Source organism: Callorhinus ursinus, unplaced genomic scaffold, assembly GCF_003265705.2.
Source record: "Callorhinus ursinus isolate GAN/ISIS: 27379988/994484 unplaced genomic scaffold, GSC_fseal_2.0 scaffold1, whole genome shotgun sequence".
In the NCBI taxonomy this organism is placed as follows: Eukaryota; Metazoa; Chordata; class Mammalia; order Carnivora; family Otariidae; genus Callorhinus; species Callorhinus ursinus.
The window spans coordinates 38,201,830-38,273,918 of record NW_027397063.1 but is presented as its reverse complement, the minus strand read 5'-3'; positions in this window follow the sequence as shown (position 1 = coordinate 38,273,918).

Here is a 72,089-nt window from a genome sequence, read left to right as displayed (position 1 = left end):
CTTGGGAAACAGGAAAGCAATATGCGAAAGATTGAAACTGGACAACTTTCTTATACCATATACAAAAATAAACTCAAAATGGGTAATGACTTGAATGTAAGACCTGAGACCATAGAACTCCTAGAAGAAAACATAGGCAATAAGTTTCTTTGTATCAATCTTAGAGATTTTTTTTATCTGACTCTAAAGGCAAGGGAAACAAAAGCAAAAATAAACAAGACTACATCAAACTAAAAAGTTTCTGCACAGTGAAAGAAGCCATCAACAAAACAAAAAGAAAACCTACTGAATGGGAGAAGATATTTGCAAATCATGTATTCAATAGGGATTAATATCTAAAATATATAAAGAACTCATACAACTCAAAACCAAAACTAAAGTTGATCAAATTAAAATATGGGCATAGGATCTGAACAGACACTTTTCCAGAGAAGACTAATGAGTGCCTGTCTGAAGAAAGGAAGACACTGTGAAAAAGATACATGGACCCCTATGTTCATTACAACATTGTTTACAATAGCTCAGATATGGAAACAACATAAACATCCATCAGTAGATGAATGGATAAAGAAGATGTGTGTGTGTGTATATACACACACACATACACCTCCACACACACACACATATACACACAATGGAATATTACTCAGCCATCAAAATTAATGAAATCTTGCCATTTCCAACATAATGGATAAAGCTGGAAGATATTATTCTAAGTGAAAGAAGTCAGAGAAATACAAATACTATGTGATTTCACTTATATGTGGAATATAAAAAACAAAACAAAACTTAGATTCATAGGTTCAGAGAGCAGATTGTGGTTGCCAGAAATAAGGGGGTTAGGTGTAGCAAACTGGGTGAAGGGGATTAAGAAGTATAAGCTTCCAGTTATAAGTGAGTCATGGGGATATAAGGTACAGCATGGAGAATATAGTTAATAATATATTAATTTTCTATATTGACAAATGGTACTTACTGTAGGTGATCATTTCACAATGTATACATTATATACAATGTATCAAAATGTCAAATCACTATGTTGTATACCTGAAACTAATATAATATTGTATGTCAATCACACCTCAATAAATTTAAATTAATTTAAATCAGGCATAAAACAAGAGCAGAAAGGCAAAACTCAGTGAGACACAAGTCAATATCTCCTTCCTAGCATTACTAGCTCCCAGTGTGGAGAAGGGGGCAGAGCTGCTTAAAACTATTAGACTGTGATGCATTTTTGGTTACCTTTGCCTTTACAGACTTTTAGGGAGGTAACTCTCAGCTTTCAAAATCCACAGGATACACTATGAATTTCCCTCCTCTCTGTCTTTCCTTTTGAATGGAGACTAGAATCCAGAGTCAAGACCTGAGAAAACTGGGCATCACAGAATGGGCAGGTACATCGTCTGGCAAACTGAGGCTATGTATAACTAGAACTTGATTTTAGGGTTTCAGAAGATAAGGGCATATTGTCATCAATATCCACTTCCAGATACACAGAGATACATGCAATCCCATGCCTTTAAAGTTGGGCATTTTATTCCCAGTAACTAGAGGTGGCCAATGAAGAGTGAGGGGAGTGGCATGTATCCCTTGCAGTCTCAGTGAACTGGTGCGGGACTCTCCTGTTCTCTGTCTCACTGCCATGCTGACCAAGGGGGCCGTGTGTTTTAGATCACGTGGCCAGAGAGCAGAGACTCTGAGCCTGGATTGCAGGAGGGACAGTTGCCCTGCAGAGTATCCTAGACTGCAGATGATTTTTGTGTGAACGAGAACCAACCTTTGTAGTATTGGGTGGGGTAGCATAGCAGCATAACAGCCTATTGCTGAACAGTACAGGGCATATGGAAAGAAGACTTCTGCTCTTCTCTTGGTGGCTTCCTTACACTCGGCCCACTTCTAAGCAGCCAAACCACTGCAGAGTGTCCCACTTCGCTTTTGTTTTTCCTCTATCCCAAACCCAGAGTAGCAGCTGTGTGGAGGGTCGCAGCTGTTGGAATTGAAGGAAGGAAATGGCTGCTCCTCTTCCCTTTGGAATTAGTTTCGTCACATAAGTGGTTTACACACTGGTGGTCTCCACAGATGGCAGGCATGTATTCTCAGGTGCTTCCCCTACTTCACATGCACCCCACCCTACCCCCATTCCAATGCATAGACAGGAGCCACGGACCCCCCACAGAGCCAGGAGGCATTGTAGCACTGTAGGAGGCCCAGGTTCCTCTTTGGAAACTAGCAGACCTGATGTGCGCCACCCACACAGCCAGCTGCTGCACAACTGATGTAGCCACAAGCAAAGAGAATCTGCAGAGCTATTTCCTGGCAGGGATGATGAATGTGGTTTGGTCTTTTTTTCTCCCCCGGAGTATAAAAATTGTATATCTCGAGTGACTTAGAAAGGGATAATGTGCCTGAAAGATAGTTGAAGTTATTCCTATGTCTTTCTTCTGAGTTTTCCTCACATATGCTCCAGCCCTGCGGCTTTTAGCATTTGTATCACAATCTTGATATGGACATCATTTTGGTTTATTTAGCTGGATGTAATCATAGTTTGATGTAATTTTTCATAGCATTCATTTAAAAACCTACTGTCACTTAAAAATGTTTAAAATATAATAATTAAAATATTCAAGCTGTTTAAAAGATGGTAACATTTAAAAAAAGTCCAAGTCTAAAAATGGAGCTTTTAAAATATATTACTGAAACATACTTTTTCATGAAAGTTATGATCCTTTATTATTATTTATTTATTTATTTATTTATTTATTGTCTTTACCAATACAGCAGGTCTATGATTAGGAGAAACATATAGTATGCCAACATATCAAAGCCATTGCCTGTTAGAAATATTGATGTTCATTCAATTAGTTAAAATGTAGACAGAGCCTACTGAAATCATCTTCGGTTTTATATTCGCTTTAATCCAAGAGATGGGAAAGTTTTGTCAGGTTTATTTTATTTGAACTTACTCCGATAATAAGATTTAAAGATTTTTGTTCCTTCCTACTAACTAAATTGCATTTAAAAAATTTTCTACTACAAAATCCTAGCTTCACATTTCTATTGGGGGGGGCAGAATCTAACTGGCAATCAGAGGACAGGAACCATTCTGAACTTGAGTATAATTAATTACATTTTCTATTAGGTGTGATAACCCAATATTAATTGTGGTGATGAGCACAACCACTGTGGTAGGGCTTGGATGAATTATCATTTATGTTGAATTGAGAGACATAAATGTACCTCTCTGTGTCCAGTCCTTGTTTACTCAAGTTTTGTCTTTGGAAATTCAGTCCTGACTCTATAGGGTAAATTCCAGATGAAAATTATAATACAAGTATTAAGTTAAAACATAGATTTTTGGCCAAGTCTACTCTTAGCTCTGCTCAAACAGCCTTTGTGGCTCTGATAGGAAACCTTGGAGCACATGTGTGGACAAGATTTGGCCTGAAGTGGCTAGATCTGAGTGGTTGTCATGTACAGAGATGGAAATTGCTTAGTCCATTAATGAATTCTCAGATCATTCTCTGCAGGGATCCTTCTGCTTGGGGCTGCCAGTTGAGACTAAGAAAACCCAAAGGGACTCTGAAATCTGTAAAATGAAGCACCCAACCCTTGAGGCTGGATGAGAATCAAGGTGCAAGAATAGAGTATGTCTTAACCTCTGTTTATTCTTAAAGAGTTTGCCAAAGATTAATACTTCTCTGAAGTCTCTAAAGGAAGGATTGTCCAGCTTGTCTCAACAGGAAGAATTGGTCTTAAAACTGTGATCTTTGGAGGCATTTAAGACTGGGGAGGAGAGGATAATTAGAAGGTTCTCATAACTGCAGCCATTCCTATCCCTCCTCTTAAATCTCCTTACACAGATAACTATCCATGAAAGTTTCTTCTACTGGTTTATTTTTCTGTGTCATAGACTGAAATATTTGTTGAAAAGCTTATTAACAATAAGCTGCCAATGATCCTTTGAATGTTTAAATAATAGTCTTAAGGAAAATTCTTAATTAAGAGCAGTCCATACTAAAATTTCATAGATTCAGAAAGACTCCGGTGACTTATTCCATTGAGTATTAGTCCTGGATTGGATTACATGTTTAAAGTAAGTCTACCAGTTGAGATAGGCTGAGTTATGTTTGGTAACAAAGAACTGTAAAATTTTAGAAGTTGAAACATTTGCTCACTTTATATGCCCACTGTAGGTTGGTTTCGGGGTAGTGGTGGTGGTAGGGAATCTGTTCGTTGTCTTCCATTGGAAAACAGGATAATGGAGACTCTGTGTCCACACTGCCAGTTTGTCAAATTAAAAAGGAAAAAGCGGGGAGGGGGGGAAGCAAAAAAGAACAGAGCAGAACATGCAGATTCTTAAAGCTTCTTCTTAGTATTGACACATAACACTTCTGCTCACATTTCATTGGCCAAGATATTTAATGGCCACACCTAACTTCAAGAGCAAGAGTATAGCCCTACGAAATTCCCAGAAGGAGAACTAAAAATATTTGGTAAACAACATAAATGACAACCACACTGAACTTTAATTCATGCGAACCCATCTAAACCCAGTAAATGATGAAGCATGTTTTAATTAGGAACTCATCCATCAGGTACTTGAGTCTCATAGATAATCTAGACTTTAACCTGTACTTCTGGAAAGTTGGTCCTTCATAGGCATGAAAATGACCTTAGATGTAGTAGTGGAGTTTAAAGGAGCATATGATTAGCCATTACAAGAGGTGGGGTTGTGGACACATGCTGAGAAGGGGCCAGGAAATAAGTATGTACAAGAGAATAAGTCTAGTACAGTAAAAAAGGAGACAGTATTTGAAGTCAGAAGACCAGTTTTAAGCCCTAACTTTGGAACATACTGGCTAAGTAATTATGTGTCCATTGTTTATCCTTTAGGAGCCTTAGTTTCTCTGCCTAAAAGATAAATAATCAAATGATCTTACATGTTAAGTACTTTGTGACTCATAAGCACTATGTAACTATCATAGGAAGGAAGAATACTGTTATTTTGAGCCCTGGGCATGTCTGAGCTGAGTCCAGGTTTTAATGAGTCCCCAATTTTGTCTCAGAAAATAGAACTGGTATTTGCATGGCACTAACTCATATCATTTTTATATGTCAGCAACTCCAATTTTAAATCTATAAAATGTAATAGTAATAAAGATAATACTTTACAGAATTATTTCACACAACAACACTCAAAGTTCATATCAGGTGCCATCATTGAACAGAGAAAAAGACTTTAAGAAACCAAGTAACAGAACAGAAAACAAAACCTGAACAAGAAATTAACATGAAATGAACTTCACTGGAGGAAGGCAAAGTAAAAAATAGACCAAAATGTAAGTTGTTCTATCTTTGTATCAGATATTATAATATTATAAGCTTATACATTATGTGCAAACTCCTTTTCTTATTATATCACTACATTTTGAATATTTAGAGGCTCTTTGCTCATTCAAAATAGTATTGTGGGATTACTAATTGCAAATTTAGGTTCTGCAAAGTTTTGGGGGGATTATATTTAAAGTTTAAAGTCTTCCTTTCCTTTTTTTCCCTTTAACTCTCCTTCTCTTTTTCCTTCTACATTTATTAACTATAGTTTATATAGTTTCATATAACATACTGGCTAGGAAGGTCACTGTGCTTATAATATTTTCCCTACCCTAGAAGGATGCAAAAACTAGACAGAGTAGTGGGGTGGAGGCTGTAATGTATGAATAGTATGTTACAAGAGCAAGGAAAAGAAAGTATCTAACTTTGTTTAGGGAGGTCAGAAAAGGATTCATGGGGCACCTGGGTGGCTCAGTTGGTTAAGCGACTGCCTTTGGCTCAGGTCGTGATCCTGGAGTCCCAGGATCGAGTCCTGCATCGGGCTCCCTGCTCAGCAGGGAGTCTGCTTCTCCCTCTGACCCTATCCCCTCTCATGTGCTCTCTCTCTCTCATTCTCTCTCTCAAATAAATAAAATCTTAAAAAAAAAAAAAGAAAAGAAAAGGATTCATATAGAAGGTGACTTTTTTAAAAGATTTTATTTATTTATTTGACACAGAGAGAAATACAGCGAGAGAGGGAACACAAACAGGGGGAGTGTGGGGGGGAGCAGGCCTCCTGCAGAACAGGGAGCCAGATGCGGGGCTCAATCCCAGGACCCTGAGATCATGACCTGAGCTGAAGGCAGATGCTTAATGACTGAGCCACCCAGTTGCCTCTAGAAGGTGACATTTGAATTGGGTTCACCGTGTAAGAAAGAAAGGTGGGGAAAGAAATTGTAGGTAGAAGAAAGAGCTTGTACTAAAGCACAGTGATGAAGAATAGCTTTATGCATCAAACACCAAGTGATTTAAATTTCTTGAAAAGCATGATGTTTGTGGAGGTGAGATTATAAAGATAGGCAGGAGCCTGACCATAGTGGTTTTTGTAGGCCAAGGCCAAGGAGTTTGTGGTGTATCCTAAGTGGATTTTAAGTAAACTGATAAAAAAAGGCTAACATTTTTATTTATGGAACATCAATATTACCCACAAATAGAAAAAAAATAACATTTAATCTCAAGTTTATGAATTTGTGAATTGCTGTATCACTCTATGTATTGGTATCTAAAATTAACCCACCACTTTGGTTCATTTATGCGATCAGGATGATCTTCATAAAGTAGCAAATCCCCTGTCCTGAACTTCAAGTCATTTAACCGACTGAGCCACCCAGGCGCCCCTAAACTTCAAGTCATTTAATAAAAGTACCAGTCTCTGTTAGGGAACCTAGTCCACATACCCAGCATTTTAACTCTAAAGCATTTGAGCACAATTCATTTCTTGGAGTTGTGTTTGACTTTCATGTAATTGTTACAAACACACAGACCTAGGGAATGTCCTTGAGATTTTTCCATTGTGTAACCCAGTGCCGAAAGCTTTCAAAATGAATGGAGCTGGCATGTAGTTTCTTTCCCTTTCTTAATGTCTTCTCAGTATTTGCAACAACCCTAAGTGCTGAATAAGCTAATTTTTGATACCAAAGAACCAAAAGTACTATCATCTTAATTTTTCAGAGTGAGTTCAATTTGTTGAATGTTATGATAATAAATGTCTTTGGGAGGTGCCTGGGTGGCTCAGTCATTAAGCATCTGCCTTTGACTCAGGTCATGATTGCAGGGTCCTGGGATCGAGTCCTGCATCAGGCTCCCTGCTCAACAGGGAGTCTGCTTCTCCCTCTCCCTCTTCCTATTGCTCCCCTACTCCCCTGCTCGTGCTCTCCCTGTCAAATAAATAAATAAAATCTTTAAAAAAACCCAAATGTCTTTGGAAAAAAGCGAGCATAAACTAATGAACATGATCCAGAATGCATTAGTAAGCTGGAAACATTTTGGTCATTGTAGCTGGATGCTTTAAAAGAGAGTTCAGTAATATATGCTCTCTTTTCTGTAACATTTAAGGCAGGCTCTTTATAGGCTAGAATATACTTATGGTATATTTTAAATTTATATAAGCTGTAAGAATTGGGTATTTTGGGGGTATGCAATCTGGATTAACTATATGACTATAATTCATACTCTTTTTCATTAAAAATGGGTAAGACTAATAAGATCGGTAGTGCCTCCTGAGTAAAATATCTCCTGACTGTCCTTGTATTCTGATGTCTCTGGGACATTTTATCAGATTCTGTAGAAGGGTAAATAAAAAAGCAAAACTTGAAAAATGGTTGTTAGATTTAGTGAGTAGAGAGGGAATACTTGAGAGTGAAGTTTTAGTTGAGTATAGGCAGGAGCCATATAGTGCTGTAGAATGATGAGGAAAAGATTAATCTAATTTCTTTGTAAGCTCTTGGTTTACTTCACTCTTACCCATTTTGTTAAACTTTGGTTTCTACCAGCCACAGCTTAAACAGAAAATGATTAATTCTTAGCATTTGAAATTATAAGGACTTGGATTCTGGTTTACATAATAGATTTGAAGAAATACTTGGCTAGTCAGTTCACTCACTCCCCAACTCATCTCCCCTTACTTCTCCATAGGGAGAGAAGATAAAGACTCTAAAATGATGGAAGAACTTCTGAGGTGAGCTGATTTTTCTCTCTTGTGAACATTTGCTGGATCCTGGGAATTTTTCCCTTTGAGGGATTTAACTGACTCAGGGCATGACCTGCAGATTGGACTTGATTTAGGCATTAAGATACTTACAGGGAAGAAGAAAAACCATCAAAGTGTTGTTGTGTGTTAGCAGTGTCAGGAGGCTGGAGACCCAAATTGGAAACCTTAGAGGCTTCTTGGTTATGTATGGCTAGTTCACTCCATGTGACATTGGCTCAATTTGAGATCTGTAACAGCCCTGGGGATGGGAAAGAAAATCCAAAAGCTTCAAAAAGGCAGAGTGAAATCTAAGGCGGAGGGGACTTGCCTTAAGCACTCCATTTGTCTTACAATCAAGATGTTTGCTAGATGATTAAGATGCCCAGAGTGGGGAGCTGAAGAGCTGGACTGGAAACTTATGAATGACTGAACTGGAAGTCCTACAATATTTCAGGATTGAGGAGAAAGAGACCAATTTGTTTCTCTCTCAGTAAGCTTGAGATGGTCATTCCTAAGCAAGTGGGCTGAAATAGTTGTACACTGAGACTTACTCTGAAATCCAGCTCTGACCCAGGTCAATTTCTGATTGGATAGAATGATCAGCCTGTTATCTGAGCTGTATAACAGAGAAAAAGTGTGTGTGAGAGAGGAACCTTTCTGGTGGAAGATAAAATCATTGAGAGCCTCTTCATTTCTTTTATACTCATTGTCTGACACACAATAAAATATTACTTTGCATCTAGAAATACATAAATACAATTGATGATCAAGAGGAAAAAGATAGAAACTAGTAGGAGACCAATAAATGATTCAGATATCAGAGTTACCAATCTGTTCTTTGAAATAATTATGATTAATATATTACATATATTAGAGAAGATGGAAAATGGATAAAAATATGGAGAATTTCTTCAGGGAACTATACTCTGTAAAAAAAAAAAAAGAAACATGGCCAATATAGAATAGAGAAAAATATATTCTTTAAAGATTTTATTTACTTATTTATTTGAGAGAGAAAGGGCGAGCACAAAGGGAGAGTGAGTGGGAGAAGCAGACTCCCCATTGAGCAGAGAGACTGACATGGGGATCAATCCCAGGACCCTGAGATCATGACCTGAGCCAAAGGCAGACGCTTAACCAACAGAGCCACCCGGGTGCCCTGAAATATACAATATCTTGAATTAAGAACTCAATGAGTGAATTTAAGAGTAGATTTTAGAGAGAAGTATACAGGAAAAGTGAACTGAAAGACAAGTCAATAAAAATATACAATATGAAGCATATAGGAAAAATTAAAAAAAAAATGGAGATATGTAGGATCATCCAAAGGTCTAACATACATATAATAGGAGTCACAGAAGGAAAATGAGAGAAAATGGGGGGAAATCATTATTTAAATTTTCCAAAGTTGATGAAAGCTATCAACTGAGAGATTCAGGCAAATCTAGGAATCCCAAGTTGAAGATAAACAAAGAAAACCAGAGCGCCTGGGTGGCTCAGTCGGTTAAGCATCTGACTTCAGCTCAGGTCATGATCCTGGGGTCCTGGGATCGAGTCCCACATCGGGCTCCCTACTCAGCAGGGAGTCTGCTTCTCCCTCTGCCTCTGCCCCCCTCTTTCTCTGTCTCTCATGAATAAAAAGTAAAAAATCTTAAAAAAAACCCAAAAAACAAAGAAAAGCATATCCAAGTATATCATAAAATCTTCTGAAAACCAAATTCAAAGAGAAAAAACTTAAAATCAATATCTGTAAAAACAATTCGCCAAGACTTAAATCTAAGTTTTCAACAGAAATGATGAAAGCTAGAAGACAATGAAATAACATCTTTAAAATGTTGAAAGAAAATAAATGCCAACTTATAATTTTATACAAAAAAATTTCTTAAAAAATGAAGATGAAGACAGTTTTAGCCAAAGGAAAAAATGAGGGAATTTGTCACTAGCAGTCCCCTTTTATAAAACTGAATGGACTTTCTTCAGGTAGAAAAATGATTCCAAATGGAACATGGAAATACAAGAGGAAATTGTGAACTCCAGAGGAGTAAAATGTGGGGCAAAAAAAGGGGGGGTGGCTACTGACTATATGTACAAAACAGTTAGTTGTAATGTTATATATATATATATCTCAAATGAGTTATAATGGAAGTACAACATGTCAAAAATTATATTGCTTTAGCTAAACAGTTCTTAAAAAGAATTGCAGCAATATAATTTTTTATATCCTTCCATTTTAATTTAGTTCAAAATGGTCCCTAATTTCTAGTTTAATTACACTATAGTCAGAGAATATTTCTGTATATTGGAAAAGAAGAAAGACTGAAAATCACTTTACTTACAACTTAAGAAGGTTCAAAACAAAGAGCAAATCAAAAGTAAGGAAAATGTAAGGAAAGAAGTCATGAAGAGCAGAAATAAAAAATAAGAATATAAAAGAAAAATCAACAAAGTTAAGGGTTGGTACTTTGATAAAGTTCATAAAATTAATAAACTTCTCACAACAGTGATCAAGAAAAAAATCCCGCAAATTTTCAAAAATAAAAATGTATAGATCATAATACATCAAAAGAGGTATTATGAACACTTTCTCCATAAATTTAATGATTTGGATGAGATGGATTAGTAACTCAAAAACCTAACAACTTAAAAAATTTGCCATAAGAAGAGGGGGAACTTGGCTGGCTCAGTTCATGGAGCATGTGACTCTTGATCTGAAGGTTGTGGGTTCGAGCCCCAGATTGGGTGTGGAGATAACTTAAAAAAAGATAAAAACTTAAAAAGAATACTTTTGCAAATCTTTGGCAGTACTTGGGTGGCTCAGTCAGCTAAGAGTCAGTAGACTCTTTTTTTTATTGCTATTTTTTAAGGTTTTGTTTATTTATTTGAGAGAGAGGATGAGCAGACTGAGGGGCAGAGGGAAAGGGAGAAGCAGTCTCCCCACTGAGCAGGGAGCCTGACTCAGGGCTCAATACCAGGATCCTGGGATCATGATCTGAGCCAAAGGCAGATGCTTAACCAACTGAGCCACCCATGCATCCCATGGCTGACTTTTGATTTCCAGCCAGGTCATGATCTCCAGATTGTGAGATCAAGCTTGGTGTCTGGGTTGGTGCTGGGTGTGGAGCCTGCTTAAGATTCCCCCTCCTTCCCTCCCCTCCCACTCATGCTCTCTCTCTCTCTCTAAAAAAAATAAATAAATAAATAAATAAAATTCACCTTTAAATTTGCCATAAGAAGAAACAAAAAATGTAAGCAATTAGGTAGATATTTTAAAAATGGATTCTTAATTAAAATGTTCTCATAATCAAATTCTTAGGCCAAGATAGTGCTACTGGTGAATTCTTCCAAACATTTAAGAAAGACATAATAGCAGGATTACACAAATTCTTCCAGGGAACAGAAGGAAAGGGAACAATTTCTAACTCTTTTTAAGAGGCACCATAACATGGATTATAAAATTGTGAAAGATGTTGTAAAGGAAACCAAATGTTTAACATTGATGCAAAAGAAATATTAACAGTCAACCTAGAAATAAAAGAAATGCTGTATCTAACCTAGAAGAGTTTATTTAAGATATGCAAGGATTGTTTAACATTAGGAAATCACTCAATGTAACTCATCACATCAACAAACTACAGAAAAACAACAAGAATTTATAAGAGATTTAGCAATGTCCCTGAATATGAGTTTAATATGCGTAATTTATAAATATTTCTATATACCAGAAGCAAATAGAAAATGATATTTAAACATTATTATTTATAATAACATTTAAAAAATCATAGCTCTAAGCAACTGATGTAATAAAACATGTGCAAACATTTCTGTAGTCAAACTATAAAACATTGAGAGAAATTAAGGAGGATCTAAACAAATGGAGAGATAGCCCATGTTTACAGATGGAAGACTCAATATTGTTAGAATATTCTGCCCAAATGAATCTACAAATTTAGTGTGATCCCAGTAAAAAATATGAACATTCTTTTTGTTAAATGAAATAAATGAAAATTAGAAATGCAAAGGGCCAAGAATATCCAAAGTATTTTTGGAGAAGAAGATAGCTGAAGGATTTACTTTGCCAGATATCAAAATTTATTATGAAATTATAGTAACTAAAACAGGATGGCTTTGGTAATAGGATAGACAAACTGACCATTAGGATGGAGTCTAGATTTAGACTCACATATATAGTCACTTGACTTAAGATAAAAGTATAAAAAAGCACAGTGAAGAAAGAATAGTCTTTTCAATAAATAATGCTGAGTTAATTGGATATCCTCATGAAAAATATGTGTTGTGGCCCTTACTTCATACTTTATAGAAAATAATCAAATTTGGATGGATTATATATCTAAATGGAAAAGACAAACAATACAGCTTTTAGAGGAAAAGTAAGGTGATCAACTTTGTGATCCTGAAGCAGGCAACTTTGTGATCTTTTAAAGAGAGCACAAGAAGAACTTTTTTTTTTAATTCAAATGTTCTTTATTTTAGAAAATGACTGTGATGCATAAACATGATAATTTGCATACAGCTTCCAGATTTTTTTTTTTGATGTAGTGTTCCATGAACTTTTTTGTTGTTGTTGTTCTTTTCTATTATAGCATTTTTTCCCATGGAATGAATATTTTACTTCCATGAATGAAATATTTCTCATATTTGTACATTTTCTTGTCTACCATAAGCTCTAGTAATTAGATCTTTTTCAAGAATGAATTTTACTGTATCATTGTCACTTTCTTTAAAAAAAGGTTTTTATAATTTTTTAATTGAAGTATAGTTGACATACATTGTTATACTAGTTTCAGGTGTACAGCACAATGACTTGACAATTATATCCACTACAAAATGCTCACCGTGACAAATGAAACCACTATCCATCACCATACAAAGTTATTATAATGTTATTGACTGTATTCCCCATGTTGTATTTTTCATCCTGTGGTCTATTCATCTTATAACTGGAACTCAGTACCTCTTAATCCCCCTTACCCATTTTGCCCAAGCCCCTAGCCCAGTCCCTTTCAGCAACCACTAGTTTGTTCTCTGTATTTATGAGTCTGTTTCTGCTTTTTTGTTTGTTTACTTGTTTTGTTTTTCTGGATTTCACATAGAAGTGAAATCATATAGTATTTTCTTTGTCTGATTCATTTCACCTAACATAATACCCTTCAGATTCATTCATCCATTCATGTTGTTATGAATGGCAGTTATGGCTGAGTAATATTCCTGTGTGTGTGTGTGTGTGTGTGTGTGTGTGTGTGTGTGTGTGTGTGTTCCATCTGTTTATGTACATTTAGGTTACTTCCATATCTTGGCTATTGAAAATAATGCTGCAATAAACATAAGAATGTATGTATCTGAATTAGTGTTTTCATTTTCTTTCTTTTTTAAGGTTTTATTCACAGAGAGAGCACAAGCAGGGGGAGGGGGAGGGAGAGAGGGAAAGGGACAAGCAGACTCCCTGCTGAGAGGAGAACATGATGTTTTGCTTGATGCCAAGACCCTGAGATCATGATCTGAGCCAAAGTCAGATGCTTAACCAACTGAGCCACCCAGGCGCCCTATTTTCTTTAACTACCAGGAAGTGGAATTACTGGATCATATAATGTTATTTCTCTTTTCAATTTTTTGAAGAGCCTCCATATTGTATTTGGCTGCACCATTTACATTCTCACCAACAGTGCATGAGGGTTCCCTTTTCTCCATATCATTGCTGACACTTGTCATTTCTTGCCTTTTTGATATACTAACCATTCTTACTGGTGTGAGATGATATTGGATTGTGGTTTTGATTTGCATTTCCGTGATTATTAGTGATGTTGAGCATCTTTTCATGTGTTTGTTGGCCATCTGTATGTCCTCTTTGGAAAAATGTCTATTTAGGTCTTTGGCCAATTTTAATCAGATTAAGTTGCATGAGTTGTAGGAGTTCTTTATATATTTTGGATATTAAGTCCTTGTCATATATATCACTTGCAAATATCTTCTCCCATTTGGTAGGTTGTCTTTTTGTTTTGTTGATGGTTTCATTTGCTGAGCAAAAGCTTTTTAGTTTGATGTAGTCCCAATTGTTTATTTTTAGTTTTTTAAAATATTTTTAAAATATTTTTTATTTTTGCTTTTGTTTTCCTTACAAAAACAAAAAATTTTAAAACAAAAATGATAATTCAGTTCATATTCAAATGAGGAGCCTCTGTAAGAACCTCAAAATAATCATATCAAGAATATAAAAAGAACTTTTAGAAATCAATAAGAAAAAGGCAGATAAACCAATAGAAACATGAACAAGGCTTGAGCAGATCATTTACAATAAAAGATGCTCAAATAGCCAATAAACTTACAAAATGTATCAACCTCATTCGTCATCAGGACGAATGTAAACCAGAAACCACCATATGACAATGCTGTGCTAGGTATACTAAGGTACATGACCAACAGAAATGTATGCATAGCTTTATCAAAAACCATGAACTAGGTTATCTTAGTAACACTACTTATAATAGTAAAAAATGGAAAACTCCTCAAGAGCCTACCAAGAGTAGAATGGATCAGTGAATTGTGGTAGCATCACAGAACAGAATGCCCTACTGCTGACAAGTGTTCACTTCAGGACTTCATTCAGAAATGCGTATTTGCTTCTAGAGTGTGTCTAATACAGTTGAAACACACGTTTCAGAAAGAAACCAGAGGCCCAGTCTGGATAACTCCAGGGAGGACACCATGCACCTCTCTGGTGAGGTGTTTAGCCTGTGAAAGGTAATATTCTTATACATTGCCAATTCTGCCTTCATTATTGCCGTGTGACTCATCAGTATTTGAGTAGAGTTTGGACTAATGTCAGCTAAGACTTGGGTAATATGTCCCTAATTTAGTCACAGAGGGACCAGAAGTGATCAGTCTCTCTAACCATTTTTTTTTTATTCAATGGGATAGATTTAAAGTATTTTTTTTAAGATTTTATTTATTTATTTGACAGAGAGAGACACAGTGAGAGAGGGAACACAAGTAGGGAGAGTGGGAGAGGGAGAAGCAGGCTTCCCGCTGAGCAGGGAGCCTGATGCGGGGCTCAATCCCAGGACCCTGGGATCATGACCTGAGTCTAAGGCAGATACTTAATGGCTGAGCCACCCGGGTACCCTGATTTAAAGTATTTTTAATTTGAAACTCCTTTTTTTTTTTGGATGGGGATATTAGGGCTGGAAAACATACCGTCAGATGTTTGAAGAAAGCAATCTAGTGTGATAAAAATCTGTCCCTGAGGCTGAAATTGCTATTTTGGTATGCTTTAATGTGGCATCTAACATGCAACAAGAAAAAAAAAATATGAGGGAGGATTGGTTTTCTTCTGTGACAATGAATTAGACACAAAACCTTGATCATTAACTTCAGTCTGCAGTCAAACCAAGTTTTGTAGTGTCTTTTTAAGGGTCAGGAAATTCTATCACCAAATAAAATATTTTTCTTTTATCCATATTACCATACTACTGACAAGTCTTTACCTCAGAACTCATCATTCAGAAATGTGTAGTTGTTTCCAGAGTGTGTCTAATACTGCTGGAACATGCATTTCAGAATGAAATGGGAGGCCCAGTCTGGGTAACTCCATGGAGGGTGCGGTGCACCTCGCTAGTGAGGGTTTGGCCTGTAAGAAGCGATGTTTCTGTCATTTGCCAGTACAGCCTTTGTTATTCCCACATGGCTCACCAGTATCTGAGCAAAGTTTGGCCTTGTGTTAGCTGGGGACTCGGGTGGTGTGTCCCTTTAGTCACAGAGTAACCAGAAGTGATCAGTCTCTCCAGCCACTTTAATGATGTTTTGATATAAAAAAAATAGTTTTTAAGAACATTAATCATAGTAACTCATTTTTTAAGCATATTTTTCACAGTCCCTGGCCTCGAATGGATATGTCACTACTGGGCATCAGCAATCACAGATTTGGCTATTTTAGCAAAGCTGGGAGAAAGTAGTCCTGGTGGCCAAATGAGCTCCCTGAGTTATTTAGAGTTGGAGTGAGTCCTATTATAGTCAGGGTTAGGTTCCTCCTACTTACCACTGTTCCTGGCAGCGCCATTCTTTGTGGCTGACAGGGGGCCTCTAGGACTCAGGAATCTGAGACTGTAATGGGAGAGGGGAGGTCCAGGTCCTCCCAGAAAGGAGCTGTCTCAGAGTAACCTCATGTGGCCTACATGTGCCTGGCCCCTGTGCCAGTCTGCACTCAGATGAAGTACCACTTAATCCTTCCCATGTCTGCATGAAGTTGCTTGGCCTCCAAAACAGGGAAGGTGCATTCAGGACACTGGAACTATTTATATTGGTTTCAGAGCAGGTTCAGCTGTCTTCACTTCCAACTTATGTAACTCCCACAAAACAGGCAGATAGTCTCTCCAAATAGAATAAGGGATGGGGGAGACAATGGAGGAGAAACAGAATTATTCCCAGGTACACTATTATTGGGCTGGGAATTAACCACAGGAGGTCAAAAAGTTTTAGAGATGGAAAGATCTTAGATATAAAATCATCTAAATCTTTTAGTCTGTATGTATAAAAACAAGAGCTCAAATAACTGAAGCGACTTATCCAAGGTCAAAGATAGTTAGCATTGTCAGGATTAAGATTTTTTTTTCCCAAAGGTTAAGATTTCACTCTTTCTCTCACTCTCTACCTATTTATATGTACCATACACACCTACCTTTGGGTTTCAGTTAAGTTTGGCTCTCTTCTCAGTGGGGAGCCTGCTTCTCCCTCTCCCTCTGACCCTCCCTCTGCTTGTGCTCTCTCTCTCTCTCTCTCTCTCTGTGTCAAATAAATAAATCTTTAAATCTTTAAAAAATCTTTAAAAAAAAAGGAAAGAAAAGAAAGTTATATTATTCTCAAAATCCCCATTATGTACTCATACTACTGAAATTATGTAATATTGAGTAAACTTTTTCCGCCCCCCATGCTTATTTGTTAGGTCCAAGGATTGTTTCCTCTTGGTTACAGCAAATCCATCATTCTTGAGTTTCTCCACCTTAAAAATTAAGGAATTTTTTTTTTCATCCCTGTATTTGCCTGGCAGAATCCTCAATCGAAAACAAACAAGCTGTTAATCGGTGAATAAAGGAGAGAGAAAAATCTTCAGAAATTATGTTTAGCCCCATCTGGCCTTAGAAAAACATGGGAATTGATGATCAAGTACATTCAGCAGGATGGCTGCCTTTCAAGGGAAACAATATCTGGATATTTCTATGTCTAGACCACAGAGGAAAAATGCTTCCTTGGTAATTAACCCATTGAAAGCAGAACAGGCCCACGTAGCTCTGAGAAACACAGGGAAGAGCTGGAGGGATGTATTCACTGAAAATTCAGCCCACATATGTGAAAGTTTGTTCCCCAATCTGTATTTCAGCATTTTAGATCCAGAGTTTATATAGAGTGAAGAATGAATAGGGAAGTTATTTTTTTTCTTAACCAGCCAATGGTACTTTTCACTTTACTATTTCCATTTTGCTGCCTATTTGCCTACCATTGCTAAAGGTCTTGTGACAAACCTCCATTTTCCTGGTGCATAAAGCAGGGACTCTACAGCTCAGGCCTTAAGGACATTTCATTAAGAATTAAAAGATAAGAAGGTTACTTAGATAAGTGGTTTGTCTGGGTCTTGGAGGGGAATTTATGTGAACCCTGGTAGGATTATAAATCTTGATTCGATTTAATAATCTCGGTCTTTGAGTTCTGTTTTATCATTTGCAAAAGCTGGATGTGAATTGATATACGTCATTACCCAACTATATAATTTATTTTTAAAGAATACTTTACAGCATACGCCACGGAATAACCCAGATCGCAATGAGATATTTTGAACTTCTTGTGGGCATATTACACTAGTTAACAACCATAGAAAGTGAAACAGTTCCTTTTACATTCAAGTTTCCTCAGTATAATCTTTCATATTCTTTCCATAAGCATTTATTAAATGCTGCTGCATGCTTACAGAGGTGTTTAAAATCATAAGGATCTGAAGAGATAAACAGTGCCTACTTTTAAAATGTAGTCTATATGGAGAAACAAAATAAATACAAAAAAAAGTATACTTTATAACTAATATCATATAAATGATATAGCAGTGCTGAAAAATATACACTAGAAGCATTGGCTAGCATGTGTTGAAGATAGTTGAAAAAGGATTTTTACAAACTTCAGTTAACTGACAAAATAATGATATACAGAATGTTCCAATAGGTATAGAAGTTTTAAAAAATGAAATAAAATCATTCAAACTAATCTCCTCATTACATTTTTTTTTTACATTCTCTTCTTAGCCTTTTCCATATTCAGGCATAATTTTAGGACTCTCCAGTGGAGCATGAGTTCATTCATGAGTAATTTTTGCCTTTTCAGTCTCTTCCTCACCTTGTGTCTTCTCTCCTGCCTACCTCCTTGTGAAAAGCACCCCTCTCTCTACCATATAATTCTTCACTCTGGGGCCTTTCACCTTTACCTGGAGCCTTCTTAGTCTACACCATCCCCCAACTCCTCTCCTTTCACCTGTCAAGCTCCTGCTCACACGCTTTTAAGCTTTGGCATTGCATCTTCCAAGTTCTTCCTGAAACTTCCATGACTCCTTCCCTTTCCTGTTTCTCTTTTTCTTAGTCTCACCTCCTGTCTTCTCCCACAGATTATATTAGATGCTCTTCCTTGGTAAACTTACAAGAACCCTTGATAATTTTTATCCATGTATTGACTATATTAGATATTAATGATCTATTTCTATGTCTGTATCTCCAAATAAGATGTAAGCACTTTGAGAAGAGGAATCGTCTTATGGATGTTATATTCTTTAGTGCCTTTGTCAATGTCTGCCAAAGAGAAAGGGTTCGATAAAGTTTGTTGAATGAACCAACAATGAGACTTCATATTTTTCTGAATGAAAAATACAGACTCGGCCCTCAAGGAGTTTATAATCTAGTAGAGAAATGGAAAATACACACACAATTAGAAATTGTGCTAATGCAATAATGGAAACAAAAAAATTTAAGATAGAGGGTAATAGAACAGATGTGCCCTAGATGGGAGATTATAAATGTTAGGCTTTAGTTACAAACAGTGGAATCCACTGTGGTTAGTTCTAGGAGAAAAGGAATTTTTCAACATATGAAAGATGGCTCACAGACTCTTTGGGAAAATTATGGAGCCAGGAACAATATCCAACCACACTGAAGGAGGCTGCTCTAGCAAAAGAAGCTAGCCACCATCATTTAGCTCCCAAACTATAGTTTTAACAAACCCTCCACCCCTACAGTGATGCTCAGGATGGGCTGTCAGAATGCTCACAATTACTATTCTGCAGAGCTTGTCACCTCTGTCACCTGCTTTCTGATAGGTGAATTGTAGTGAGACTAATTCCTCATTTTGTTTTTTTCTTCTCAGTGGAAGGCTAACTCTGGTGCAAGTGACTAGTAGTTTCTGGATCATAGATCTGCATTCCAGCTGCCATAACAGTTGGGAAGTTGAATTCTGATATCTGCCTTGGAGAGGCAGGGTTCATAATGTGGGAATCACCTGCATTATGAGAATTTCTACTGATATAAAAGAATATTAAAGAGATGCTAAACAGCCACAAATGTATAATCACTGACTATGAAGGAAGAGCTCTCTGAGAAGGTAATGTTAAAATTGATAACCTGAAGTATGACAACCCGCCAGGCAAAAAAACACAAAGATTAGAAGAAAATGGAGAATGTTTTATTTATGGCAGGGAACTACCCAGCAGTATCCAAAAACTGAAGGAATTCTAAATAGCCCAGGAGTGGTGACTAACAGAGAGAGAGTGCCATAATGAGATTAGAGAAAGTACCAATCACTCAAAGCCTGGTGGTAGATGTGAAGGAGTTTCTATTCAATTCTAAATTCAGTAGGAAGCCCTTAAAGGTTTGAAGCTAGAGGGTTGAGATGATCCAATTTATACTTTACAAAGTTCATACTGACTTTTATGTGGAGAATAGATTGGAAAAGGCAACAGAGGGAACAGGAAGACTAGGAAGGAGGTTATAGGAATTGTCCAGGTGAGAGATGATTGTGGCTTAGACTGGTGTGGTGGCAGTGGCTATAGAGACAATATACTAGGGAGAATGTAAGATATAATTTGGAGGTAAAAATGTCTGTACTTAATGCTAATATATATTGTGGGTAGCTGGTGATAAAGAAGATATTAGGAGGGACTACTAGATTTCTACTTTTAGAACTTTTGGATAAATTCCTAAAATGGGGAGGAGTGAAGAGGGATTATATTTGGGGGAGGAGGATATTGGTTGAATTTTAAGAATTTGGTTTGGGACATTGTAGTGGATACTGGGATTTACCACCCAGATCCCCCTTCAATGAAGAACTTATTGCCCCACCTGTGAGAGCACTATCAGAGGACAGTCTCTAGCTGTCAGCCCCTTTAGGAATTGTTTCAGAAAGCCACCTCACACAATGCCATGCTGCTTCTGGGGATGTGGGGGTGTGTACATCCAATGACTGATAACAGCCTGGCCATCTTGCTCCAACAGGGGACAATCTTTATGATTCATCTAGTTCCACAGCTCTTCATGGACTTGGCCAATGCTGTTGCTAGTCATACTCCTTCCATTTTTCATACTTGCTTTCTACAATTATTGATTCCAAGGGCACTATGGTAAACATCCTATATGCTAAACACTGTCTTATAATCCACTTCCCAGAAAACAACCACCTGTGAAGTGGGTACCCAAAGTGATTAAAGATTGAGTGATCCCATCACTGGTGGGAGGTAGAACACAAAGAGTCCTGATACAGCTATCTAGTTGTTGAAAGTATACTGGGGGTGCAATGGGATCATACAGCAGTGTAAGGGAATCCATTAGTTAGTCTCATATATCAGGCATTTGAGAAACATGTGGGAAGTGAATATTAAAATGACATGAATTGGGGGGCTTATTGTTAAGCTCAACTGATGCTCTGAATACAGACAACAAAAAACTTAGAGCATTTTAGAGGGCTTCCTTGGAGTTATACAAGGAGTTTCTAACCTCTTATGGGGAGAGGGGGGAGAAAACAGAACCTAGCTGAGGGCTTAATTGACCCCAAAGAAGGGAATGTTAAACCCCTAATGAAGGTGGGTATGCTCTGCGAGTCAGTGCACTGGTGAGGAAAGAATAAGATCTTTTTTTTAAGATTTTTTATTTATTCATTTGAGACAGAGAGATACAGAGAGAGCATGAGGAGGGAGAGAGGCAGAGGGAGTGGGAGAAGCAGGCTCCCCACCAAGCCAGGAGCCAGACGTGGGGCTTGATCCCAAGACCCTGGGATCATGACCTGAGCCGAAGGCAGATGCTTAACCATCTGAGCCATCCAGGCGCCCCAGAAAGAATAAGATCTTAATACATTGGATGGGGACATCTGGATTTACAATATGGAGATAAAAATTTATGACTCGTTAGCATATAGGTAACATTGGAAATCACCCTAATAAGTAAGGGTAGATATAGAAGTGTGCTCAGGACTGATGTCTAGAGAAAGTCAAGCTGTAAAGTTTGAATAGAGAAAGTATCTTGCAAAGGAGACTTAAAAGAAAGTACAAAAGAGCTAATAAAAGGAAAACTGGGGGATGTGTATCATGGAAACTGAGACAGGATAGAGTTTTACAAAAATATAAAAAGAAAGGAAGTATATGTAATGATGCTGAAAGGTGGATGAATCTCAAATACACTTAGCTAAGTGAAAGAAATCATGCTCAAAAGGCTATATGCTGTTTGATTACATTATATGACATTCTAGCCAAGATAAAACTACAGGGACAGAGAACAGATAAACAATTGCCAGGGTTGAGCATGAAAGTGAGTTTACTACACTACAAATGGTATGGGGGATTTAGGGAGATGATAGAATTATTCTATATTTTAACAGTATTGGCATATGTGTTTCTCAAGACTTGCAGAACTCTGCTACGGCCATACATATTGTATCAGTAGTATGATAATTTTTAGTGCTGTGTTGTATTCCATTGTATGGATAGATCACAATTTGTTTATCCATTCCCCATTTGAGGGATATTTGAGTTGTTTTAAATTGTTCATGATCATTAATAAAATGATTTGTGTATGGATTTTAGGTAAACATAATGGTACTGGGTCATATGATAATTGTATATTTCACTTTATGATAAACTCCCAAACTGTTTTTTGTTCTGAAATATTTTGTATTTCTACCAACAAGGTATGAGATTTCCAGGTGCCTTAAATTCTTGTCAGCACTTGACATTGTCAGATTTTAAAAAATTAGCCATTATAAAAAATGTGCATGGATATCTCATTGTGGTTTAAATTACCCAAATGACTATGAACATAGTTTCAAGTACTTATTTGCCATAAATCTACCTTTCCTGCGTTGTGTCTGTTTTGCCCATTTTTTATTGGATTATATTCTTAATATTTATTTTTTGAGAGTTCTTTTTATAATTTAGATATAAATCTTTTATTAAATATATGATTTACAAATATTTTCTCTCAGTCTATAGCTAGCTGTTTCATTCTCTTACCTGATCCTTTAAGGAGAAGTTTGTAATTTTGATGATATTTACTCTGCATATAAAATTCTCTTAGACAGTTTTTCTCTTTTGCATTTTAAAGATGTCACTCCGTTGTTTCTGGCTTTCCTAGTTTTTAAGTGAGAAGTCTGCTGTAATTTTGCTGCAATCCTATATGTAATATGTCTTCTCTGACTTCCTCCAGGATTTCCTGCCAAGATTATGCCATGTCATTTCTTTTAAAAAATTCTCTGTGGTGTTTTTAAGCTTCTTTAATATGTACTTTGGTGGCTGTCCGTAATTTTGGAAAATTTTCAGCAAAATCTCTTTAAGTATTTCTTTTTCTTTTCTGTCTTCAGTTTCTGACATTCAATTATATTTATTTAGACTTTTTGTTTGTACCATAGCTCTGGGATGTTCTGTCCTTTCCTTTTTTCTTTTTAAATTCTCTCTTTTTAATATTTATTCTTTAGTTTGGATAATTTTTATTGATTTATCTTCACGATCATTGATTCTTACTGAGTTGTGTAGGCTAGACTGATAAGCCTTTTGAAGGCATTCCTGTAGTCATGATTTAGATTTTTCACTAGCTGGTATATGGAATGTAGTAATGTTTTCTCTATTAATATTTATTAAAAATGAGATGTTCTAATACTTTCTTTTCTTGTACTGTCCTGTTTGAAGTTTGTTATTAGGTTTTTCCTAGCCTCACAAAATAAAATGGCAATTTTCTTTCATTCGAAGAGCCAGTTTGTATTATATAGGTATTACTTGTTCCATGGAGTTTTTCTAAATCTTTCTTGTAAATTTATCTTGTTCTGGTGTTACTTTGGGAAGACTTTCTTGAAGTGAAATTCACATAAGTTAATCATTTAAAAGTACTATTTAGTTGTATTTAGGGTACAATTCAGTAGTATTTAGTATATTCACAAATTTATACAACTACCAACTCTTTTTAGTTTCAAAACTTTTTCATCACCTCATAAATACATCTCCTATCCATACTAAGTAATCACCCTCCATTCCTCTTTCCCCAAATCCCCTGATAACCTCTTTAGTGTACCTTCTGTCTTGATTAATTTGCCTATTCTGGATATATCATATAAAAGGAATCATGTACTATATGATCTTTGTGTCTGACTTCTTCTATTTAGCATAATGTTTTTGATTTTGATCCAACTTGTAGCATGTACTTCATTCCTTTTTATGGCTGAAAAATATTCCGTTGTATATACCACATTTTGTTTAGCCATTTATCTATTGATAGACATTTGGGTTATTTCTACCTTTTGACCCTTATGAATAATGCTACTATAAAATTTTGTGTACAAGTTTCTGTGTGGACATGTTTTTATTTCTCTTGAAATGAAATATACCTAGAAGGGAATTATTGGGTCATATGGTAATTCTATGCTTAAATTTTTGAGGAACAGCCAAACTGTTTTCTACAGCAGCTGAACCATTACATTCCCACCAGCACTATATGAGGGTTCCAATTTTTCCATGTCCTTGCCAATACTTGTTATTTTCCATTTTCTTGATTAAATCCATCCTAGTGGGTGTGAAGTGGTATCTCATTGTGGTTTTGATTTGCATTTCCTTAATGACAAATGATGCTGAATGCCTTTTCATGCACTTTTTGGCCATTTATAGATCTTTAGAGAAATACCTATTCAAGTCCTTTGTTTATTTAAAGTTGTGTTGCTTGTCTTTTTTGCTGTTGAGTTGTAAGAATTCTTTATGGAATCTGTATATTAAGCCATTATCAGATATATGATTTATAATTTTTTCTCTCATTCTGTAAGTAATAGGAAAGATTTTTGATTAATGATTAACAGCTAATTTTCTTTAGTGGTGGAAGAATTTTCACGTTTTCTGTATGTTCTTGAGTTAACTTTATTTTTTCTACAAGAATGTATTTTTTAGCAACTTCATTCAATTTTAAAAATACAGTTCATAAAGTTTGAATTATTCTCTGATGACAGTGTTAATGTCTGCTCTCAGTGACCTTTTATTGTTCCTAATATTTTTTATTTGTGTATTTTTGTGAGTAACACCTTCTTGGTTTTATAAGTTTTCTCTTTTTTGTCTTTGTTTTCCACTTCATTATTCTCTATTCTTATATTATTTTTTTCCTTCTACTGTCTTTAAGTACTCTGTTTTTCTTACAATCTCTTAATTTGATTAAATCATTATTTTCAAACACTCTTGTTTTGTAATAAATATGTTTCAAGGCTTAAGATTTATATGTACTGCTTTAGCAACATCCTGAAATTTTATATGTGGCGTTTTATTGTTGCAGCCGAAATATTTTGTCACTTCCAATGTGATTTGCCCTTAAGCCAATGAAGTAGTTGAGACTACCATTCTTATTACACAAACACAGAGGTTTAGAAACTACTGTTTTGTTCTGGATTGTTTGTTTTTTGCTGCTGATTACTAATTTATTTTAATTGGGTTTAGAGAATGTGGTCTAGATAACACTGGATCTTTGATAGTTGTTAAAACATGGAACACTACATCAAAAACTAATGATGTAATGTATGGTGATTAACAAAATAAAATAAAATAAAAAGAAAGAAAACAAAAACAAAAAAACCCATCTTTTGTGACTTAGTGAATTGACTTAGTCAATTTTGGAAAACAATCAATGTTGAAAAGACTACATAATATTCTCTATTGATTGGATGCAGAATTTTTAGGTGATAAGTTAGATCAAATATATTTTGTCATTCAAAAATTCTATAACTTTACTACTTTTGTATGTGCTTGATATATCAATTTTTGACAGTTGTTTAAAAATAACTCATTATGATTTTAGATTTGCAAAATTCACTTAATTTTGACACTGCTTAATAAAATTTTAGGCTATATATTTAGGTTAATATTTATGATTATTATATCTTCTTGTTAGGTTGATTTTTTAGTTATATAGTATTTTTCTTAATTTCCAGTGATGTTTGTACCTTTAATTTTATTTTATTTGACATTAAGTTATTATACCAGCTTTACCTTGGTCAATAAATATCTGGAATATCATTTTTCATATGTTTATTTTCTGTGTGGCTTTATTATGTGCCACTTTTAGTAGCATATAGCTATATACATATTTATGTATATATATATATTTATGGTCATCTGTGTTTTATTAGTTGAGATTATTACATTTACATTTATTATTACTGATATTTTGGATTAATTTCTTCCATCTTGTTTTCAGTTATGTTTAAAATTTGTTACTTTTGTTTCTGTTTACCTTTTTCTTCTTCTTTGCTATCTTTTCATGATATTTAATGGATTGGTAACATTTGAGAAAATTTTCTTTTCCTGCTCTTTTTATTTTCAAGTAATATATTTTTAATCTTTAATGGGTAGCTTTACATTTTAAACTTTCATATTTAGCTAGAAAGTTTTCTAATAAATCTATAGTTAGTCAGCATTTATATCTTCTACCTTAATATGACAAGACTTATTTGTCCTTTAGCTGCCTACTATACTGTGCCCCCTCTAGATCTTACTATTTTACTTTATGTTGTAGGTTTTATCTTATTTTAAACCAAAAATGTATTAATTTATAATTAGTAGTTTATTAAATTTATCAATATATTTTGTCATTATCTGTGTTCCCCTATGTGTAGTTTAACTCTTGCTTTCCTTATGTGTTTATTTTTCTTAATGCTTATTTTTTTCTTTTTGCTTAATCATATCCAAATGTAATATACGAATTCAGTAATGGTTAGAAGAGGGGTAGGAATAAAGACTCTTAATTTTTGTATTTCTGAAGTTGTCTTTGTTTTGCCTCACAAAGTTATAACTGAAACCTGTTTTCAATCTACATGTGTTCAAGCTTCTAAAATTATTCTTCATATTTTAACAACTTTTCACTTTTTTTAAGTAGGCTCCACACCCAGTATGGAGCCCAACACAGGGTCTGAACTCATAACCCTGAGTTCAAGACCTGAGATGAGATGAAGAATTGGATGCTTAACTAACTGAGCCACCCAGGGGCCCCACAACTTTTAATATTTTTAAAGTCTCCTTATCTTTCTGTTGTGCATTCTGGATAAATTCTTCAGTACAATCTACAATTTTACTAATTCTCTCTTTGATTGTGTTCAGTATAGAATTCACTCCATTTGAGATTAAAACATGAATTTTTTTCTTTTTTTAAAAGGTGCCTAATTCATCCTTTTCTTTTTTTTTAAGATTTTATTTATTTATTTGAGAGAGAGAATGAGATAGAGAGAGAGAGAGAGAGCATGAGAGGGGGGAGGGTCAGAGGGAGAAGCAGACTCCCCACTGAGGAGGGAGCCCAATGCAGGACTCGATCTCAGGACTCCAGGATCATGACCTGAGCCAACGGCAGTTGCTTAACCAACTGAGCCACCCAGGTGCCCCTAATTCATCCTTTTCCAAAGTCATGTGTTTTAGTCAGACTGTTTGTAATATTGTTTTATCCAGAATGAATTCACATTGTTTTTTTGGTTATCTTTCTTTTCATTAATAATTTTCACATGTTTTTCAATTTTGTTTTCCAGGACTTTTTAAATAAGAGTCTTTTCTAATGGTTTGCAGTTTTTTCCACCTGACTTCCCGAGCCCTCTTTCAGAACTAGGTCTTATAAAGGCATTTTGGCATTATTTTTATGTGGTTAAGATTGCAATATAATTTGCAGTTTTGTTGTTATGTTTGTTTACAGCAATCCATAGATTCAATTCTACTTAAGATATAGCCTTAGGCTGCTATTGAACAACATTATTTTCAGCCTGCTCTTACAAACAGGGCAGCCCCTCCCTAGTCCTTGGCATTAAGTAATAAACCTGACTCAGTTTCCCTATAATTTTGTGTGGAACACATTTGTTCCTGTTTCCTGTAGGGCCAAATGCCTCATTCTGAATGTCTGCTTCCAATTACATTGTATCCAACAGGGCTTTGGCTCAAACCCTTCCCAGTGCTTTGCAGGTAGATAGGTTCTGGTTTTGATCAGTAAAAATGTTTATATTTATTTTCTGTGTATATATACATATACATACATAATTTTTAAAACATGCATACATATAACATATGTATGTACATGTGTGTAAATAGACACATATATACATGTGAATATATATTTTTTCAGATACATAATTTAAATAAATACATTTTGGAAATCTCTAATATATTTGAAGTAAAAGAATTTTACATATCATTAGTTTACATCTAAAGTTGAGTTTAATATATTATCAATAATTTGGTTAAAGTTTAAACATATAGAGAAAGTAAAAAAAAAAATTAACTTATTACCTGAATCCTATGTGTTATCATATTTCTCTTCCAATTTCTCAAAGTAGGTATTATAGATAAAGCCCATGTTTGCTTAACCTATGACCCCTGGTTGATTTCTCTTTCCCAACTCTAAAGGCAGCCACTCTATCATAGGTTTGGTGTGTGTCCATCCAGTTCATATATATATATATACATTCATAATAAAATATGGTATTATTTTCTGTTTTTAAATGTATACCCTGCTGATTTACTTCTTGCCTTTTCACACTTAATTTTATGTTTCTGATAGTCATCCTTACTGATTCTTATCAGCATAAATACTTTTAAATTTACTATTCTATTCCAAGATGTGAATACAATTTCTTTCTCTTTAACTTATTGTTTGTTTTAAATACTTTTTATTACTACAGCACTGCTACAATTAATATTCTTGCACTTGTTTCCTTATGTGGCTATTTTTGCTTCTCTAGGAAATATAATATACCTTGAAGTAGAATATCTGGATTTTAGAGTATAAGTCCTTGTAATTTTATGAAGAGCTATCCTCTCCAAAATGATAATAAAAAATTACCATCAGTAGTGACATATGAAAAAGTCATATACCCAATATTTCCCTCGAAACAGTATTGTTAGACTTTTAAATGTTGCCAATGCTATTGTGAAAAAACTTGGTTTTTGTTTGCATTTCTCCAATTGTAATTGAAATTAACATTATTTTCAAATACTGATTTTCCATTTGGATTTCCTCTTCTGTGAATTTCCCATTGATATTTTGACTAATTTCTGTTGGATTATTTGCTTTGCCTTATTCATGTGTTTGTATGTCTGTGTGTATGTGTATAAAAATATATATATGCATATACAGTTGACCCTTGAACAACATGGGTTTGAACTGTGTGGGTCTACTTATATACAGGTTTTTTACAGTACTATAAATGTATTTTTCTTCCTTATGATTTCTTAATAAAATATTCTTTTCTCTAGCTTACTTTATTGTAAAAATACAATAAATTATATAAATAACACAAAATATATGTTAATAAACTGTTTATGTTATTTGTAAGTCTTCTGTCTAATCAAGAGTAGGCTATTAGTAGTTACATTTGGAGGGAGCCAAAAGTTATAAACCGATTTTCAACTGCACAAGGGGTTGGCACCCCTAATCTCCATGTTGTAACTTAAGGATTAACTGTACATATGTATATATAATTATATATAATAACATATAATATATAGCATTATATTATATGCATATATATAATATATAGCATAATATTTTTCCCCAACTATTCCTAAAGTAATTCTTTCTTAAATATCTTACAAATATTTTATCCATATATATTGCTTGCTCAAATCTTTGTGTACTTACCATAATGTGGAATACAAAACTGATACTCATTATATTGCTTTTTAGTTATGAAGTGATATGATGGATATTCTTAATGAGATATGTATCCAGACTAGATAAAAAAAGAAACTAGGCACAGAGGAACCAGTAAGGTGATTGCTCACTAATTCAGGCCTGGACTGATGAAGTTATAGATATGGATGGTGGTAATGAGCATAAGGAAGAAATTAAAAAACATTGTAGAGGAAGAATGGAAACCATGGAAAACAAAGACATTAAGTACATTTCAAAATTTGTGTTTTAGGAATCTTACACAGGTAGTTGTATTTAAATATTTTAAGTAAATATTGTTTAATAAGTACGGTAAGTATTGACATTTTATATTTCTCAAGTTCCAAAATACTTACATGAATATATCCTGCCTAAAGCTAGAATGCAAAGCATAAAGAGAATAATCATTATAAATTTAGATTAGAATACATATACCTTAACAGTTTTGGTGGATGATATGGAACAGGACTGGGAATTGAAGTCTGCGGGTGAAGTTGTGGTGCTAGTAAAAAAGAAAAGGAGGAATTTGTGGCCTCAGAAAATAAGATAGAGATAGAACATCTAAATCTCAGAAGTAAGAGAGAAATAGGAAAATGTGGGTGCAAATGTACTGTAACAGCACCCTGTGCTCATATCCACGTGGGCTTAGTTTTTACTAGACCCTCTCACTGTACTCACCCCTTGTTATACTCTAGCTAAGAGAAACTATGATTGTCTCCCCCTTAACAAAGAAACAAAAACAAAAATACAACCCTCTTTGCCCTGTATACTGCAGTGCCTAGAACATATTTAACAAATGTAGATGAAATAAGAATGAGGAAAAGAAAGAAAGGAAGGAAGAAGGGGTTTAATAATGCCAAATGCATTTATTTAATTTGTGTTTATTCATTACCTTGTTACAGAAAGAATTTAGAGTAGCAAAGAGTCAACTATTTTTTTAGTAAAATGTTTTATTTTTTTAAAGATTTTATTTATTTGAAGAGAGAGAACACATGTGTGCATGAATGGGGGGAGGGTGGGGGGAGGGACAAACAGACTCCATGCTTAGTGCAGAGTCCAAGGTGGGGCTCGATCCCACGACCTTAAGATCATGACCTGAGCCAAAATCAGATGCCCCACAAAGAGTTAACTATTAGATTGGCTGAAGAAGGTAGAGAAAAGCGAGTAATAAATTGAGACCACAATTTTTCATAGACCAAGTAGCAGGTAAAATTTATGATCTTAAAGGACAAGGAATCTATTAAATAAAAACCCTTGGAAAGAATGCATTCACAAAAATTAGTGCATTTTACCCAAAGAATACAAAAAATACTAATTTGAAGGGATATATGCACCCCAATGTTAATAGTAATACTATCTACAATAGCCAAATTATGGAAAGAGCCCAAATGTCCATTGACTTTTGAATGGATAAAGAAGATGTATGGTATATATACAATGGAATATTACTCAGCCTTAAAAAAAGAATGAAATCTTGCCATTTGCAATGATGTGGACAGAGCTAGAGAGTATTATGCTAATCAAAATAATTCAGAGAAAGACAAATACTGTATGATTTCACTCATAGGTGGAATTTAAGAAAGAAAACAAATGATCATAGAGGAAAAAGAGAGGGAAACCAAGAAACAGACTCTTAACTATAGAGAAAAAACTGATGGTTACCAGAAGGGAGGTGGGTGAGGGAGTGGGTTAAATAGGTGCTAAGGATTAAGGAGTACACTTGTTGTGATGAGCACCAGGTATTGTATGAAAATTTTGAATCACTAAATTGTATAACTGAAACTAATATTACACTGTATGTTAACTAACTGGAATTTAAATAAAAACTAAAAAAACCCCACAAAATTAGTGCATTTAAAAAAAACAATAAAATAGGAATAAATTTAACAAAAGAAGTAAAAGATCTGTGCAAAAAATATAAGACTTTACTGAAAAAAAATTAAAACACACACACACAAAAATGGAAAGACATTCCTGACCATGGAGGAATTAATATGTTATAGTGTCTATACTACCCAAAGGCATCCAAGGAGTTAACACAATATCCACCAGAATACCAAAGGCATCTTCACAGAAGTAGAAAATGCAATCCTAAAATTTTTGTGGTATTGCAAAAGATGCCGAGTAGTCAAAGCAATCCTGAGAAAAAAAGAACAAAGCTGGAGGTGTTATGTTTCCTGATTTCAAACTATACTATAAAACTTTAGAAATAAAAACATTATGACATTGGCACAAAAATAGATGCATAGACCATGAAACTAGAATGGAGAATTCAGAATTAAATTCCAGCATAAATAGTCAACTAATATTTGACAAGAGAGCCAAGAACACCCAATGAGGAAATGATAATCTCTTCAACAAATGGTGCTGGGAAAACTGAAGAAACACATGCAGAACAATAAAATTAGACCTCTGTCCCATGCCATTCATAAAAATTAACTTGAAATGGATCACAAACTTAAACATAAGACCTGATACCATAAAACTCCTATAAGAACACATAGGGAAGAAGCCCCTCAACATTAGACTTGGCAATGACTTTTTTGGACATGGTACCAAAAGCATAAACAGAAGCAAAAATTAACATATAAGACTACATCCAACTCAAACACTTCTGCACAGCAAAATAAACAAAATGAAAAGACAGCCTACATAATGGGAAAAATTTTGTAAACCATATATCAGATAAGGGGTTAATATCCAAAATATATAAAGAACTCATACAACTTAAACCAGGCAGAAGAACTAAGTAGGCATTTTTCCAAGAAGGATATCAAAACAGCCAACAGGCCCATGAAAAGATACTCTACATCACTAATTGTCAGGGAATTGCAAATCAAAACAAAATGAGATATTACCTTACACTCAGTAGAATGGCTATCTTTAAGAAGACAAAACAAGAGGCGTTGGGAAAGATGTGTAAAAGAGAGCCCTATACACTATTGGTGCAAATATAAATTTGTCCAACCACTGTCTAAGACAATATAGAGATTCCTCAAAAAATTAAAAATAGATCTGCCATACAATTCAGTAATTCCACTGTTGGGTATATACCCAAAAGAAAAGAAAACAGTATTTTAAACAGATATCTGCATTCCCATATTTATTGCAGAATTATTCCTGATAGTCAAGATATGGAAACAACTTAAATGTCCATCAATGGATGAATGAATAAAAATGATGTTGTGTATATACACAATAGAATATTATTCAGCCATGTGAAGGAGGATATCCTGCCATTTACAGCAACATGGACCTTGAGCACATTATGCTAAGTGAGATAAGTCAGAGGAAAAAAGTACTGTATGAAATCAGTTATATGTGGCACCTAATAAAAGTCAAACTCATAGTAAAATGGTATTTACCAGGGGATCGGGGGTAGGGAGATAAAATCATGGCATTTAAGGATATCAGCTTGAATGAGTAGTCAATAAGCCATAGAGAACTAATGTACATATAGTGAATATAGACAGTATTGTACTATAATTACATAATGGGATAAATATCACTATACTGGCAATCATATTACAATATACAAACATGTCAAAGTAACATACTATGCACCTTAAATTTACTTAATGTTATATGTCAAATATATTCATTAAAAATCATTGCATTTTAATTTAAATAAAACAATACCACCATGAACAGTAAATACTATACTAAATGCCAAAGATTTAAATTTTCGTTTTGAGTTTGTCATAAACTCCACTCTGGAAAAAGTGATTTTGCCTTTCTGGTCTTAAATTCCCCATTTATGAACTAAGGAGTATTGAATAAAGATTCTTGAAGATTCCTTTTACTACAAAATTGTATGGCCTCTAAATGCATGTATGGGTAGTTTTAGAGTTCCATCATAGTGAGTGATCTTTGAAATTTTTTAGTAATATATCTAAATAACAGAATCAGTGTAATCCAGAGGCAAGAGCTTTTCCATCTTGTGGGGGGGGGGGTGGGCACTGATGCCGTGCCCTTATTTGCTAGGTTGTTTTCCTCTATGCCGCTCCCTAGATCCTTTACTTTTTAGCTCCCCTTTGCAGCAAAACTTCATGAAAGATTCCTTTATTTTTAGTATCTCCAATTCTTTACTTCTCATTCTCTCTTAAACTCATTCCTGTCAAGCTGTCACTGTCCGCAATCCTCTGAAATTGCTCTTACCAATGTCACCAATAGTCTCCACACTGCTGAAAGTATAGTCAATTTGCATTTCTCATTTTATGTGACCTATTACAGTGATCATTCTATTTTTTTAATACATTTCCTTCACTTGACTTCCAGTTTCCAGAATATTTTTTTTTCATCTTATTGGTTTTTCTTTCAGATCCCTCACCAGTCCCTCCTTATCTTCTGATCTCTTAAGGCTGGAGTACTGCATGTCTGCCATTGGTCCTGTTCTCTTCTTCATGTGTGTTGACTTCCGATGCAGTCTCACCCAATCCGATGTCTTTAAATACCACCTACAGGCTGAGGACTTCAAATTTATATTTCTAGACAAAACTTTAGAATCCCAAACTCATATATGCAACTACCTATCTGTCATCTCTACTTGGATGGCTACTGGACATTTCATACTCAACATGTCTGAAACCAAACTCGTTTTTTACCTCATATCTATTCTATTTGCAACCTTCCCCATTTTGGTTGATAGCATCTTTCAAGTCGCTTAGACTAGAACTTAAGAGTCCTTGAGCCCCCTCTTCTCATACTCAGTAGACATCAGGAAATACCTGTTGGGATAAGCCTCAAGATATATGTAACGTAACTACTTTTTACCACTTCCTTTTTTATTGCTAGGGTCTGAACTATTATCATCTCTCACCTGACTAGTTACAGTGGCTTCCAAATCAGTTTTCTTACTTCTATCTTTGTCTCTCTGTAATGCATTACCAACACTGAATTCAAGAATACCCTTTGAAAGCATAAGTCAGGGCATGGCACTTTTTGCTCAAAATCCAATCATGGATCCCCACTTCCCTCAGACAAAGCCAAAATCTTTGAAATTCCTACAAAGTATCTGCATGATCTGACACCCACCCACCACCCCCCACCCTGCCGCCATTACTTCTCTGACCTCATTTTCTACTATCTTTGCCACTGGTCATTTTGCTCTAACCATACCGATCCTCTTGATTTCCTTCCAATGTACCATCGTGCTTCTATCTTTGGAAATTTGTCTTAACTGTTTCTTCTCTGAGGATACTTTTTCACTAAAATTCACCTCTTTATTTATTTATTTATTTATTTATTTATTTATTTATTTATTAGAATTTATTTGGGAGAGAGAGCATGAGTGGGAGGGGCAGAGGGAGAGGGAGAATTTCAAGCAGACTCCACGCTGAGCATGGAGCCAAATGGGGTTCAATTTAATGACCCTGAGATCATGACCTGACCTGAAATCAAGAGTCAGACGCTTAAGTGACTGTGCCACCCTGGTCCCCAATATTCACCTCTTTTAATGTCACTTTCACAATGAGACCCACCATAACCATCATATTTAAAATTGTAGCCCATCTTTTCATTTTGGTGCTCTTGACACCTTTTAACCTGGTTTACTTTTTCTTTTCTACATAGTACTTATTACCTTCCACACACTATATCATTTATTTATTTATTATATTTATGGTCTGTTTTCTGACTCTAGAATATAAGAACCTGGTATAAACAATGAATAAATATTTGTTGAATAAATAAATGAAGTTTAAAATGGATATTATATCTAATGTCTAAACTAATGTTTTAAGAGACAAAATGGAAATTTCTTAAAGAACTTTAGAATTTCTTATCAAAAATTATTTGAAATTTATTAGTTATAAGACCACACATCTTTTTATTTATAATAATAATTTGTCATAAAATGCAGTATGTACTCTAACCTCTCAGTATCTGAATTGTCCACAATATCATTGAATTATTATTAATGTTATTTAGTAGATTGCTTTTAATTTATCTTTTTTTTCCCCCTCTGACTCATTGGCTCATAGAAAGCAGTATCCTGTTGAAATCCTTTTTTTTTTTTCTCTTTTTACACTTTTGGGGCCATCAAATAATCAACTCAGTGTTCAGTCAGACTTCATATCCAACATCCTTCAAAAACGTCCTTTCCTCAGTTTACAATTACCTGAGAAAAGCCTTTCTGGGGGAAGGACTGGGGGAATTGCTGTTATTTACCTGGTATTCTATTGCAGTGTCCTTCCTTAAGGGACCTGACTTCTTTGTGGCTTATTTGTTTTTTGCTTTTTGTTTTTTAAGCAAATTAGCATGTATCTTCTCTTGTCCAATACTGTAATATTCAGCCTTATTCATTCTCCTTCAATGTTCTATAGTGCTTAGCTCACTGTTAAGAGTTTTTTATTCATCTTTAAAATAGAAAAAATGAAAGCATTAACATTTAAAATTTGTCTTAAAGACCTTGTCTGTAAGGAATGTTACTCTTTGAAGGAGAAGTTAATGCATAAATACAAATGACATAATTTTCACTTTATGATGTTGAATTTTACAAGTTGTTACATTTTTTAGGTCTTTTTAATGACAGTCAAGAAAATGTAATTTGCATTTGCTGTTCTTCTGCTTTCTGTGATTCCATTCATGTTTTCTTTTCTTCCTCATTTTTTATTTTATAAATACATGTACACCAAATATGCACTGACTATGGGCTAAGCATCATGCTAGGCTTGAGGAACACTGGTAGGTCCTGAAATGTTGATACACATCTGGACAAAAACATTCCTTTCCATAAATTTAGCAGGTTGGCAATAAATTTCTGCAGCAGATGCTTATGCAAACAGAATCCCTGAAAGGAGTGGGGACCACATGTCTGGGAGACTAATGATGCTTTAGACGAGATACATAAGGTTTAGCTATTTTATATAACTGCCTAGTGCACGACAATTTAACAACCAAATATACACACTAAACTGAAAGAATATTTTATAAACAACCCTCATGCCTCTGTATATATGCTTGAGTGTAGGCAAACACACCCAGAGGAGAATTCAATAATTACCAATGCACTGTGTTCAAATATGGATCCAGGAATGAACCAATTAGAATTGCAGAAGAAAAACAAAGAGAGCACAAATATAGGAAATATTTTGCTTAAATTTTCTCCTCTGTTTTGGCCAGAGAAGCAAATTAATAAATCCAACATGTATACTTTTTGTTCATATAAAATTAGGGTTTTTTGACCTGTAAATTAATGGACAAGAAATATTTTAAAACTGTAATTTTGAATTGGCACTGTGAGAGGCAGAATGTTGGTCCTCAAAAATGCCTGTGTCCTAATCCCAAGTACCTTTAAATATGTGTTATTACATGGTAAATGGGACTTTGTAGATAATGATGAAGATTACAGACCATTAAATAACAAGATTATCCTGGATTATCTAGGTGGCCTTGATTTAATCAGAGCAGTTCTTAAAACAGAGCTTTCTCTGGTTGGAAGCAGAAGAGATATGCAACACAAGAGACACTGAAGAGAGGTGACAGAAGAAGGAATCAGAAGAGAATTAAATGTGAGAAGGAGTAAGCATGCTTTTGCTGGTTTTAAAATGCAGGGCCATATGCAAGATCTACAGAGAAGCTTATAAAAGCTAAGGGCAGCCCTTGGCTGACAGCCAGCAAAGGAGCAAGGACCTCAGTCTTAATCTGCAAGAAACTGAATTCTGCCTACAACCTAAATGAGCTTGGAAAGAGTTTATTTCCAGAGTCTTCTGATAACAGCCCTGCTGGCTAACACCTTGATTTTGACCTTGTGAAACATGGAGCAGCATAACTAGAGTGATAATAGATTTGTGTTGTTTCAAGCTGCTACTATAGATACCAATTCATTAGTATTTCCAAGGCACCTAGCTTGGTAGAGTTCCAAATATTCAATTTTATGTCAATTTTGGGGGGCATTATAATCTATTTATCAGAGAGATAAAGCCTTACTAAACATCTATGTCCCTAGACAAGCTCATAAAGCCTTGATTTAACCTATATCATGCCTTAAGTGTAGCACTTGTATTTCAGTCAGGTCTGTCCGTTCTGTATACCATTATTTCTGTCAATAAATTCATACCAAGTCTCAATACATCTTTTTATCCTAAGGGCAACACTTTTTCTGAAAAAGGCGTTGGAAAGCATGATTTGTGTTAGGAATCTGCTGGGGTAGTAACTCATGAATTCCAAAAGAATTTCACTAGAGGGTATACTCTCAGTGTTCTGAACTGAACAACTTTTAAAGGGGGTAATTACTTTTACATGAGAAATTTATTCCCTTGATAGCTTATTAATCAAGTATTTATTAACTTTCTATTTCACGCTAGGAATTATCTTAAGGGTTGAGGAAACAGAGATGTATTAAAGATCACGTTCATGGTCTTTGCCTTCAGAGAGGTCACAGTCTGGATGAGAGAGACAAAGAATAAAAGCTTAGGAGAAGGAGTTAATGAGACTCTTGGGATTGCTCATGGAAGGCTTCTCAGAGGAGATGGCTATTGAACTCAGACTGAAAGCTCATACAGGAATGACTTATGGATAAAGAAGATTTGGATTTGTTCTAGTGAAGGTGTAGATCATGTTCAGAGACAATCAGGGGAGAGGTGCTACAAGCAGCTCTGTGTTTCTGGAGCGTAAGGAGGGGAAGTGGATGAGAAAAGAATGGTTTAGTAGGAAGATGCCAGATCACCAAGAGTCTTGTGTGTTATGCAAAAGGCTTGGTAGGAGTTTGGAAGGGTAGAAGCTAAGTTCTTGTAAGTTTCTTTATATTTTTGTAAGAGTCTTTATATCCTTGTGTATGCACAGGCACACCTGTGTATATAATTATATGCATGTGTTAGTGTACAGAGTAGATGCTTACTACATTTTTTTAATGAATGATTGGGAACAAAAATAAAACAAAGTCAGACATTGGGGAGGGTATGAGCTATGGTGAGTGCTGTGAATTGTGTAAGACTGTTGAATCACAGACCTGTATCTCTGAAACAAATAATACATTATATGTTAAAAAAAAAAAGAAGAAGATAGTAGGAAGGGAAAAAAAGGGGGGGGAATCGGAGGGGGAGACAAACCATGAGAGATTATGGACTCTGAGAAACAAACTGAGGGTTCTAGAGGGGAGGGGGGTGGGGGGATGGGTCAGCCTGGTGATGGGTATTAAAGAGGGCACATACTGCATGGAGCACTGGGTGTTATACGCAAACAATGAATCATGGAACACTACATCAAAAACTAATGATGTAATGTATGGTGATTAACATAACATAACAAAAAAAAAGAAAAAAAAAGAAAGCAGAAAGGGAAAAGGAAGAGAAAAAAGTTAAAAATTGGAAACTGTTTTTGAAAGGAAGACATAGTTCCTGAATCAGAGAAACAATTCAGGGATAATTGGGATCAGAAGCAGATTTTGATTAGTTAGACTCAATGGCAAAGAGAAAAGATCCAAAATGAATCACGGGAAATGGCTTTAAATTTATCATTTCCTGACATTGGGTATAATAATGTATGTAGTATGTATGTAATCACAGAGAATGAAAATTAATTGTTACCATACTCAGTAAATTTATAAAGTATTAAGTGTTCATATTAGACTCATTTGACTTTTTTTTGGAATTTGTCATTAGTAAAAATGCTGTTCTATAGGAAATAATACACAGTGAAGTCAATAATCATTCTTTTTAAGCTGGGAGGCAATCACGTCATTTTCAAATATGGTAGAGTGTTGTGATTTTGTCTGAATGTAAAGCTTGGCTCCAATTTATTTTAACACTTAGTTAGATTTAGTATGCCAGAAAATCAAACTATTGCTGAACAAAGTTAAACTGTCTGAATATGATGATTTCTCTCATCTGACCTAAAAGAGCAAACTAAAAACAAAAATTATAGCTAGTCAGAACAGACATGCTTATGTAAGAGTAACTTCCCTACTTATCATTCCAAAAGCAATTATTTCTTAGTGGAAAACCTGTCATTTTACCCCTTGGGGAGGGTTCTATAAATGTGGTGTATTACCTCAGCCTAACATTCCTGGAAAACAAAGGAGCATTTTATTCTCTGAACCCAAATCTGACTACCTCTTTTTTGAATCAAGCTCCAAAACAGCTGGAATAGAGACAATGGGCAAAGCAGACACAAATGACCTTGCTTCAGTGACTTAAATATTTAGCTTTGAAAGAGAGTCTATGCAAAGTTTTTTGGGTTTAAAAACATAATGATTTTCACTTGGGCTGTTTCCATAATTTGACTATTGTAGATAATGCAATAAAGATCAAGGTGCATGTATCCCTTTGAATTAGTATTTTTGTATTCTTTGGGTAAATACTTAGTAGTGCAATTACTGGATTGTAGGGTAGTTCTATTTTTAACTTTTTAAGTCCATACTGTTTTCTAGTGTGGCTGAGCTAGTTTGCATTCCTACCAATAGTGCAAGAGGGTTCCCCTTTCTCCATATCTTTGCCAACACCTGTTGTTTCTTGTGTTGTTGATTTTAGCTATTCTGACAGGTGTGAGGTGATCTCATTGTAGTTTTGATTTGTATTTCTCTTATGATCATTATGTTGAGCATTTTTTCATGTGTCTGTTGGCAATCTGCATGCCTTCTTTAGAAAAATGTCTATTCATGTCTTCTGCCCATTTTTTAGTCACCAAATGATGAATGGATAAAGAAGATGTGGTATAGATATACAATGGGATAGCCATAAAAAAGAATGAAATCTTGATGACATGGATGGAGCTAGAGAGAATTAATGCTAGGTGAAATAAGTCAGTCAGAGAAAGACAAATACCATATGATTTCACTCATATGTGGCAATTAATAAATAAAAAAATGAGCAAAGGGGAAAAAGAGAGAGAGAGGCAAATCAAAAACCAGACTCAACTATAGAGCACAAACTGATGGCTATTAGAGGAGAGGTGGGTTAGGGGATGGGTTAAATAGGTGATGGGGATTAAGGAAGGCACTTGTGATGAGCATGGGTGTTGCATGGAAGTATTGAATCACTATATTGTACACCTGAAACTAATATAACACTGTATGTTAACTGACTGTAATTTAAATAAATTATGTATAATTTATATATAGTGACTTTCCTTCCCAATATGTCCCACCATACAGAGGAGGAGAATCTTCACTAGCTGTTGCTCTAGCATTTGCTTAAGACAGCTCCTGCCTATCACTACCTTAGTGTGATCTCTGACATTAAGGGTGGGTAATGATCAAAGTGGGTAAAAGGTTGCCCCAGGTTCAGCAACCCGGTCTTCTCATGTTAGTGTTCTCTTTTCAGAAATATATCATTTATAAAAATGTATCTCCTTTTAAGTTTTGAATGAAGGGAAAGTGAATAGAGAGAGGAACTAATAGGAAGAAGAATTAGAGGGTTTGGTTGGCAAAATTGTAGTATTTAAAGAGGGCTACTAGCCATCCTCTCTGTTAGCCTATTTTGTTTATACCATGATGACAACATGTTTTGGGGTATTTTGCCTTTCTAATTGCCACACTCCTGGAAATGGCATGGAATTTCCTTCTGAGTTTTTAACTATGCCCCATTCCTGAAATTGGGTACTTGGCTTCCTTTAAGTGAACTTGGAACTTCACCTCTCTGAGCCTCCATTTCTTTAATTGAAAAAAATTAAAAAGAATACCTTATGTCTTCCAGCTCTATGAGTTTTTGTCTAACTGTAATCCTTAAAACTGAGATCTTCAGGTACTGAACAAAAATTCTTAAGAAATGGATCAAACTTTATACTTCCCTTCCTTCCTAATAGCTTATATATCTACCAGGTGTCAGACTTGTATCACCTTTTTTCCCTTCTGCTTTAAATTTTATACCACATATGTTAGATTGTTAGGGATGTCATAACAAAGAACCACAGATTGGGTGGCTTAAACATTGGAAATTACTGTTATGGAGGCTAAAAGTCTGAGATCAAAGTATTAGCAGAGTTGCTTTCTTCTGAGGCCTCCCTCCTTGGCTTATAGATGGCAATCTTCCCCCAATGCCCTTTGTACATGTCTGTGTCCTAATTTCCTCTGCTTATAAAGACACCAGTCATATTGGATTAGAGCCTATCCTGATGACCTAATTTAACTTAATTACCTCTTAATGATCTTATCTCCAAATACAGTCACATTCTGAGGTACTAAGGGTTAGAATTTCAACATATAAATTTTGGAAGGACACAATTAAGCCCATAATACCACATATAGATTCTATACCTTGTCCTCTTTTTGTATATGTTGAAGTCTCTTAGCTAGGTCCATACTGAATTCTGTTTGTAAAAATATTTGATCTGTCAATTGTTGAGAAAATTTGCATGAATATGATATACATAGGGACTTTTGTAGATTTCGCTGACATAGAATGTGTGTGTGTGTGTGTGTGTGTGTAGGAATGTCTAAGAAGGAGAAAGGTGGATACAGAAAGGAATACAAGGGGAAAGATAAACTTAGTTTTTACCCTATCCTTAGCCCTGATCAAGTGTTCTTGAGCCCATAAGAGAGTTTCAGGCAAAATTGTTGTAAGGCTCAGATAAATTCATCTTCTTTTGAAGCTATGAAGACAAAAATTCAACATTTTCTTGGAGAAATAGGAACTCTTCTTTACAACCTACCCCTACCCCTAACCTGACCACTCTGTCACAGATCACAGGACAGCTTTGATATGCTTGGGGCTTAGTAAAGCCCCAGCAGCAAGTCTAAGTTATTTCATTTCTAGTCACTGAAAATCAGGAGGCAATATATAAAAACTATAACATTTATCCTGACATTTTAACCATCAACTAAACAGCAGCAGATCAACCTTCAGATTCCAAGCTGGATTTTATGGGAGGCAATCACCTTATGATGTAAAGGATGCATTTTTAGCCTATACACAAGTTTTAAAACTCAAAGACAGACAATTCTATGAAGGAAATCTTGGGGGAGGGGAGAAATTTTACTAAATCTCTATGTTAAATATCCTAGAATCCCCCAAATGAATATCAGATGAAGAATATCTTTTTTCCCACATTCTTTGGTGAGTAGGGTTTTTGTGTTCACCTGACACCAATAGAAAGTAAATGAAAATAGCTAAATTTGAGATAGACAAAGCAAAGTTTTGTGTATTACAAATGCATTATTGAGTAGTATAATTTTAGAAACATGATGAAGGAAGATATTTTCTATAAGCCATAGTGGGTCTCTATTATTGGAGATGTCAATGAAAATCCCATTTTTCTAAATAAGAAGAAAAAATGGGGAACCAATTCCTTTCACATCTTATTTAAAAGAAAAGATGTAAAAGAAATTGACTGAATATACATAATCTGAGTATACAGTCCATCTGAAAAAAGATTCAGATTTTTCTCAAGAAATGAGTTTTTAAAAAGTAAGTGACATCAGAAGTCAAAATATGATGTTTGGGAGTTGTAAGAACTTTCCAAAATTGCATATGTGACCATGGAATTAGGATGTTTTAAAATTTAACAACTAATTTGTGTTAAAGTGTGTTATGGATGCCAGACCCAAATAAATAGAATAGATTTTAATGTTTGTTTTGAGTGAGATTCAGCACTTTGGATAGGGAGACTAGTATTGTCTGGAAAAGTTTTATGTAATCAACTCATTATGGAATAAAAACTAGAGATATTGAACCATTGAGGTAGATTAAGGAATCAGTAAAGAAAATTATCTGTTAAAAAAGGTTTTATTGGGAACAATGGAGTTTTGATTAGTATATACTCAACTAACACTTTCTTAGCTAGACCATAAAGGAATACTATGCACACTGGAATTTTTCCACTTTTTTTTTTTTTTATTGTGGTTCTTTCCACATTCATTGGTCTGAGCATACTCAAATTCTTTATCTGTAGTTTTATGTCCTTCAGTTGTGGATATTTTCTTTGATAATTTATTCATTATTTTCTCTTTCTCTTAATTACTATTAGATGCTGATCCTCTAATTTTTATATCTTTTTTACTCTAATATTCCTCTTCTTTGCATTTTAAATTCTATTTTCTGGATGATCCTCTTACCTTATTTTACTTATTTTGCTTATTTTACTTATTTTTCTTAAGTTTCAGCTGTTTTGTTTTAATTTCTGAGAGTTCTTGTTTTCCTTTTCCTCTTTCTGTAACATATGTTTTTATTTCAAGATTACAGCATCATCTTAAATATCTAAAGGTAATAAGTATTAATTTATTTAAATATCTCTCTGCATTATCTCTATTTTCTCTGTTTCTTTTCTTAGATTTGCTTGGTTTGCTTTGGTCTTTCTTTTCCATATTGGAGACTTTCCTTGAATATGTGTTGATCTTTCCTCTCTCCAGGAGTATGGAACTGAAAGTTGATTGGAGTTCTGTGTGCATGAATGTGGCATGCCAAGTAATGAGCTTCCTTTAAAACAATTGGATGAAAAACTGATATTTCCATTTCAGATGCAACAAATGTCAGTGTCTGTATATCAGTTTTCTAGTTCTTCTAACCTTTTGCCTGGGGGCTGTGAGTCTTGCTGCTGATGCTCAGGAGGCAGGTTTGACAAAGAGGCTGGGATCTCACTACTTAATATTCAGACTTAGACTTAATGTCTTCATCCTCAGACTGGAATCTCATGCCTGCCCTCCTCTGTGCTTGGTGTTTCAGTCTTTGGAGTCTCACTGACTCAGATTCTCTGAAACAAATTCCTTCTGCCTCCTAGAGTTGAAGAAAGGAGGCAGTCATCTGATGCTACAGGTTGGAGTAGATACCTAAGGCCTAACACCTCCATATACAGGCTTTCAGACCCCTGTTTTCAGCCTCCTACCTAATCTCCACTTTTTTGCTCCTTCCTATGCTCCTAATTGCTGAGCCTTTCCTGAAATCCTCAGGGGTGCATTTGTTCACTTTTTATCAATTATCTTCATCTCTTCCACTATACCAGGTACTTGAATTTGATCTTTCCTTTCTCTGCTAAGATTTTCATAATTCCTCTGTTTTCTTTCTTTAAATATCATAATTTAGGATTGTAGATATTTTTGAGTTTGGTTAAACATGGGGCTTAACTCTTGTTTTGTTATGACCCTCAGCAGAAGAGAGTGGAAAGTTCTCTGTTTCACCTTGAAATTGGAAATCTAATGCAATACTCTATAACTCTGAAGATAAAATAATAGAAATATTTGGGAAAACAATATATAAATTTAAGAGTAGGCTATTTTAATGTAGCCAGCACATTCTATTGGCAAAAAAAAAAGAAAGAAAAAGAAAAAAGCTAATGTTTCCAAATTGTCCTGAATATCCAGACATGAGTCTTGATTTTTGACCTGAGCATCATACTTCTTGTCTTTGTTCTTTGATTTTTTTATTTAAAAATGGTTACATACTGATCCTAATAATAGAACCTCCATATTTCACTGGTCCTGTCACTGTGTCCTGTTCTCTTTAAACTTGTATACCTGCCCTCTCCTCATTTATTTTATTTCTTTAAAAGATTTTCTTTCTTTTTTTTTCTTTCTTTCTTTCTTTCTTTCTTTCTTTCTTTCTTTCTTTCTTTCTTTCTTTCTTTCTTAAGAGAGGACATGAGTGGGGGGAGGGGGAGTGGGGAGAGAGAATCTCAAGCAGACTGCGCTGAGCACAGGGCCTGATGTGGGGATCTCACGACCCCAAGATCATGACCTGAGCTGAAACCAAGAGTCTAATCACTTAACCAACTGAGCCACCCAGGCTCCTGTGCCATCTCCTCATTTATCCTTAGGAGATAGCATCACTTTGGACTTTTGAGCCCTCAAGTTTCCACTTCTTCCACCTTCCTCACACCAAACCTTTGCCCCTCCTTTCTTACTATGGTGAAAGAAGGGTCCTTTCTCCCATCTGGAACCAATGCCTCTGCCTGGGTCCTGGATTTCATCCTTTTCTACTTTCTCAGGGACCTGCTGTTTTTATTACTTCTTTTTTCTTTCACTTTCCATTGCCCCATCTTGTCAACATTTTAACATCCTTTAAGCCTCTGTCTTGAGGGAAAACCACCTTTCTGAATTTCACATTTCCTCCAATTTCTAACTTACTTTTCTCCTTACCTTCACAGAAAAGCTTTTTGAGTTTTCTATCATCACTCTGTCCACTTCCTTACTTCTCATTTACACCTAAACCTATTGTAGTCTGGTTTCATACTTATCACTCTATAGAAACTATTCTCATTGAAATAAAAAAAATTAAAAATGGCTTTCCTGTAGCCTAGTAGAGTGGACATTAGCCCTTACAGGAGTTAACTATTGTTCAGCACTTAGCACTGTTGATCAATCCTATATTCTAGAAACACTTTTCCTTTGGTTTTCATGATAACCCAGTATCAGTCAGGATGGGTTAGGTTATGCTACAATATAACATCCTTTATATTCATAGCAGATTGAGATGGGCTCTGATATGCCTTGTCTTCACGCTTACATACAAGCTGATGGAGCAGACATTATCTGGAACATGGTCAATTGTTAAAGCAAATGGAAAGAGAGAGGATGATAAATCAGATACTAGCCCTTTTAGCCTCAATTAGAAATTAACATATGCTACTTCTGTTCACATTCCATTGGCCAAAGGAGTTTTGTGACCCCACCTATCTCTAAGGGAGTAGAGAAGTGCAAACTTACTAAGTGCTTACTGAGAGTAATTTAGGAAAAGCACTGAACAGGACCATTACCACCTTTTGCATAAAACTGCCTAAAATATTTATATCTAGGCAAGTAATACAAACCAAAATATACAATATTTGAAGTGTCATTTCAGCCATGTTATCAACTGAATGAATCAATCATGATTAAATGATAACCACATGTATTAGGAATAAATATATTTAAAATAACTACATAAATTCTACTGACATATAAATATATAGCTCCATTTATTCTATTTCCACTAAGTACTTACTGTATGCTTGGCACAGTGATAAATGATGAAGATTAAACAAAATATGACAAATATAGGGAAATACTGTATAAATCTTGTAATTCTTGGTTTTGTTCCTTGTTCATCAATGAATTCCTTTCACATATAAAATGTGAACCTGAAAATATAATTACTGTTGCCTAAAAGATAGAAATTTGAATAGTAGCTAGAAATGTGAAGCTCTAGTAATCAAGAGCAGAGAGCATTCCAATTGTAAAAATTCTTCACAGTTCCTATTTAAAAAAAATCCTGAGTTTTTTCAAGTGCTTCTTGAGAACATGCTGAGATGGAAAGAAAGTTAGATGAAAGATAGTACCGGGAGCAGACAGTAACTCAGAAGCCTAGTTATAAAATACTTTTTAAGGTGGAAAAACCATGCTAGCACTTCCCAAATCAGGCCAAATTCATTTTAGCTTATGCAGTTGTTTCCTACTGAGTCAGTGCACTATGAAGGCAAAGACATCCAACACTCCTGTAATAGGTCAAAGAAAAGAATGTGTGACTGGAGGAAAGAGTGTGAGGCTCACTGTAGCTCACTGTAGCAAGTCCATGTTGCTCCAAGATCACCACATGAAGACCTTTTAAGGGTGACTAGTTTTTATCTTGAGTGTAAGAAAAGTGTGTATGACTCTATTTACATGGATAGGAATTCATTTAAACAGGTCTGTATTTTGGACGCTCATGGTTATTTTAGTTGGATTTTTAGGAATACAGGTGACCTTCAAATGGAGGACATTTGAAAAAGTGAAACATTGACATTTATTAAATAAAAAGTGTAAATTGAGTTGGAGAACACATCTACATCATGGGGAAATGCAACTGTTATCAAGATGTGTTATTGTAATTTTTTTATTGTTATTAGATACACTATATAATGTATAATACTATTATATTATATTATTATATAATAATAATAATATTATTATATAATATGGTCCTGTTATCTTTAGACAGGATTTTTAAATTATTATATATTAATGTGTTATCTTTAGACAGGATTTTCTTTTATTTATTTATTATTTATTTATTTTTACTATGTTCAATTAGCCACTATATAGTGCATCATTAGCTTTTGATGTAGTATGCAATGATTCACCAGTTGTGTATAACAGCCAGTGCTCATCACAACATGTGCCCTCCTTAATTAATACCCATCACCCAGTTATTCCCTCCCCTCCCCCCTCCCCTCTGAAAGCTTCAGTTTGTTTCCTCTAGTCCATAGTCTCTCATGGTTTGTCTCCCTCTCTGATTTCCCCCCTTCTGTTTTCCCTCCCTTCCCCTATGGTCTTCTGTGATGTTGTGTGATTGTAATGTTAAACATTCAGTGAGTTGATCAGCCGACTCTCCAGTCTGCTTTATCGGAGATTCTCTTGAAGGCTCACGTAGGCATTCTATGTAAAAACAGCCAGTTGGCTGGGTAGAATAAGGAGAACTCTGGCTGATTTCCTCTACCAAAGCAAGTCCCTGATCTCACATCTGTCCTTTATTCAGTAATATCCCTGGCTCTGTTTTTATATAGTTCTTCAGTAGACCATCAGAGTTGACTCAAGGGAACCAGAGGAAAGTGGCAAATGTCCCACCTAGACCTACTTCTGTGGTTATTCAGTTGTTGGGGAAAGTGCAAAGGCATGATCTCCTGTTGAGACTTGGCTCATAATAAGTAGAAGAAAATATCCATATTAGGAGAGTTGTTGCAAAGTCCAAGTTAAATATGACACCCTTCCTCCTCTCCGGTTCCCATATGTGGATATGCATGCTTGACAGAAGGATTAAAACATTTCTGGTTTCATCTGGCTTAATTTGGCACATGTGAATACCATTTCTCAGAGTGGTTGCTTCTCTCTGGCCAGGTTCCAATGATCTCACAGTGGAAATTTTCATCATTAAATTTTATGTGCATGAAATATTTTAAAGATTTTAATTTTTTTGTTTATTTTAAGGAAAAAGTGTCAACATGAAATAAAATACTAGCAATTCTATTAACAACTTGAACTGAATCATACATGTAATAGAGATATCAAATTTGAGCAAACAGCCCCTTGGCTGCTGCTAACTACTTTTGCCACCTTAAGCAAGTTATTTCACTTTCTATGCCTCATTCTCCTCTTCTGTAAATAAGGATAATGTAACTACCCAGAGTTACTGTAGGGATTAAATGAGTTAACATATGTAAAAAGTGCTTACAGCAAGACCTGGTACATAGTTAAGGCTCCATAAATTTTGGTTATTGCTGCTATTGGCCTATTGCAAACTTTGCTCCAGGTACTGTAGGACAAACAGAGATAAATGAATGATGGTCCTTACCTTCAAGGTACAGAAATCTATGAGGTATGAGTGAATTATAATTCAACTCAGGCTGCTATAAGAGCTCTAACAGAGACACAAAGTACAGTTGGCAGTACATAGGAAGGGCAGGCTTATGACAAAGGCTGCATCTGATTGGGTCAAATTATGGGTAAGATTCCGACAGGTAGAAGGAGAAAAAGAGGAAATCATCAAACATTCTAGTCAGAGGATACAAACAGGTTAAACTGATAAAGATAGGAGATAGAATGTATTCCTAAAGATCCAACTAAAATAACCATGAGCGTCCAAAAAGTAACCAAATACAGACCTGTTTAAATGAATTCCTATCCATGTAAATAGAGTCATACACACTTTTCTTACACTCTAGATAAAAACTAGTCACCCTTAAAAGGTCTTCATGCGGTGATCTTGGAGCAACACGGACTTGCTATAGTGAGCCTCACACTTTCCTCCAGCATATAGTATCAGTGTTACATGTTTTCCTGTGCCTAGTGGCAGCCATGGCTAATCTATTTCACAATTCTTTCCCGCTGAGCCTGATTTGTGTGAGAGTCTTCTTAATATAGGGCTCAAGAAACAACTACTTCTTGACCAATTTGGTTCAGGTAATGAAATTTGTTTGCTACCTCAGGTATATAATAGCTTAGTGGTAGGGGTGAATGTAGTAGTAGATAAATTTGAAAAAATAAGAAAAATGACTAATAATATATTGAGTATTCATTGTGTACATTCATATGTGCCTATTTGATTCTCACAACAAATGTATAAGGTAGGTATTCTTCTTTCCATTTTATATGTAAAGAAACTGAGACAGAAAGGTTAGAACTATTTCCAAGTTCACTAAGCTAGAAAATGTTGGAGTTAGAATTTAAAATCAGGGCTTTTAAAATTTAAAAGCTGCATTATTAATTACATTACAATATTGGATCTCTTAAAATACTAAGGAGTCAAGCTGAAGTTAATCATCAGTCAGCCTTTAATTTCATGTTAAAATTTTGAAAAATCTATTCTGCATATAGAGGGAAGCTATTGAATGCTTTTGAACAGAAGAATAGCTTGATTGCATTTGTGTTCTAGGAATAAAACTCTGGTGGCATGATGACAAATACTGGAAGTAAGGATATTGGAAATGGGATGATCAATTAATTGGGAGAAATACAGGGATACGAATGGAAAGGAAGTAATAGAAGCAAAATTATAGCTTCAAAGTGAAAGTCATAAGATTTGGCTACATGGAAAGAGGGGCATTTCTGAAATTTTACATGTGGCAACTTGACAATTGATATGGACAGGAAGACAGTAAATTAAGTTTGAGATATTGGTGGAATATACAGATGGGGATTTTCTTTCAGAAAATCTTTCTTTTCTTTTTTTTCTTTTTTCTTTTCTCTTTCTTTCATTTGTATAAATAAGGCTTAACATGTTAGGTTTTGTTCTCATAAAAAAATAGTGGATACTGTGCTAATGAAACTCTAAACATCTTTAATCTATATCAAGAATGGGCCCATCCTTCAATAATATTAGAGTGTGTGTGTGTGAGAGATAGAAACAGAGAATAGAGTTGTAGGATTTAATTTAAAAGAACTGTTTGATATTATCAGAGAAATTCTCTAAATTTCTCATTAAATCACTTCTTTATAAGCAACAAGGTAGATTTATTATGTCGTTGTCATTCTTCCATGGTAGAGAGTCCTTGCCCAGTCAGAAATAAAGTCAATGCCAGGGCTCTCAGCAGTCTGACCTACTTAGCTAGGATTTTTATTGGGTTTGTAGCTGAATTCTGCTGAGAAGGTGTCAGAATTGTAGCTCCTAAGGCCGACAGACAGTAGAATGCTCAGTGTTGTTGGAAAGCATGCAGCTTCCTGAAGCTCAGTTCCTCCCTTTCTTTAACCATATTGGAATCCCTTGAATTCAGTAGAGCATGGCAAAGTGCAAAGGATATTTATGTTTTGGGGCGCCTGGGTGGCTCAGTCGTTAAGCGTCTGCCTTCGGCTCAGGTCATGATCCTGGGGTCCTGGGATCGAGCCCTGCATCGGGCTCCCTGCTCAGCTGGGAAGTCTGCTTCTCCCTCTCCCACTCCCCCTGCTTGTGTTCCCTCTCTTGCTGTGTCTCTCTCTCTCAAATAAATAAATAAAAATCTTTAAAAAAAAAGGATGTTTATGTTTTTATATAATCTTTAAACATCGATTAGAGTTTATATTGTAGCAATGCCCAGGAACTTTATCATTCTACATAGTATTTCCATGTAGCTAATAGAAAATGAATGGATCATCTTGTAGAAATTTACTTTAGTAGTCCACACAGATGAGGAAGCATTAAGGTGAGAGCAATCATATGCTAAAACCAAAACCATCATATAGATATGAAAATATCAGATGGTGAGAAAACAACACCTACCAGTTCTTATACTAAAATCAAGGTGTGGTCATTAATACACTTAATTTTTATATTACAAATGCTAAAATTCCTAGTAATGAAAGATAACATTTTTATTAAAATAATTAAAGTCTTTTATAATTCAGTGAGAATAAAAAGCAATTTGTTTTTCTCACAGATAACTGTAAATAGCCAATGGACCTTAGTGTAACTCACAAAAAGTTTAGCATATTCATAGAGACTTAGGGCTCATTGGAAGGACATACTATTCTTAAGGAATTTAGAAAGTAAAAGAAGTCATGGGAGATATATAATAACCATGAATGCATTTATGTAGAGTAATAATTAAAGGGAGTTAGAGACAGAGAAAGGAAATACCTTATTTAGAAGTGATGCAAGTGTTCATTAGAAAAAAAAGCTCCCCTGAAAACAGCAGGTCCTGATCTTCAAGCCTTGGGGTTAGTCATTCACATCCTAAAGGACCAAGATTTCAAAATTGACTAGTGTTCTTAGTGCTACTGAATTTCTATATGATATCAGCGTAACTTTAACTGAAATATCCTTAGTCTAGAAAATTTAAGTAAATAATGACTAAAGATTGAGTAAAATGTGGTTGGCAATAATTTTATGAACATCTGTCTTCAGAGGAATATGATTACTGATTCAAAATTGCAGGGAAAAAGTGACAAATAACCAGGGTCTTGGCTGAAATTTTCATATTTGGGTTGGGAGCCAGCTTCCTCAGAAATCAGCTTGGTAGTTGTCTCTCCTTCCATATCCTTGGCACACAGAACAGCTGCTTTTCTCTGGAGTCCAGCTGTGAAGAATTTAAGGGAGCCCTCTCCAGGAGTGCCAGCCCCAGGAATGTTCTCCGTGCAGATTTCTCCCAGAATCTCAATATGGCAAAGCTTACCATGGGACCATCTTTTTATTTAGACTTTCCAACAAATGTGAAAATATTTGGCATGCTCTTTCCACCTTTGCTACTATTCATTTAGTCTTTGCCTCTAAAAAGTATTGCCAAGAGGAAAGTTTCCTGTGTTTATTTTATTTCTAGCATGACATCTTGCTTTGAAAACTTTGAGTATGTGTATAGGCTGGGAAAGAAAAAAATAGGTTCCATTTTTTCCCTCTTTGCATTAATACACAGTCTAAAGAGGAAATTCAGGATAAATGACAAAGTCATGGCCTTCTAAGATCTGTGGAGGGAGTTTATAGGCTGGCCTGATGATAGACATTTCATTGCACTTTCAAAGACACTGTGATGGCAAATAACTTTTGAGAGAGCCTTAGTAAATCATTTAAAAGCAAAACAAACAAAAAACTAAAACTGAAGTATGAGTTCTTTATTCAGAAATTACAAAGATTTGTATGCATTTTTTCATTGTTGTTGGAGGAGACAGGGAGTAATAAGAAGTGTTAGAGCCTTTTTTGTTTGTTTGTTTTTGTTTTTTTTATTATGTTCTGTTAATCACCATACATTACATCATTAGTTTTTGATGTAGTGTTCCATGATTCATTGTTTGTGCATAACACCCAGTGCTCCACGCAGTACGTGCCCTCTTTAATACCCATCACCAGGCTAACCCATCCCCCCACACCCCTTCCCTCTAGAACCCTCAGTTTGTTTCTCAGAGTCCATAGTCTCTCATGGTTCATCTCCCCCCCCAGCTACCCCCCCTTCATTTTTCCCTTCCTACTACCTTCTTCTTTTTTTAAACATATAATGTATTATTTGTTTCCTTTTTTATTGTTATGTTAATCACCATACATTACATCATTAATTTTTGATGTAGTGTTCATTGTTCATGTTTGCCTATAACACCCAGTGCTCCATTCAGTATGTGCTCTCTTTAATACCCATCACCAGGCTAACTCATCCCCCCAGCCCCCTCCCCTCTAGAACCCTCAGTTTGTTTCTCAGAGTCCATACTCTCTCAAGGTTCATCTCCCCCTCCGAATGCCCCCCTTCATTTTTCCCATCATATTATCTTCTTTTTTTAATATATAATATATTATTTGTTTCAGAGGTACAGGTCTGTAATTCAACAGTCTTACACAATTCACAGCACTCACCATAGCACATAACCTCCCCAATGTCTATCACCCAGCCACCCCATCCCTCCCACCCCCCACCACACCAGCAAACCTCAGTTGGTTTCCTGAGATTAAGAATTCCATATATCAGTGAGGTCATATGATACATGTCTTTCTCTGGTTGACTTATTTCGCTCAGCATAATACCTTCCAGTTCCATCCACATCGTTGCAAATGGCAAGATTTCATTCCTTTTGATGGCTGCATAATATTCCAATGTATATATATATATATATATATATATATATATATATATATATATATACTACATCTTCTTTATCCATTCATCTGTTGATGGACATCTTGGCTCTTTCCATAGTTTGGCTATTGTGCACATTGCTGCTATAAACATCGGGGTGCATGTACCCCTTCGGATCACTACATTTGTATCTTTGTGGTAAATACCCAGTAGTTCAATTGCTGGGTCAAAGGGTAGCTCTATTTTCAACTTTTTGAGGAACCTCCATACTGTTTTCCAGAGTGGCTGTGCCAGCTTGCATTCCCACCAACAGTGTAGGAAAGTTCCCCTTTCTCCGCATCCTCGCCAACATCTGTCATTTCCTGACTTGTTAATTTTAGCCATTCTGACTGGTGTGAGGTGGTATCTCATTGAGGTTTTGATTTGGATTTCCCTGATGCCAAGCGATGTTGAGCACTTTTTCATGTGCCTGTTGGCCATTTGGATGTCTTCTTTGGAAAATTGTCTGTTCATGTCTTCTGCCCATTTCTTGATCAGATCATTTGTTCTTTGGGTGTTGAGTTTGATAAGTTCTTTATAGATTTTGGATACTAGCCCTTTTTCTGATATGTCATTTGCAAATATCTTCTCCCCTTCTGTCGGTTGTCTATTGGTTTTGTTGACTGTTTCTTTTGCTGTACAAAAGCTTTTTATCTTCATGAAGTCCCAATAGTGCTTTTTTGCCCTTGCTTCCCTTGCCTTTGGTGATGTTTCTAGGAAGAAGTTGCTTCGGCTGAGGTCGAATAAGTTGCTGCCTGTGTTCTCCTTTAGGATTGTGATGGACTCCTGTCTCACGCTGAGGTCTTTCAACCATTTTGAGTCTATTTTTGTGTGTGGTGTAAGGAAATAGTCCAGTTTCCTTCTTCTGCATGTGGCTGTCCAATTTTCCCAACACCATTTGTTGAAGAGACTGTCTTTTTTACATTGGACATTCTTTCCTGCTTTGTCGAAGATTAGTTGACCATAGAGGTGAGGGTCCATTTCTGGGCTCTCCATTCTGTTCTATTGATCTTTGTGTCTATTTTTGTGCCAGTACCATACTGTCTTGATGATTACAGCTTTGTAATAGAGCTTGAAGTCCGGAATTGTGATGCCACCAGCTTTACTTTTCTTTTTCAACATTCCTCTATCTGGGGTCTTTTCTGGTTCCATACACATTTTAGGATTAGTTGTACCATTTCTTTGAAAAAAGTTAATGGTATTTTGATAGGGATTGCTTTAAATGTGTAGATTGCTCTAGGTAGCATTGACATCTTCACAATATCTGTTCTTCCAATCCATGAACATGGAACGTTTTTCCATTTCTTTGTGTCTTCCTCAATTTCTTTCATGAGTATTTTATAGTTTTCTAAGTACAGATTCTTTGCCTCTTTGGTTAGATTTATTCCTAGGTATCTTATGGTTTGGGTGTAATTGTAAATGGGATTGACTCCTTAATTTGTCTTTCTTCTGTCTTGTTGTTGGTGTATAGGATTGCCCCTGATTTCTGTGCATTGATTTTATATCCTGCCACTTTACTGAATTCCTGTATGAGTTCTAGCAGTTTTGGGGTGGAGTCTTTTGGGTTTTCTACAAAAAGTATCATATCATCTGCAAAGGGTGAGAGTTTGACTTCTTTGCTGATTCGGATGCCTTTTATTTCTTTTTGTTGTCTAATTGCTGTGGCTAGGACTTCTAGGACTCTGTTGAATAACACTGGTGATAGTGGACATCCCTACCCTGTTCCTGAACTTAGGGAGAAAGCTCTCAGGTTTTCCCCATCGATAATGATATTCGCCGTGGGTTTTTAATAGATGGCTTTATGATATTAAGGTGTGTACCCTCTATCCCTATATTATGAAGAGTTTTGATCAAGAAAGGATGCTGTACTTTGTCAAATGCTTTTTCTGCATCTATTGAGAGGATCATATGCTTCTTGTTCTTTCTTTTATTAATGTATTGTATCACATTGATTGATTTGTGGATGTTGAACCAACCTTGCAGCCCAGGGATAAATCCCACTTTGTCGTGGTGAATAATCCTTTTAATGTACTGTTGGATCCTATTGGTTAGTATTTTGGTGAGAATTTTTGCATCCATATTCATCAAGGATATTGGTCTGTAATTCCCCTTTTTGATGGGATCTTTTTCTGGTTTTGGGATCAAGGTAATGGCGGCCTCATAAAACGAGTTTGGAAGTTTTCCTTCCATTTCTATTTTTTGGAACAGTTTCAGAAGAATAGGTATTAATTCTTCTTTAAATGTTTGGTAGAATTCCCCCGGGAAGCCATCTGGCCCTGGGCTTTTATTTTTTGGGAGATTTTTGATTACTGCTTCAATTTATTTAGTGGTTATTGGTCTGTTCAGGTTTTCTATTTCTTCCTGGTTTAGTTTTGGTAGTTTATACATCTCTACGAATGAATCCATTTCTTAAGATTATCTAATTTGCTGGCATATAGTTGCTCATAATATGTTCTCATAATTGTTTGTATTTCTTTGGTATTGGTTGTGATCGCTCCTCTTTCATTCATGATTTTATTTATTTGGGTCATTTCTCTCCTTTTTGATAAGTCTGGCCAGGGGTTTATCAGTCTTATTAATTCTTTCAAAGAACCAGCTCCTAGTTTCATTGATCTGTTCTACTGTTCTTTTGGTTTCTGTTTCATTGATTTCTGCTCTGATTTTTATTATTTCTCTTCTCCTGCTGGATTTAGACTTTATTTGCTGTTCTTTCTCCAGCTACTTTAGGTGTCGGGTTAGGTTGTGTATTTGAAACCTTTCTTGTTTCTTGAGAAAGGCTTGTATTGCTATATACTTTCCTCTTAGGACTGCCTTTGCTGCATCCCAAAGATTTTGAACAGTTGTGTTTTCATTTTCATTGGTTTCCATGAGTTTTTTTAATTCATCTTTAATTTTCTGGTTGACCCATTCATTCTTTAATAGGATGCTCTTTAGCCTCCATGTATTTGAGTTCTTTCTGACTTTCCTCTTGTGTTTGAGTTCTAGTTTCAAAGCATTGTGGTCCAAAAATATGCAGGGAATGATCCCAATCTTTTGGTACCGGTTGAGACCTGATTTGTGACCAGGATGTGATCTATTCTGGAGAATGTTCCATGGGCACTAGAGAACAATGTGTATTCTGTTGCTTTGGGATGGAATGTTCTGAATATATCTGTGAAGTCCCTTTGGTCCAGTGTGTCATTTAAAGTCTTTATTTCCTTGTTGATCTTTTGTTTAGATGATCTGTCCATTTTGGTGAGGGGGGTGTTAAAGTCCTCTACTATTATTGCATTGTTGTCGATGTGTTTCTTTGCTTTTGTTATTAATTGGCTTATATAATTGGCTTCTGCCATGTTAGGGGCATAGATATTTACAATTGTTAGATCTTCCCATTGGATAGACCCTTTAAGTAGGATATAGTGTCCTTCCTCATCTCTTATTACAGTCTTTGGTTTAAAATCTAATTTGTCTGATATAAGGATTGCCACCCCAGCTTTCTTTTGGTGTCCATTAGCATGGTAAATGGTTTTCCACCCCCTCACTTTCAATCTGGGGGTGTCTTTGGGTCTAAAATGAGTCTCTTGCAGACAGCATATTGATGGGTCTTGTTTTTTAATCCAATCTGATAACCTGTGTCTTTTGATTGGGGCATTTAGCCCATTTACATTCAGGGTAACTATTGAAAGGTATGAATTTAGTGCCATTGTATTGCCTGTAAGGTGACTGTTACTGTATATTGTCTGTGTTCCTTTCTGATCTATGCTGCTTTTAGGCTCTCTCTTTGCTTAGAGGACCCCTTTCAATATTTATTGGAGGGCTGGTTTCGTGTTTTCAAATTCCTTTAGTTTTTGTTTGTCCTGGAAGCTTTTTATCTCTCCTTCTATATTCAATGACAGCCTAGCTGGATATGGTATTCTTGACTGCCTACTTTTCTCATTTAATGCTCTGAATATATCATGCCAGTCCTTTCTGGCCTGCCAGGTCTCTGTGGTAGGTCTGTTGCCAATCTAATGTTTCTACCATTGTAGGTTACAGATCTCTTGTCCCGAGCTGCTTTCAGGATTTTCTCTTTGTCTCTTAGACTCGTAAGTTTTACTATTAGATGTTGGGGTTTTGACCCATTTTTAGTGATTTTGAGGGGGGTTCTCTGGATTTTGATGCCTGTTTCCTTCCCCAAATTAGGGAAGTTCTCTGCTATAATTTGCTCCAATATACCTTCTGTCCCTCTCTCTCTTTCTTCTTCTTCTTGGATCTCAATTATTCTAATATTGTTTCTTCTTATGGCATCACTTATCTCTCGAATTCTGCCCTCATTATTCAGTAGTTGTTTATCCCTCTTTTTTCAGCTTCTTTATTTTCCATCATTTGGTCTTCTATATCACTAATTCTCTCTTCTGCCTCATTTATCCTAATAGTTAGAGCCTCCATTTTTAATCGTACCTCATTAATAGCCTTTTTGATTTTAACTTGGTTAGATTTTAGTTCTTTTATTTCTCCAGAAAGGGTTTCTCTAATAACTTCCATGCTTTTTTCAAGCCCAGCTAGTATTGTAAAATCGTCATTCTGAACTCTCGTTCTGACCTCTTACTAATGTCCATATTGATTAGGTCCCTGGCAGTCAGTACTGCCTCTTGTCGTTTTTTTTTAATCAATTTTATTTTTTATGTATTTATTTGACAGAGAGAGACACAGTGAGAGAGGGAACACAAGCAGGGTGAGTGGGAGAGGGAGAAGCGGGCTTCCTGTGGAGCAGGGAACTCGACTCAAGGCTCAATCCCAGGACCCTGGACCATGACCTGTGCCAAAGGCAGATGCCTAACTGACTGAGTCACCCAGCCATCCCTCTTGTTCTTTTTTTGGGGGTAGTTTTTTCCATCTGATCATTTTGTCCAGAGGAGACTAAATGAATGAGAGAACAAAATGCTAACAGGGTAACAACAACCCCAGAAAAATATACACTAAACATATCAAAAGAGACCTGAAGCTGGGGGAAAAGAAAGGGAAAGAAAGAAAAAAGAAAAAAAGAAAAAAAAAGAATATGATCAAATATGATCAGGCTGGTGCATAGATCAGTGCCACACACTAGATTTGGGGCGTATTTTGGTCTGTTAGAAGAAAGTACCTCCCAAAATTTTAAAGAAAGAAAAACTTATATATGTAAAAAAATAAGGGTAAAAAAAATGAAGGGATGGAATATGAGTGTAAGGCTGAAATTTATAAAAGATTTTATAAAAGGAATTGATAACGAAGTTGGTTGAAAAAAGAAAGAAGAATTAAAAAAAAAAAAGGAGAGAATGTGATCAGGAAGGAGACTAGAACAAAGCCATACACTAGAGATTTAGGGTATACTTTGGTCTGTTAGAAGAAACTGTATCCCAAAGTTTTAAAGAGAGAACAACTTATATATATATATACATATACACATATATATGTATATATACCAAAAATAAGGTTAAGTACTATGAAGGGTTAGAATATGACTCTAAAAATGAAAAATAAAAAAAGATTTTTTAAAAAAAGGGATTGATAAGATGTTGGTTGAAAAAGGGAAAAAGAAAAATTAAAAAAAAAAGAAAGAAAGTTAAAAAAATTAACTTTGAACGACTGAAAATCGGGGGGAAAAAAGCCATGAATTCTCTGTGCTGTATTACCCTCGTGCTGGCATTCTGCTGTTCTCATTGATCCGTAAACTTGTTCTTGGCTGGCTGTTCTTGCTGATCTTCTGGGGGAGGTGCCTGTGGCAGTGGTTCTCAAATGTCTTTCCCGGAGGTGGAATTGCCCCACCTTGCTGGGCTTGAACTAAGTAATCTGCTCGGGTTTGCTCTTGGGAGCCTTTGTTCCCTGCAAGCTTTCCTCACAGCTTTAGAGGACAAGAGTGAAAATGGCAGCCTCCTAATCTCTGCCCCGGAGGAGCCGGGAATTTGGGGCCCCACTCATCAGTGAGCTCCCAGAGAAAAACAGTCAATCACTCCCGTTTCCCCAGCCTCCAATCCGACTCCGTGCTCACCCAGCCTGTGACCGAGTGTTTCTATCTCTGGCACCTGACCTCGTGTGGGGTCTCCAAACCCAGCAGATCCCTGTGGTGCGCACCAACGCTGCTCCTCCCCGGGGAGGAAGGGGAGTCTCCCCAGATCTGCCTCTTGTTGGGTCCCTGCTGGAAGAGCAATGGCCCAACTGTGCCATGGATCACGGCTTATGGCCACCCCAAGCTGAGAGCCCACTCCTCAGCTCCGTCTCTGCAGCTGGCTTCCCTGTTCCAATACCTGGGAGCTCTGCTGCACTCAGGCACCCCTGGTCTTTCTGTGACCCCAAGGGTCCTGAGACCACACTGTCCCAGTGAGGGTTCCACCCCCCTCACTTAGCCACTGGAGCAACGTCCCTCAGCGGAGCAGACTTCTAAAATTTCTGATTTTGTGCTCCACTGCTCTATTACTTGCCAGTAGCGGCTGAAGGAGGCTCCCTTCCCCCATCGTCTATCTCTCTGAATATTGCCTCCAATTCACTTCTCTGCACGTCTTACCTTCCAGAAAGTGGTCACTTTTCTGTTCAGAGAGTTGCTGCTATTCTTTTCTTCGATCGGTTGAGTTCGGAGGTGTTAGAATGGTTTGATCCCTATCCAGCTGAATTCCTGGGACCAGATGAAATCTAGGTCTCCTGCTTATCTGCCATCTTGCTCCCCCCTGTCTATTTGTTTTTAATTTTGGTAACCAAAAGGTTATGTTCAAGTATAGATAACAAGAGAGAGCAATAGGTTCTAAGGTTGAATAATCTCATGGGGATGAAGGACCTGGATATCTTGATGTGGAATAAAGGGAGGATATTATCATGAGCTGACTTATCCCTGAGGTATGACATAGTAAGTATATCAGAAAAATGCATTAGATAGGGAGAAATTTAAACTAGTGAGGAAAAGACAATAAAGAAGTCTTCCAGATACCACTTAGTGTGCCCCATGGCAACCAAGGAGCTCTACATAAGAGAAATGCTATGATCTCCCTAATTGTAAAACCTATACTTTTAGAAAACTAATGCATTCTAGTAAAGGAGAAATTCATAGCTTAAGAAAGTGACAACCATGGTAAGGTAATGAAAAGTCAATTTTTCTAAGGCAGTTAGCATGGACTCTGTAATGAACTAAATACTGGGAAACTTAATTTGAATTTTGCGAACTGTGTGCCCAGATATGTAGGACTGAAACATTTTTTCAGAAAGCTATAAACCAACCATATTTCTTGACAAAGACTGATAGTCTGCTTACACAAAGAACCTTTTTTTTTTTAATCTGAGGGCTTCAGAGAATAAGTATAGAATTAACTATCATATTACCATTTACAATTAGAGAAAATGAATTGGTGGTAGGGAAACAATTAATCTGAAAGTTCCATTGAATCAAAGTCATATTTTCTATTTTTAATCTCTGGTTATTGTATTCTCTTTGATTTTTTAAAGTTAAAAAATTTTAATTATATTTATCAAAGAATATGCCAATATTTAAAGTGTTTGATATTGTATTTCAAATAAGGAAAATATTACCAAATTGTATTTATTTTGAAAAATACTTAAAACAATAAAATTCCAAGACAGCAAATTGATTCTTCTCACTTCTTGGATATCGAGTCTGTGATCCTTTGTTAGTGAAAGATTTTGTCAATGCAACAAGGAAAGAGAGCAGAACTGAGCCTCAGAGCACTGATTAATTTATAGGAGTTATGGCTGGTATTATCAGAGAGAACCTGAGGAAAGTAGAAGACATGTTTGTCAAAAGAGTGAAGACCCAGAGAGGATTGTATGGGGCATGCCACATGAAATCCCAATATCAGAAAGAAAATGTAGAGAAAGGGATCCTGGATATAAAAGCTAATTTTGGAATGAGCAGGACAAGAACATTAAAGGCAAATATTGTCTACATTGGAACCCTGTCTAGTTCATGGTGTGCCTAGGTTAATATTACAGGAGCCAGAATAGACCGGATGTCATAGCCTTCATAACCCATATCATGGCTCCATGTGGAGATTCAAAAGAAAGATATTAATCCCTGACCTTCTTTGGCTGCTGAAGACCATGGGCCGCCATCATCCCCTGAGCCCTTACAACTGTCAAATGTGGTGCTGAACCCTTAATTTTCAATCCCATCTGATCCTCGCACCATCCTAATTATTGTGAATAATATCCCCCACCCACCCATGCACCCTGGTTTTTTGTTTTTGTTTTTTGTTTTTTTAACAGAAGATACTGAAACTCTTGGTTAAATGACTTCAAATTCAAACAAACCGTACAACTGGGGTTTAAACCTCAAGCTATCTGACCTGAAGGCTCTTGTTATATCCGTGTCTTGAGACAGAGGAACTCCTATCAGAGAAATGTCTGGGGAACTTGATGCTGTTTGGTCTCCAGGCTCTGAGCTCAGCCCAGAGCAGCAGACCTCTCTAGCTGGGGCAGGAATTGAAAGAAAATTCCTAGGACTTTAGCATTTCCTCTAGCTAGTCTCAGGCCCTCCCTTCTGTTCTCCCTCATCAGATTCTAAGCTGCAAATATCCTACTTCTGCTCCAAAAAGAGAAAAATGGAAGTTGGAAGGAGAATGCAAGTCTTAAAGAGGCAAGGGAGTAAATGCCCGTCTAAGTTTCTCCATTTCCTCAGCCTCTCACTCGCCGCCTAATTCCCAGCATCAGAGAGGATGTAAGGAAAGGCAGGGTTTGGAGGGATAGGGGCTCTTCACTCTATGCTTTTTTCTATATATCCCCAATTCCCCTTGAAATCCATTGTCCCTTTCTCTAGCTGTGACATAGCCCTTTAAAAACAGACTACTTGTTCTTGGAATTTGGCAAGGAAGAAGGCAAGACTTCATCATCAGGTGAGTTAATTATTATATCCTGTAAGGATTTCTACACTGCAGTCCTAATTGTGGCATTGGCTACTTATAAAAGTAAGGTGTTTTTTTATTTTTTTTTAAATCAAGCCCCTGAAGATCCTCAGGACAAAGAGAGTTTATAAATTACACTAATTGGAAAGAAGATATTTTTAAAACATGTCTTAACACAGAAGGATTTTTCTTTTTCTAGAGCATCCAGTGCTTTACCCCAGATAGATAAGATAGTTAATCCTCCTCCCTCACTTATTACTCTCCTGCCCTGTCTATGAACACACTGACTAACCTTTCCCTGGGGCCTTGGCACACACCACAAGTAGAGGCGGTGATGTGGAAGGTTAAAAACATTACTCAGACACTTTACGAAAGTTTCTAGCAGTTGGCAATACTCAGTCTGACCTTTATGTTGGATTTTGCCATCATTTTAATCACTTTACCATCACTTGTAGGAGAGAATGTGTCTTTAAAAGTGCCCTATTTAGGGAAAGCATCAGAGCCCAGACTAAGTGTACATTCTCATTATTTCACATGTTGTCAAAGTAACCAGTACAGTGAAATGACAGCATTTTGAAGAATATAGGTTTGTGTAAAGCTCTTCATTAAGGTAGGAGGGCATTATATTGCAATTATTTATATTTGGATATAATCTTTTTATTGACATTTTTATGTATATTCAGTAATAAATAGAATATATGTGAAGTTATTGCATCCAAAATTTTACTTTTAGTTCCCTACCACTATTGGCCAAAGCCCTTGTAAATTTCTATGTCTTTTGCAAGAGTTTTTCACCCAAGAGTTTTTGGGCTATCTACTGTATTCTTTGTTTCTGTATTTGGCTGATTATTTTACTATAACTATTTTACTGTAACTATATTTAGCTAATTATTTTACTATAATTCATTTGCAAAAAATCAATTCACACATAGCATACTGAAAGAATTTTCAGTGTACTTATCAATTGAAAGTAAGCTTAACTTTTTGTCCTGTATGATGTCTAACACCCCTAAGGATAAAGCATTTAATTTTATACTGACTATCACTACTGTCATTCATCTTATTTATTTTTTCATTTTTCTATTTTAAAAAATATCAAGACTACAGAAAAGTTACAAACAGGACTCTTCAACAGACTTATTAACTTTCAGCTATTTGGGAGTTTAAGTGTAGACATTATGACACTTTGTCCAATACTTTAGCATTTCTCTCCTAAAACGAGAACATTCTCCCATAAACTGCAATATAATTACCATAAGAAAATTTAACTTGAGATGAAACTTTTATCAAATAAACACAGTCCATATTCAAATTTCCAAAGTTGTCCCAATGAAATTGTTTATAACTATTCCTATACCTCCTTCCAGGATCCAGTGAATAATCATGCATTGCATTTATTTATCAAATTTCTTTATCCTCCTTTAATCTAAAGCTGTCCCCAGATATTTTTTCTTATGACATTAACATTTTTTAAAGAGACCAGGTCATTGTTTTATACAATATCCTTAAAATGACTATTTTCTCCTAATTAGATTCAAGTAGAGTATTTTTGGCAGGACTACAACAGTTGTGATGTTGTGTCCCTCACAGAGCATCATATGAGGAAGTACATGATATCAGTGTATCCAAGTTTCTGAAATTAAGTTTGATTATTTGGTTAAGGTGGTATCTATTGTATTTGTTCATTGTACAGGTATGCTTTTCTTTTGTGATTAACGAGTGCTCTGCAAGGTGATATTTTGAGAATGTAAGAATACTTTGTTCTCCAAAAATCCTTCCCTCAGTGGTTTTGGTACCCATTAATACATATTCCTTAGATTAATCATTACTCTGGTGCCAGCAAAAGGTTGATTTTCCAATTTTATAATTTCCTCTGTATTTGTTCATTGTCATTTTTCTGTAAGGAAGAACTTTTCATTCTCTGTCTCCCCAGCACTTGAAATTATTATTTTGAGGTATTATTATGAACTGATGGACTCCTTTTTTAATGTATTATAATTTATTCCACTCATTATTTGTTATACTGCATGAGTTATTCCAAATGGGGCTAGTGAAAAACCTGCTAAGCTCTATTATCCATCTCAATTGTCCTAGTCACTTAACTTATTTATTAGAAATAAGCTTTGAAGATAATTCAAAATATTTTTTAGCCCAGTTAGTTGTAGCAGTACATCAACTCCCTTATCACATTTATTTTTACCTGTGAAAAATTATATAATGGCTCAGCTTCAATAATGCATGAAAAGCTTGGAAGTAGTCACTCCTGTCTTCACAAGAAGAAAGTTGAATATACTGAAAATCAATGACCTTTCTTGGACACAGCAACAAACTAAGGTCTCAGGTCAAGCTGCTACCTCAAAACCATGCAAATTCAGAAAGTCACAACAAAGATCTGCCCACTTGGAGCAGAAGTCATGGGAGCCATAAACTTATAGCAACAGTTAAATAGTAATTTTAATAATGAACTTTTAGATGCTGAGTATGGACTGGCATGAGAATGAAAAACTCCTGAGGCATACTGTCTTAGGGGGAACCCCACACTTTCATGGTATTTGCCTCCAAGAACCCCACCATCCTCCTGGTGAAAGGCCAAGAAAGATCTCCTGTGCCTCTGGCAGGGAGAGGGAAAAAAATTTTTTTTCTAAACTTACTGAGATCATTCACCATAACAAAGTCCCATTCTCCAGGGTTTAAGACTTTGCCAGAGCCTTATCCTACCTAGGGGAAGGCCATGCATATAACTCTGGTGCCATCTTGGCTCACCTAAGAGGGGGAGTAAAGCTAAGATATATTGGTGAAGGTTATAGCCCAGTGACACAGGCCCACTAAAAGACTGAGATTTCCTTATAAGATTATAGACTGCTCCTCCTCCCCCACACCTTAGACTCTCTCCCCTGACACACACACACACACACACACACACACACCACTAAGTCTCCAGTATAATAGTGAGTTAAAGCTGAAAGGGCTGTAAGACAGTTGCTGAGGAATTCTTAGGGAAGCTCAAAGTGATTGGGAAGATAAAAACAAAGGCAATGAAGGTATTTGAAGCCTCTAGTATGTACAACTATATAAAATGTTGAACACTGCCCAACTTCTAGATAGATTAACATAAAACTTCACACTAAAGCCCAATTTACCTCAGTTCCTATTACCAAATACGTTGTGTCTAATTTTCAACAAAAAGTTATAAGGCATCCTAAGTGGCAAAATAAATAAATATAATGACAGTGTCCTCTATTAACAAAGACATTTTTCCCATTCACCTGAATGTTAGGTGGGATTACCCAGAAAATTCCTTTGTTATGTTTGTGTTGTGAAATTCCATACATAATATCTGATTTCTGCCTATAAAAAATCATTATGGTGGCTCATATAACACAAAGGTAAACTTAATTATTGATTTGGTACTAGATCAAATAATATGTATAATTAAAAAGTAATATTAAATCAATAGACAAACAAAACAAAACAAAACAAAACAAAAACAACCTGATTATTTTCCTTGGGAACAGAGAAACTAAAGTGAAATATTTGCATTGAAGGGACCTGCTGGTTTTATGGTCACATCTGCTAACCAGTCTGTATCCTTGGCTCACAGAAATCCCCATGACTGCTGAAAACAGTGATTCTTTCAGAAACATTTCCCTTTCATGTACTCTAGCATATTTCAGCAGTCTGTGTTCCCAAAACTCGTGGTTGAAAAACACTCAACCTCATGCCTACATTTCCTGAAAAGAAGATCAGTCCAGAGGTGATTCAGTAAGACATGAAGCTTACTCTCCAGACACAAATATGAAATACAAATCAGAACACTGGCATAAAAATGACAGAAACCTCATCATATTGAGTTGGGAAGTCAACCTTATTATTAGTTAACAGGAATTGAGTGTTCTTTGGCATTTGGTGGCGCCAATAAAGGGCTAGGTGCTGTAGAGAACATGGAATTAGACAAAGTTCTTGCCCAGGGGGCTCATAATCAAATTAGACAAACCAGACACTCACATAGTCCAGCCGTCTGGAGTGGGGAAGTTGGGTTTATATGGGGAACCTAAGGTCACTCTGTCCATAAACATACTTAGTTTGCCTCCAGCAAGCTTGCTATCTTGTGTTTCTCCCAAACACAAGAGAAAATCTTAACATTCTTTCTCATGATTTTCATTTCAACATCACCCAGGAAGTCTTTTGCAAGAAAGTACAGTTGGGTTTTCATTGTCCTGTGACAGGATTTAGGATAAATTCTACAAAGCACATGGTCTGGTTTACTAGAGAAGGAAGGGCAAAATCACAAGGTCAGTCACTAGAAAGAGAAGCAAAGTTATGTAGGAGAACATTCCATAGGGAGGCCATCAGAGCCAGATTTCTGCTGAGCTTGCAGTACACATTCAGCCATTTTATGATGAATCCATTCTTACTTTTAGTCTGTCATGAGCAGTGGAGATTGCATAAGCAACCTCAACAAGTGAACAAGGCTGCTTAGCACAGGCAGTCTAGATTTGAATTGTCAGTTTTTCTAAATTTTTTTTCTTTTAAGATTTCATTTATTTATTTGACAGGGAGAGACACAGTGAGAGAGGGAACACAAGGAGGGAGAGTGGGAGGAGAAGCAGGCTTTCTGTGGATCAGGGAGCCCGATGCAGGGCTCGATCCCAGGACTCTGGGATCATGACCTAAGCCAAAGGCAGATGCCTAACGACTGAGCCACCCAGGCACCCCTGAATTGTCAGTTTTTTACAGGAGATTTCTGGGTATACCAGTTAGCCAGCAATTGGAAACCTTTGGGCCCTTGTGGTATTCCCAATGGAGGAATGTCCCTGTTCACATGGGGTCTGAATTTAAAAAGCAATAGCATACATAGGAAAACTAAGCTCCAGTTTGGGTTAGATGATTTCTGATGTCCTCCACTTAATACTTACCTTCTTCACAGAACTTAGCCCTCTGTGTTATGATCACCACCTTTTTATCTATAAACCATCCTCCAGCACCTATATAGTACTTGACACATATTTAGATTCCAATAAAAATTCATTAATTAATAAATGCCATAAAGAATGTAAACGAGGAGAACTCAAATATGACAACTTTCAAGAATCTTCACATAGTCCCCAAACCCCATTAAGTTTTTTTTTTTTTTAACAGTCTAGGGGCACTATAATTATATTTAAGCATATAGTATGATTTCCATGGTTGATTAGTTAGAATCACAAGAGTGCCCCCTCCCAAATTATCGTCAATTCCATAGTTTTATGCATATACCACAGAGTATACATTATGTGTACAGAATTATGTCATTCTTTTATTTTGTGTATATAGCAGTACTAATACACTTTTCTGTAATCCCCATCCACTCCTTAATCTGTGACAATTAATTTGTTCTTCATTTCTATGGATTTGTCATTTCAAGAATGTTATATGAATCATATTGTATATAAACTTTTGAGGCTGATTTTTTCACTTAACATAATTCTCTGGAGATTCAAGGTTTTTATGTGTATCAATACTGTGTTCCTTTTTTCCTCCTGAGTATTCCATGATATAATTGTATCACAGTTTATTTAACCATTCACCTATTGAATAACACCTAGGCTGCTTAGTTTTTGGTTAATCCAAATCTGCTATAAACATTCATGTAGAGATTTTGTGTGAAAACAAGTCTTTATGTTTTCTGGGATAAATGCCCAAGAGTGCAACTGCTGAGTTGTATGATAGGTTTGTTTTTGGTTTTATAAGAAACTGCCAACCCAGTTTTCACTGTGGCTGAACCATCTTGCATACCTATCAGCAATATATGAGGGATCCAATTTCTCTGTATCCTTGTCAACATTTGGTGTTGGCACTGTACTTTTAGTCTTTTTAATAGATATGTAGTGATATCTCATTGTGGCTTTAATTTGCATTTTCCTAAAGACTAATGATGTTGAATATTTTTATGTGCTTATTTTCCATCTCTACATCTTCAGTAAGTGTGTCTTTACCTCCTTTGCCCATGTTCTAGCTGGATTATTATTTTTTTCTTTACTGTTGAGTTTTGAAGTTCTTATATATTGTATATACTAGTCCTTTATCAGAAATATGATTTGCAAATATTTTCTCCCATTCTGTAGCTTGTCTTTTCTTTCTCTTCACAAGATCTTACACAGAACAAAAGTTAAGTTTGATGTCAAATTTATCACTTTTTCCTTTTATAAATTGTGCTTTTGGTGTGAAGTGTAAGAACTGTATTAAATATTCAGAAACTCACATATTTAACATTTTTTTGGTGTGTGGTGAGAACACTTAAGTTTTACTCTGTTGGCACATTTTAAATATGCAATACAGTATTATTAATGATACCTACCATGCTATACATTAGGTCACCAGAACTTATTCCATCTTTCATACCAAAATTTTGTATCCTTTGACCAACATCTTCCTTTTTCCCTCACCCTCCAGCCCCTGGAAAACACCATTCTACTCTCTACATTTTGAGTTCAAATTTTTACCCTACAACCCAGCAATTGCACTACAGGGTATTTACCCCAAAGATACAAATGTAGTAATCCAAAGGGGCATGTACACCCCAATATTTATAGCAACAATGTCCACAATAGCCAAACTATGGAAAGAGCCTAGATGTCCATCAACAGATGAATGGATAAGGAAGATGTGGTGTGTTTATATTGTGTGTGTGTGTGTGTGTGTGTGTATATAAAATGTGTGTGTATATACATATATATATAAAATGGAATATTATATATATATTAGATATAATGTAGTGTATATATATATAATGGAATGTTATATATATATAAAATGTTATATAATGGAATATTATGCAGCCATCAAAAATGAACTCTTGCCATTTCCAGTGATGTGGATGGAACTAGGGGGTGTTATGCTAAGCAAAATAAGTCAATCTGAGAAAGACAATTATCACATGATCTCACTGATATGTGGAACTTGAGAAACAAGGCAGAGGATCTTAGGGGAAGAGAGGAAAAAATGAAACAAGATGAAACCAGAGAGGGAGACAAACCATAAGAGACTCTTAATCTCAGGAAACAAACTGAGGGTTGCTGGAGTGGAGGGGGTGGGAGGGATGGGGTGGCTGGGTGATGGGCACTGGGGAGGGTATGTGCTATGGTGAGTGCTATGAATTGTGTAAGACTGATGAATCACAGACCTGTACCCCTGAAACAAATAATACATAATATGTTAAAAAAAGTTCAATTTTTTTAGATTCCACATGTAAGTGAAATCATGCAGTATTTGTGTGTATGGCTTATTTCACTTAATCCATTCATCCATTGACAAACACTTAGGTTGTTTCTGTATCTTGGCTATTGTGAATAGTGCAGCAATAGACATGGGAGTGCAGATATCTCTTTGAGATACTGATTTCATTTCTTTTGGTTATATACCCAGAGTAGGATTACTGACTGATAAGGTAGTTCTACTTTTAATTTTTTGAAGAATCTCTATACTGTTTTCCATAATAGCTGCACCAATTTTGATCTCTACCATCACTGTACCAGATTTCCCTTTCTCCACATCCTTGCAAACCCTTGTTATTTTTTGTTATTTTAATAATTACCATCTTAATACAGGTATGAAGTGATATGTCATTGTGGTTTTGATTGGCATTTCCCTGATAATTAGTGATATTGAGCACCTTTTTGCATACATGGTTTGAGAAATATCTATTCAGGTCTTTTGCCCATATTTTAATCAGGCTATCTCTTATTTTATTTTTGATTGAGTTGTAGAAGTTTTAAAATATATTTTAGATATTAATCCCTCATTAGATGTATGCTTGGCAAATATTCTTTCCCAGTCTATAGGTTGCCTTTTCACCCCATTGATTTGTCCTTTGCTGTGCAAAAGCTTTTTAGTTAGATGCAATCCCAGTTGTCTGTTTTTGTTTTTGTTGCTTGTGCTTTTGAGGGCGTATCTAAATCATTGCATAGACCAATGTCATAAAGGTTTTCCCCTATGTTTTCTTCTGGTAGTTCTACAGTATCAAGTCTTGAATCCATTTTAAATTGTTTTTTGTATATGGCATAAAATGAGTCCAATTTCATGCTTCTGCATGTAGATATCCAGTTTCCCCAACATTTATTGAAGGGATTATCCTTTCCCTCTTGGTGTTCTTGGCACTGTTGTTGAAGATCAGTTGACCATATATATGTGGATCTATTTCTAGGTTGTTTATTCTGTTCCATTGGTCAATGTGTCTGTTTTTATGCCAGTTCCATACTGTTTTGATTACTATAGCTTTGTAATATGTTTTAAGATCAGAAAGTGTGATGTCCCGGCATTGATCTTTTTGTTCAGATTGTTTTGGCTATTTAGGGTCATTTATAGTTACATAGGAATTTTAGGATTCTTTTTCTATTACTGTGAAAAATGTTGTTGGAATTTTAATAGAGATCTGTATATTACTTTGGGTAGTGTGGATACTTTAACAATATTAATTCTTCCAACTCATGAACAAAGGATATTTTCCCTTTGCATCTTCTTCAATTTCTTCCATCAACATTTTATAGTTTTTAGTGTACAGATCTTTCACCTCCTTCGTTAAATTTATTCTTAACTATGTTATTCTTTTTAGTACCATTGTAAATGTGATTATTTTCTTAACTTGTTTTTTTGGATAGTTCATTGCTAGTGTTTATAAATGCAACTGACTTTTGTGTGTTGATTTTATATCCTACAACTTTACTGAATTTATTAGTTCTAAGAGCTTTTTGGCCAAGTCCAGGGTTTTCTATATATATAAGATCATGTCATCTCCAAATAGAGACATTTTTACTTTTTTCTTTCCAATTTGGATGCCTTTTATTTCTTTTTTCTTGTCTAATTTCTTGGGCTAGTCCTTCCAGTACTATGTTGAAAAGAGGTGGTGAGAATGAGCGCCACTGTCTTGTTCCTAATCTTAGAGGAAGACGTAAAGCTTTCAACTTTTCATCATTAAGTCAGATGTTAGCTGTAGGATTGTCATATATGGCCTTTATTATGTTGAGGTACATTCCTTCTATACCTAATTTGTTGAGAGCTTTTATCATGAAAGAATTTTAAATTTCATCAAATTCTTTTCTGTATTTATTGAGATGATAATTATCTTTTATTCTATTAATGTCGTATAACACATTGATTGATTTGCATATGTTGAAATATCCTTGCATTCAGGGATAAATCCCATTAGGTCATGGTATATGATTCTTTAAATATATTGTTGAATTTTGTTTGCTAGTGTTTTGAGATTTTTGCATTTGTTTTCATCAAGGATATTAGACTGTGTTTTTTTTTTTAAAGATTTTATTTATTTATTTGACACAGAGAGAGAGAGAACAAGTAGGCAGAGAGGCAGGCAGAGGGAGAGGGAGAAGCAGGCTTCCCGTGGAGCAGGGAGCCTGATGTGGGGCTCGATCCCAGGACCTGGGATCATGACCTGAGCCGAAGGCAGACACTTACCGACTGAGCCACCCAGGTGCCCCTAGACTGTGGTTTCCATTAGCTGTAGTGTCCTTGTCTGGCTTTGGTATTAGGGCAATACTAGCCTCATGAAATGAGTTTGGAAGTATTCCCTCCTCTTCAATTTTTTGGAAGAGTTTGAAATGGATTGGCATTAATTTAAATGTTTGGTAAAATTCACCAGTGAAACCATCTGTTCTGAGCTTCTTGATGATTATTGATTCAATATTCAGTATTCTTTTCAGTTATTCTATTTGTTCATGAGTCAGTCCTGGTAGGTTGTGTATTTCTAGGAATTTATCAACTTCTAGGTTACCCAGTTTGTTTATTGTAGTCTCTTTTAATTCTTTTTATTTCTGTTATATTAGTTGTAATGTCTTCTCTTTCATTTGTAATTTTATTTATTTGAGTCATCTCTTTTATTTTCTTGTTCACTCTAGCTAAAGGTTTCCAAATTTTATTTATATTTTCAAAAGCCATCTTAGTTTCATTGATCTTTACTATCATTTTTTCTAGTCTGTATTTCATTTTTTTTCTGCTCTAATCTTTATTATTTCCTTCCTTCAGCTAATGGTAGTTAGTCATTCCTTTCTTAGTTCCTTAAAGTGGAAATTTAGGTGTTTTATTTGAGATCTTTCTTTTTTCTTAAAGTAG